Raw genomic sequence first — 58,579 nt, 5'->3', positions numbered from 1 at the left:
CTATAATTTGACGGTTTTGGACCGTCGATATTTGGGTATTTTCACATAGTGGGATCGCTATATCTTACGCCCGACTTAGCAAGCACGTACGCATAGGTTCGCTACACAGTTCGATAACTTAAAGACCTTATTACATTAGGAAAATATGGATTTGAGATTTAGAAGTAATCACATAGGGACTAAAAGAAATCCCACGCTAAAATCCGTAAAAATCTGTAAAAATCTATAAAAATCACAAAATTGACGAAAATACCCTTTCATCAATTTTGGACCTTCGAAAAATATTGAAAGTACCTCCATTGCATTCAGAATGTAATTTCAAGTCTAACGGGACCCAAATCAATAAAAACAGAGAAATTCAAGAAAAATCTGTAAAAATCACCAAAATGATGAAAATACCCCTCATAAATTTTGAACCCCCGAAAAATCTCGAAAGTACCTCTATTGCACTCAGAATGTGATTTCGATTCTAATGAAACTCAAATTGATGAAAATGGAGAAATTTAAGAAAAATCATAAAAAATTACCAAAATACCCCTCAATATCCAACTCTAACATAAAGACCCTGATCCCTAGGAAAATCAAATTCAAATTGAAAATCAAAATAAAATTCAAATAAAAAATTAAACTAAATTTAACTCAGAAACTAATTTAAAATTCAAACTCAAAATCAAAATAAAATTCAAATTAAAAATTAAACTAAAATTTAATCAAGAAACCAATTTAAAATTCAAATCAAATTCAAATAAAAAATCAAATTAAAATCTAACCATAAATCAAATTAAAATGCAAAATCAATTGAAAATCAAAATAAAATTCAAATAAAAAATTAAACTAAATTTAACTCAGAAACTAATTTAAAATTCAAACTCAAAATCAAAATAAAATTCAAATTAAAAATTAAACTAAAATTTAATCAAGAAACCAATTTAAAATTCAAATCAAATTCAAATAAAAAATCAAATTAAAATCTAACCATAAATCAAATTAAAATGCAAAATCAAATTGAAAATCAAAATTAAAATTATTCAACCAATTAAATTAAAAATAAGAATAAAAATAAAAACCAACCAACCAATAAATTCAAAACGGAACCCAACTAAATTCAAAATCAAACTCATTCGACTGAATCAAATTTGAAATAAAATCAAAATCAAATTAAAATTGAATCAACCAAATCAAAATTTAAAATCAAATCATAATCAAACAAAAGTCAAATTAAAATCCAATCGATTAAGCAAAGTGAAAATTAAAATCCATTAAAATTTTAAATCAAAATCCAATCCATCAAAATTTTACATGAAAATCCAATCCATCGATTAATATTGAAATTAAAATCCAATCGACTAATTAAAATCAATCAATCAAATTCAAAATTAAATCAATCAACCAAAAGTAAAATCCACTTGATCAAATTGAAATCCAAATCCGATTGAATTAAAATCTGTAGATACCCTATTTTTGCACTCGCCTGATTAATCAACTCGTCAACCCGATCACAACATTTCCCAATGATGGATGTTTATTCCATTACTTTATTTTGTTATCAAATATGTTTTAGAAATCCGGTTGAAGTATCTCGAACTGACAAAACCTTAGAAACCACGCTACGCTAGGAAAATATGACCCTAAAAACATAGAAATCATCATCTTGCAGATAAAAAGAAGCTTTATGATAAAAAAATCACTAAATTACCAAAATACCCCTAGTCTTAAAACATCCTTAGAGCCTATGTTACGCTTAGGAAAACTCATTCAAACACATAAAATAACAAATAGAAATCAAATAAATCATTTCGTCAATTTTCATAAAATTCGACGAAATTACTAAAATGCCCCTCATAAAGTTTACTATCATTTCATACAAAAAATTTCATAAATGATAAAAATCAACATTCTCATTGAATTCCTTATGAAAAATCGATTCCAAAACATCTTAGAACATTGAAAAATGACTTAAAACGCAAAAAATCTTCTCCGAGGGTAAAATGGTAATTTTACAATTTTAATAATTAAAAATTTTGAAATTAATAATAAATCATTAAATAATGTAAAGTGAAACATTAATAAAATTAATTTAAAATTTTGAACCAAAAAATCGATCAATCAGGCTTTTAGGCAAAATTGTTGATGGTTGCTAGGATATTTATTCAAGGACCCCTCCATCTGGGGGCCCAAAGAATTAAAGATATAATAAAAGGAAGTTCTCCAAAAATTAAAGTCAATCAAGTAAGACTAAAGTCAATCTTAAAGTCAATCAAGTAAGGTTAAAGTCAAGATATTAAAAGTCAACCAAGAAAGACTAAAGTCAAAGTATTAAAGTCAATCTCAAAAGACTAAAGTCAAATTCCTAATCTAAACTAATCAAGTCAATTTCATAAGACTAAAGTCAAAATCCTAAATCAAAACTCTAATCTAAACTAATCAAGTCAATCTCATAAGACTAAAGTCAAAATCCTAAATTAAAACCCTAAAGACTAAGCCAATCTCATAAGACTAAAGTCAAAACCCTAAAAGAAACCCTAATCAAACCCTAATTCTTCTAAAAAACTTTATAAATAGAAGCCTCCACACCCTATTTTCGTATCAAATCATAAACCCTAAGAGAAGTAGGTCAAAAAGCTTCTCTATCCTCCCACAAACGCTAATTTTGAAGCCTCAACTCCTTACCTAACACCCATACTTCGATTTTAGTTTGAAAAATACCTAGAAGCCCTTCAAAAACACCCAAAAATCGATAAAAAATTCAAAGAATGCAGATCTAAGGAAGAGATACCTTGTCTCAGAGATCCAAAATCAGATCCGGAGATAAAACGAAGTAAGGAGTACGGTACAAAGTTTTATCAAATTTGAGGAATAGAACCGTTGCATTCGAAGGTAAAATCTCTTTTATTTTTTCTATCTAGGTTTTTGTTAGCAATGTAGTCTTATTTGGGATAAGTAGAGACCGGCATTGGCTGGGCAAGGTTGGTGCTTAACACCTTCCAATCCCATAATATGATCCCCAGATTCAATTTTTCTTAGTAGATTAGTTTCTTTATCAGTTTAGAGTCAGTATTTGGTTCATAGACCGTAATATCTAGGTGGCGACTCCCAAACCTCAAAGGTCAAAAGTGGATCCGCGCACCCCGCGGATCGAAGGAGCTTTCAAAATCGAGTTCCAATCGACCAATCAATTTAAAAATGGTCTATGACAGATCATTAAGGCGAGTAGTGTGGGATCACCACCCCCCATTCTCCAAACATAAAAAAATCTGCACAACTCAACTTCCATTAAAAAAAAAAACAGCAACTCCATCTTCTTCTTTCAAGCTTTCCATTAACGTTCTCTCTCTCTTTCCCTTCACCATTAAAAAATATATCCACAACCAAGCTCTTCATTAACGTTCTCTCTCCCTTTCTCTTCACTATTGAAAAAAAATCAACCACAACCTCACTTCCATTAACGTCTTCTTTGCTGCCCTAAAAGAAAACTCTAATTTTGGAATAAGATTTATAAGCTATTTTGAATTATTGTTGAAGGAATCTAAGCGTCCGAAATCATTCGGCAAAGGTAATTTTTATTTTATTTTTTTATTTTATTTATTTATTCTTGATTTCATAATTTTTTATGCATCCGAATTGATTTACCGATTTTTGGGGTATACATGGTGCTAATAGCAATCTTTGATTTTTTGAAGTATTAATGGATCGATTCATTGATTTTAATGTTGATAGATTGATTGAGTTAATTTTTATACAAAATTAGAGAGTCGACTCATTGATTTTAATCGGATCAATTCACTGATTTTGTGATATTAATGGATCAACCCATTGATCGTTTACATTATCAGATTGACCTATTGATGTTGTGATCAACTCATTGATAGTTGATATTAATCGAATTTCGTTGATTAAAAAATACATGGGTTAATTCATTGATTTTGATGCACGTGACAACTTAAAAAATCAATTTTCATTGATTAAAATTGTTGAGTCGACTAACTGATTTTATATACATTAAAAATTTAAAATGGAAGTTTTCTATGAAATGGGCACGTGAGTCAACTCACTGATTTTGTGTACATTGGAGGTTTAAAATAAAAATTTTATGTGAAGTAGACACGTGAGTCAACTCATTGATTTTGTGTACATTTGAAATTTAAAATCGAAGTTTTCTCTGAAATGAGCACGTGAGTCAACTCACTAATTTTTTTTAAAATAGAAATTTTCTATGAAATGGGCATGTGAGTCAACTCATTGATTTTGTGTACTTGGAGGTTTAAATAAAAATTTTCTATGAAATGGGCATGGAGTCAACTCATTGATTTTGTATACATTGGAAGTTTCAAATCAAAATTTTCTATGAAATGAGCACCTGAGTCAACTCACTGATTTTGTATACATTAGAGGTTTAAAATATAATTTTCTATGAAATTGGCACGTGAGTCAACTCACTGATTTTGTGCATATTGGAAGCTTAAAATAAAATGGGCACGTGAGTCAACTCACTGATTTTGTATACATTAGAAGTTTAAAATAGAAATTTTCTATAAAATGGGCATGTAAGTCAACTCACTGATTTTTTGTACGTTGGAGGTTAAAAATAAAAGTTTTCTATGAAATGGACACGTGAATCAACTCACTGATTTTGTTTACATTGGAAAGTTAAAATAGAAATTTTCTATGAAAGGGGTATGTGAGTCAACTCACTGATTTTGTATACATTAGAGGTTAAAAATCAAAATTTTCTATGAAATTGGGCATGTAAGTCGACTCACCGATTTTAATACACGTGGCAATTCAAAGAACGAAATTTTTTTACTAAAAATTGTGGGTTAACTCATTGATTTTAATACACGTGACGATTTAAAAAATCAATATTTTTACTAAAAATGTGTGGGTTAACTACTAATTTTTAATACATGTGACGATTCACAAAAAATCAAGATTTATTTGATTATTGGGTTAACTTACTGATTTTAGTACAAGTGGCAATTAAAAAAAAATCAAATTTTTTGGTCAAAAATATGCGGGCTAACTCATCAATTTTTTGTGCACATAAGAAGTTTAAGATCAGAGTTTTTTTTTTTTTTGGATAAAATGTTGTCAATGAGCCAATTCACTAAATCGATTTCATATTATTCCAAATGTGACTGAATCGATTCACTAAATTTTGGTGTCACATAAACTTTATCAATCGTGGGATTCCACCATGCGAAATTCGAGAATCCATGTAATTATTTTAGCTGTAAGATTTGTTTAGTAAATCCGATGCAATTTGATGATGATTGGACACTAGTTTGACCTTTAGTCTTTGAATGTTGACCGTAGGATTTTTTTGGATTGTAGTAGAGACTGATCATCTTAATCAGGTTGGTTCGGTGCCTAAGACCTTCCGAAACCCCTAATCTGACCCTTTTACCCGTTATTCGTGGACCAACCCGATCTATTTTGGAGTTATCTATGGTTCCTAGACCTAAACTAGGTGGCGACTTCCTATTCTTTAAAAATCCCCAATTGGTGTAATCAGACCCTATTCATTATTTAGCGGACGGCGGAGTCGAGACGATTTCAAACGGGATGAGTTTTTGTCACAAATATCAACTCATTCCAAAACTTTTAACCAATGTAAGACAAAACTTCACTTTGACTATGTAATATGTATAGGGACGGTTCATTGGAAAACTATATATGACAACGATTTTTTTCTTATGTGGTTTAAAATTTTTGAAATGAGCTGATTTTTGGTGAGGATGACCTTCTCACCATAGAGATCATCCTCATCAGCTCATCATTCTGAAACTTTTAACCAGGAAAACAAAGGTCACTACAACATTTTTGATCTACAGCGGTGTTTTATAACGGCGGATCATTTTATCCGCCTCTATATATCTATATTTTGCAGCGGATAATTGTATCTGCCGCGATAGGTACCCCCCCGCAAACACCAATCGTATATATTCAATTCCTATAGCAGCAGATAATTATATCCGCCGCTATAAAATCCAATTTTCTTTTGTATAAAAAATTCGGTTTAGTGAGTTCTGCTTATAAATCCGCCAGTAAAAAATAAAAAAATTTTAATATAAAAAAGTTTAGTTAATGTATTGCTCTTTATCAATTTATTTTAAATTGAATATAGCGGCAGATTACCATATCCGCCACGATAAAATGAATTTTTTAAATATTTTATGAAAATTGAATATAACAGCGGATTAATTTATCCGCCACTAAAAAAATCAATTTTTATTTTTTTAGTATAAAAAGTTATGTTAATGAGTTGTTCTTCATCAATTTATTTTAAATTAAATATAGTAGCGGATTATTATTTGCGCCGCTACAGAATGAATTTTTTTTAAATATAAAATATTTCATTTTAGTGATATTGAATATAGCAGCGGATTAAGTTATTCGCCGCTATAGAAATGCAATGTAACAATTTTTTGCAGCGGATCTTTTTATCAGCCCCTATAGGACTGGGGAAATTTATCCAATTTATTTGCAGCGGATTGTTTTTTCCGCCCCTATAGGACGTGAGCATTGGGAAAAAAAAATTCCATCCAATTTAGTTGCAGCGGATCCTTTTATCCGCCCACATAGGATGCATGTATTGGGAAAAAAAACTTTCTATCAAATTTATATGCAGCGGATAAAAACAAGCCGCCAGTAAAAAAATACTTAAAATAAAAATTGACGAAGAAAAAGCCCGCGATTTTTCTTCCCTCTCATTTTCCCCCTCATCCTTCGTTTATTTCACACATACACACACACACACTCACTCTCTCTCTCTCACTGCAAAAATCTAGGGCTTGTAGAGGTATTTATTTGGGCGATTTTCATGGGGCGGTGTTCTATCTGACCAGTTCAACTAGAAATCAAGTTTTTCTATGAGATCGAGAGTTCTTGAACGTGAGTTCTCTTAGTTTATTACTCAACCATTCAATGTCTCCTGCAATCGATCGTCCTTGTTTGTTTAACCTAAAGAAAGAAAGATCTTTTGTTCGAATTAATGGTGTTGGGAGAATTTCTGCGTGCCTTAATTTGGAGGAGCAAGCACCGGTTTCTACGAATTCGGGGAAATTACCGTTTGAGGACAGTAAAGAGGTTATAGCGATGGAGGTTAGTGTTATAGTTGGAACTTATGCTAGAAATCCAATTGTTCTTTCGAGTGGCAAATGATGTATATTGTATGATATTGAAGGGCGAGAGTATTTCGTTATAGCAGTTAATGTTCTCGGCCATGGTGATCTAGACTGGGTGAAGGCTGTCACAGAGCAGGGGAACACTCTCACTCATCTCATAAATCTCTTCTACTCAATCCCTCAGGTGAAGTTTTTTTCAAAGTTCCATTGTTTTGTTTTTGTTTAAATTGTTGGTTTTTTTTAGTGTTTCATTGGGTTTTATTTTGTTTTTTTTGTTTCTTTGTATTTGTTGGTAATTTGTTACAAGACAAGACAGGAAGTCCAACTTTTGCTTATCCATTGTTCAAAGCTTTGCTCAACTTCGGAATGTTTTGGTGGAACATTCCAAAATGTTGACATACCAATATATTATGAAAATATGTGTAGTATAATTATACTTTCAATTGATATGTTGGATTAAAACAATTAGAATCGGATTCTTCAAGGTTGTGCCTCAGCCTTGGATTGACCATGATCCAATGTTTTTATGATTATATATGAATTATGGACTCGCTTGGTGCTCTCTCTGATTTTTTGAAACCATGTGCTGGAGTCTTACTGTGAGTTTATTTGTCGTTTGATAGCATTTCTCCTATTTGTAGTTATCTTTAAAGCCCACTTTTCCATTTGTTTTTTTCTTATTAGAAGCACCTTGTTGGAGAAAAGGGGTATATTAGGCTTTAAGGCTTCTATGGTCCAAAGAAACTATCATATGCAAACCTTACTTATTTCAGGATTCAGTTTGATTTCTCTGTTTTACTGTTACTCTCTATATCAATAACATTGTCTATTAACTTCAAATTAAAGGAAGCTTGTGTTATGGAGGTGGAGACGTACAGTACAGGATGGAAATGGACTGTGATAAACACTAGTGTGGACCAATGTTATTTTCAAATAATTTGAAAATAGATCCAGCTAATGTTGGCAATAGTGGTCCTACCCATTTCCCTTTCTAGTACGTAGATGATCGAGTGACTCCACTGTAATTGGGATAAGATGAAAACAATGATGCGTGCATAGATGGTTTGGTGGTCTGTAGTTGAGTCTCTCAGCAACTGTTTCTGTCCTAAGTAGGCTGCTATTTGTTTGATTATTCTTGTGTTGAAGTAAGGGAGAAGGCAATGGGTAGTTTGCCTTGTGTGCTTGTGATGGAGGTTGTTGTGGAGACTTTAGAGGCCTCAATTGGCTCTCATAGAGTTGCCATGTGCAGTATGCACAATGCCTTGTGTGCTTGTAATGAATCCTATTTCTCCAATTAATGTTTAAAAATTTTATTTTATTTCAGCTGATGTGGTCTAATGCATTAGCACATTGGTAAGTGCTAAAAAGGTCTGAGTGTGTTGTTTAGTATCTTAATCCATCTGAAATATTAGTAATTTATAATAGTCTGTTTCTTTTATAATTCTTTCTCTATAGGCATTAGAGAAAAGTATAGTTCTGGGCAATAGCAATTGCTGATATCATGGCCTGGTTGGCTTTTTTTCATGAATGCCTTCAGTTCTCCATTGGCCTACACATGAATATTAAATTGGTATCTAATATGGCTGTTAGGAGTAATAAGTTATTGGTAGTAACAATGGAAAGAGATTGATCAGCCGTCTCTTGGTTTTTCAAGTAAAAGGTGTGACAGTGAGGAGAAATGAAGCCTCTCTTTATGGTCGATCCATTGTGGTTAACCTCCCCAATGTAGCCTGCCACGCGAAAACAGAGACTTTGGAGGGGACCTTGGCACCCCAAATGACTGATGCTGGAAAAACAGAGGTACTATTGGTAGGCAAACCAGATACATAGACCGCATTAACATTGAAGAAGCTTTTCAATGCATAGCAAAGAATGCCCTGAAGAGTGGGGAGGATGAAGAAATGTGAGTAAAATATTTACATATATGTTTATATCATCATCAAATCCTTGCTATAACTAATTCTATACTAATAGGTATTTGATTAAGTTGTCAATTTCTGCTGTTATAATCCAACCATTGAAATAAGGCCACCAATATAAGACTCTGATTATGCTTGGATCTAACCAGATAACTTATATATATGGGTTTTGTTAACGTGTGCTCTTAAGGGCACACCATGGCTCAAGTTTATGAATGTTCTTTCCATCATTAGACATTAAGAAATTTTCAAGATAGGAGATCTTAACATACTGTAGCTCTAGAATGAGCTGAATAGTGGAATGGAATCTTGCAAACCAGAGTATTTCTTACTTAACATAAATGAATTGCTGCGTGCATTGGACTTGAGACTCACGGCATTGGAAGAAGAGTTTGTTGTTGCTTTCAAGTAATCTTGACACAATGTGGCAGCACTTCATCGTGCAGCATGCCAACTTCGAGATAACAGTCCACAATGTGGTAGCACTTGGGTGTGCAGCAGAGTATCTAGAAATGACAGATATGTATTGTGAAGTAACCCTGGCTGGACGAACCAAAGAATTCCTAACACGTGGGCTCCACAAGCTTTTCAGGTGTCTTGGTTGTGTTGAAACCTTGTGAAGATCTACTCCCAATGGCTGAAGATCTCTAGATTGTGCAAAGATGTGTGGATGTTCTCAGCTCTAAGGTATATGCATATACCACCCATGACAGCCACATGTGCATCTTTAAATTTATTTCTCTACAGAAAACTCAGGTTGAAAAATTTGGTATCCATTTTTTCACATTATATGTACACTGCTCAACTCTTGCATAAGTTTGCCATTGTTTTGAAACAAATGAAGTCTCTAAGACCCCATTCTTATTTCAAGAAGTAATTAAGTGTTAGGCATAGTTAATATTGCATTCTTATTTCAAGAAGTGATTAAGTGTTAGGCATAGTTTCTTATCAAAAAGTAGTTAAAAATAAATAAAATTAATTGTGTGCTTGTGATCTATGTCGGAGTAGGACCTATATCAAATCATGGGTTGATAGCTACCCACATTTTATATGTATAATATACCACTAATTAAGTTGGATATAGAGACTTAGACAGAGAGACAAACTCATCTCTGAAATTCTATCATTTTTAATTTTTTTTTTTAATTTTTTGTTCTTTTGTTTGTAGAAACAAAAACATGTGGAAAATAGCTGGAAGTATGTTTTCGGTGGGAAAATCTTGATATTAACAAGTATGTGTTGAAGAACAGCGTTACAACACATAGCAGAGACCAACTTTAGGTCTCTGCTGGCTCTCATGTTTAATTTTTTTTTCCAATGGGTTGAAAAATCCAGGCCTGTCTAGCCGCTCTCATGTTCCAACTTTTGGCTGTAATGGCAGAGAGCAACATTGGGGATGGTACATGGTATCATTGTTGTCTCTAGTTCTTCATCAATTATATGCATTAAACTTCAAATATGGTTTGTTTGTAGTTCATTCACACACTAAGAGGGAGTTAAATCTTGTCTTGAAATTTGAACACATTTGACACAAAGAAAAACTCACTAATTTGATGAAAGTCCTTGTTATTATGATGTAGGTGCTGCTCTAATGTCCTTCAAGAATCTATGGCAGAACGTTCCACCAAATTGGCAGGGATCAGATCCTTGTGGTGATGGTTGGGAGGGAATCCGTTGCACCAATTCACATGTCATCTTCATGTAGGTCTTTGTTATAATTTCTTTTCTATCACTTAAGTTGGTTCTTCAATCTTTTTGTTTTGGAATACTTGAGATACTTACCCAACTGATTTCATCTCAGACAATGATCGAGTATGGGATTGAAAGGTCAGCTGTCCGGAGATATTCAGACTTTGTCCAAGTTACAAGTCCTTTATGTCTTCTCTTTGTAGTTCACTTTCTTCCCCTGTAATAGAAGACTAATTCTATTTTAATTTTTCCGAATAAATTCATATTTGATTACCGATTGATCTATGTAGGGATCTATCTTACAACAAGGATCTGACCTATTCCACAAACAATTGGGAACCATTCTAGTCTTCGATGGGAACAATACTGGTCTGGATTTGCTAATTCATACAAGCACTTGTAAGTCCCAAGTCTTCTTAGTTTTCAATTAATTATTTATGTTATTAATTTTTCTTACTTGCATTGCCAAGGATAAAGAGGTTGGGTAATGTCAGGTTAGGAGGCGGGTGTACATATTTCATCATATCTTAGCATAAATTTGATCCATTATTTCATTTTGATCCTTTATGTTGATGGTAATTATTTTGACATTTTCGAATCATGAGCACTAAGCTTTGTTCCATGATTTTACAGTCATTTCGGCAAGAATCAGCTCTCTAGCACAATCCCATCTAAATTTTCAGCTCAAACATGGTTCTGATACATGTGTAAGTTCCATCGAACTGCTTTAATTGATCCAGTTGTTCGTTTCTCATCTGCAGTTTGTAACCTCATGTTGATTCATTATACTGTTTTAGCTTTATTTCACTACCAATTATTTTTTACCATAGCAATGTCTTTTTAAAAAATTTCAGAATTTCAAATGTTTTTCTTTCATTTTGTTCAAAGAAGTCTATTTCAGAGTACTCAGTTTCCTATGTTGGAAATATGGAAAATAAGAACTATAATCCTATATGTTAAACAAAACATAAAGAGTAGATAAGAGTTATATCTAATGTTTCACATAAAAGAGCTGAAGATGTTTGGGTCTCAATAGGCTAGAAATATTATGTAGAAAAATAGGTGCAAGAAATAAATATAACAATCAGTTGAGGCACTTAATGGAAAGTAATTTTTTTTTTTTTTTTGAAAGGTAATGGAAAGAAATTTGATGATAAAGAGTGGTATGTTGGGAAAGCACAGAAAAAATCCAAAAGAGAAATGGAACTGAGAGGATGATTTGATCCTAGTGTAAAGAAGATAGTAGACAAATTTCAAGGGGTGAACTTGTATGTGAAGAACTTAGATGATAGCATTGATGACAATAAACTGAAGGAATTGTTCTCAGAGTTTGGCACAATTGCTTCATGCAAGGTTTGTAGCAATGTTCTTTAGGATTTAATTATTAGTGACCAGCTGCACTAATATTCTGGCCATTACTCTAAAATGCTTTGGTTCTGACTTCTTAATAGGTCATGCAAGACCCAAATGGAATTAGTAGGGATTTAGGATTTGTTGCTTTCTCAACTCTTGAAGAAGCAAATTGAGCGGTAAGGTTCTATTGTTGTATGCATGGTTTCAAAGCTCGTTTTGACGTCTAATCTCGCTCGTGGACGAGACTGAGTTGTGTTGGACGAGTCAACTCGCCTATGTTTAATCATTAAATCATATTTTAATTTGATAATAAATATTTAAAATTAAAAAAAAATTATTATTTTACGAAAAATGTACAAAATACCGGTTGACTCAGATGAGTTTTACTAACTTGATACAGATTTTCAAAATATCATCCGAGTAAAATCGTGCTTGTCTCATGTTTGCGCATGTCAGATGGCTTGTCTACCCTTCTCATTCATGGACGATACTGAGGTCTCAGATGACATTTAAAACCATGGTTTAACGTCATTTTGAAAATCTGATTATAATTTGATAAGTTTTTGTCTTCTTATTTTTGTAGCTTGCAGAATGAACGGAAAAATGGTTTTTAATAGACCCCTTTATGTTGCTCTGGTGCAGCAGAAAGAGGATAGAAGGGCAAAGTTGCAGGTAAGTTTCTAGATTCACAACCAAATTCTTTTGGGTTTACCCTAAACCTTTACAGTAACGCTATTGTAACCCAAATCCAAACTAGGTTCACTTACCCCTTATTTCATCTTCTTCCCTCCTGTCCTGCATCAATTAGACTACTAACATAGAAACCAAATCAAACAAGGATTTGATCTCCATGTACCAGTCAAAAGAATTTTTAAAAATCATAACACTATGTTTGGCCGTGAGTTTCTAAAAAAAAATAGATAATAGACATTATGATTACCCCCATAACTAATAAGAAATAGTCATAGGCCCCTATAATTCTCATAATTCTGAATAAGCACATGACTATAAATATTCTAACCATAGGGTCTCTGGCTTAAATAAACGAGAAATTGAAAGTCTAAAAAACTCTACTCTTTAACCTTTGATGTCCCTATCAGACGTGCTTGACTTTCATATCTAATTGGATTTCCACTAGGTAACACTTTCTGGAAATCAGCAATCTATACGCACTGAGATCACTGAGGCTACAATGGAGTTAGGTCCAGAAGTAAGTGGATATAGTTCTATTAATCTAGTTACCATTTCTCTTTCGCATAATTAATTTAATCCTTTTAGTGCTTTGCATGAGTTATGTTTGATTACTAAATAATACAGACACAAACACACTATTTTTTTCCTTTTTGCATATAAAATGAAGTAAACTATCATGGGTTTGTATTTGGTAGAAAACCTAACACAAATCTGTTCTTACCATGTTGCAAGAGGTTACTAAATTCTCTTAATAGGAACAAGTGGATCCATAGTAGGTTAGTTAAATCGGTTCTCTAGCATACATTTGTATACAATTTATCGATCTGACAAGTCCAGCTTATCCATCATTCAATATCCTAGTCAAACAACAGTCCAATTGGATGGTCCTAACCATCCGATCAATTGCATTTTGGGATTATTCCTAGGGTATCATCAAGGAAAGAAGCCCTTTATTTGTATTTTGAGTCAGCTAATTCAATGAGATCCCCAATGGAGCTCAATGATTTGGTGGTCTGTCTCCACATCATCTATGCTTCATGTACAGTCCAGTACTACAAAAACCTCGGTATGTCTTACTCTCCATTTATGGGTATATATGCTCTAGATTTGTTATAAATATCTGATTATGGGAAAATCATCTCACCTATTAAGTAGTGAGGCCTCCCACATCTTTGTTTTCATCAAAACATCTCACTGCATTGTCTCTTGACAACAACAGTCTTAATGAGACATGGTGACATTCTCCTTTCTTACATCTGACTTGTTGATTGCTTTGTCTAATATATGCATATCAATTCATAATTTTTACAATATCATTATGCAAATAGAAAGTAAATGAAAATTATATACTTGGGTATTAATTATGCCCCCCCCAAAAATTATAAATCTCTTAAGTCTATCCTTCCTAATGAAGTTGTTAACAAGAGTTTTTCATGTACGACCAACTTATGCATGCGTGAATCGGTACTTTTTCTTTAAGGAATGGTTCCCGTTGTAAGCAACTTTGGAACTTGGGTTTGGGATGCAATGTAATTTCCAAAAAAAATAGATATATTTATTGGCTTAACAAATATGTTATATTTGAAGGGCATTGGTTTACATGTTAAAGGATATTAAACATATATAGTTTGGACTTTGATGTGGCACCACCAGTGATCTTGGGTCCTCAATTAACACTAACAAACTAGTGCTACATAGTTATCAGTTACAAACTCAATTCTTCTATCTATATTGTTTTCTTGTGCCTTGAATATATCAGTTAGGATCTAACTTGACTAGTGCTGCAGGTTGCAAAATTTGGGTCTGTGAAGGTGGAGAAACTCACGGCGATAGAATGATACTCCCATGTCATGCACATCAACTCCACGGTGAGAGTAATGTCTGCTTCCAATTTTTAATGTTGGTTCAATTTGTAACTATTAACTAATCTGAACTCTGTGAATCTTAGTTACTTAACAAGAGATATTATAATTTTGTATAAATGTGAACGTGAATCGAGTCTCTAACCACTCATTACATAAATAGTGATGATAAGGAGAAGAGAAGTTTGAATAATAGTTTCAAATGGATGCACTTGTACCGTTTTTGTACCCATGAAAATTATTGCCCATGAGGCAATATTTTAGAATACACAAGCACATAATTCTATTCTATCCATGCTTTCTTCTGTGTTTATTTCAAATTGTAGTAGTATAACAGTGGTTTATGTCCGTTGACATTGCTTTCTCTTTGCATTACCATATTTATTTTGCATTCTCAATCTTCAGAGGTGTTTATGGTATGAAAAATGTGTTTCTATGTAGATAGGCTCAAAGTCCTTAAGGGAAAATTCTATGCCTTTTGTAGGTTACTAGAGGCATTAAGTAAGCTTATTGAATATTTTGAGGTAAGCCCACATTTTTTTACATGAAAAATCTATAGCTATCATATCATACATAATATTAAACAAGTAAACTTTTAATGATATTGACACTACCAATGCTCTCAATGTTTATCAATTCTTCCATTCATCCAATCAACCACATTAGAAGAGGTCCAGTCAAGTGGAAACCTCATCAATATAAGAATCAAGTGAATACCCCAAAGAACTTCCCACAGTTTCACCAAGGAGGGTATACCCGTAGTGTAGAATATGAACTGTCAGAAAAATTCATGAACTTTCTATTAGACCAAGTTCACAAAAAATCTCATGAACTTTCAGAAAATTCATGCAGAATATTGCTTTTTAGTTTTAGCATTCTGTGCAGAATTAATTAACTTGTTACTATGGAAACTACCATTCCTTTTTGTCAATATAGTCTTGACTCTTGAATAAAGATGTTAGTTTAAACTATAAACATGTGCAGTTTTTTGGTGATTTACTTATGTATTAGTACGGGATTAATAAAAGTTAGTGTGGTAATAGCTGCTTTCTGATATTATTTATTTTAAAGTTTTCAATCTGTACAGGTTGATGAACACAGGTAAAATGTGTGTATATATATATATATATATATATAATATATATGAAAAAAATTATAGCAGTGGATACAAATTCCGTTTTATATATTGTTTTTGAAGGATATATAATAATTTTTTTTTAAAAAAAGCGTATAGCAGCGGATTTTAATATCCGCCGCTATATGTGTTATATTTTTTTAAAAAATTGACCTATTGCAGCGGATTTTAATATCCGCTGCTATATGTGTTTATAAAAAAAATTGACCTATTGCAGCGGATTTTAATATCCGCTGCTATATGTATTATATTGTATTTGTTAAAAATTCGACCTATTGCAACGGATATTAATATCCGCCGTTAAAGGTACTACCTGCAACAGCGGAATACATTATCCGTTGCTATAGTTAGCGACGGAGGAAACTACGACGGATCTTTGGTTCCGCTGCTCATCGCCGCAATAGCTTTTACCGGCGGAAAAATTACCTTGTAGCGGCGGAAAAATCCGCCGCTGTAGATCAAAAATGTTGTAGTGGGTTTACAAAAAAATAAACGGTCCATGATTCATCAACTTGTAAATTGGGGTTAGAAAGAAATCATCCTTACTAAAAATCAGTCCATTTCAAAACTTCTAACCCATCAAAATTGGTTTACAAAAAACCTTTGTGCTAAAAGTTAGTTATCACAATTGTTGTCCCTTGAACCATCCCTACATATATATAGAAAAGAGAGAGAGAGAGAGAGAGGAGAGAGAGAAGAGAGAGAGCGAGAGAGAGAGCGAGAGAGCCATTCGAGGGGAGATTCAAAAAATAGAATCTGTGACAAAGAAAAGAAACATTGGATTCTAGCAGTTCCGACAGCCATTGTATACACTACAACCAAAAATGATTTTCTATAACATTATTTATAAGGTTTTATCAAGAATGCTATTAAGAATTTAGGTTTTATAGCATTTTTTTTTCAAACTGTTATAGATTCTAAATATGAATTTATAACATTCTGTTTTTTGTTTTGGAAAAAAAACACCATATTATTTCCAGAATAAAAATGGAATGGAGGGAACTTAGGTCGCGAGATTTTTTGAGACTATATAGTCAATTCTCTCTGTTTTTCCCCTAATTTCATCCATCATGTTTGGGCAAAGGTCACTCTCTCTTCTCTCTTTGTCTCTCTCTTGGTTCCATCTGGACGAAGATTCGCCTTTCAAAGTTGCATCAGGTACTCTCTCTCTCAATCAAACTGAGCTATCTTTCTTTGTAATATAAAAATCGTGATCGCTGAAACCCACTGGAGCTTTCATTGTTGACTTACTCATGATCAGACTGGGATTGCTCAAACAAATATATATTAAATGGTTAATATTTCAAAATAGTTGAAGCATTAGATGTAAAGCCATTGTAATAAGTTGTTCTCCCATATATTAAATCATATTTATAGATATTTAGATAGAATTAGATTAATTTAAAATAAGATAATAAGATTAGTTAAGATAAATAAAATATTATTTATTAATTGTTACCTATACTTAGGACTTAAGATACGGCTTTCTGTATAAACACTATCCAAGGTTCTTGTAAACAGTCATCCAAGAACAAATCTAATTATCAACATATAAAAAAAATTATTAATATTCTAAAAGTAAAAAAAATTATATTCCTTTTTCTGTTTTCGAAAAAAATACTAAATTGAATAGATAACTTGATTGATTTTCTGGTATGATTCGATGCATTTTAAAATTTAAATTGACTTACCAATTACCCCGAGTTGGCTCGGTAAATTGGTTCAAACTATTTTGATTGCCAAAACTACTAGAAATTCATTAATTGAGTCGACCCAGCTTATCTTAGCTAACAGAAAATTCTAAAACATAAGTAAGAATCACTTAAACCTATCATTAAAAAGAGAGTATGCTGGGGGGGTGACCATAATGCATGTTTACGTGAAGTGCCTACATAACCATAGATGCTTTTACCCATATCTCGAGGAAACAAATCTATATCTATCACATCAATGCAGTGAGAGTCATAGTGAAAAACAAAGTCCCCCAAGGATTTTCGTGAAAAATATGTCAAAGTGGACAGAAGTCTAGCCCTATCCCAATCAAACTTGACATTTAGCGGAAAAGACTTGAAAAGTAGTGTGAACATAAGTCCTGTTCAAAGAAAAAAGGGCCCTTTCCGGACTTTGGTGAATATTTGAGTATCAAAACCTCACTCCCACGCCTCAGATCTTGACGTATACCTATCATAGAATCTTCCTTTCTTGTGGATTTAATTAGAGATCCATCTGACAAGATTTCAATGTGTAATTGTGGTTCTAACCCTCCTCCTTGGGTGTCACTTTTACCATTATTATATGGAAAATGCTTACTCCCTGTCGTTGGACATGGTGTCCAACACTGAGTTGACCTGATAGTGCATAGAGAATCGTTGATTTTTTAACTTGTATCTCAAGGAAATAAACCTATACTTATCAACTCAATGTTGGACCCAGTGTCCAACACAAGTAGTGTAGCACGATTCTTATTATACATGCATTTTAGGTATTTTAAAAAATCGAAATGATTGAGATCCATGATTCAAATTTTAATCCCGAAGATTATATTGTCGATCTGGAAGATTTTGATTTATAATTTTTTGAAGTAGAAATTGGATAGATCTTTCCAAAATACTCAAATGTATTATAGTGATGAAACAGACATTTGGATCAAACATTACAACTAAATCATCAAAATTGTAACCATGTCGTTCTCCATTCGTGATGGAACGAATGTTATGTATGAATCTTTAAAATTATGAATGTATATATCATTCTTCATTCATCAATTACTACAAAGAATTGTCAGAATAGATCACAATTGCCATGGAAAAACTAAGGAATGGGCAGGAGATGATAAGGGATATTTTACTTTAGAAGTTTTGGTAAGGTTAGGGGTCGTTAAGTATGAAAAAGAAAAAAAATACTAATTTAAGGGTTTTTAAATAGAAATCTATAAAGTGGAATTTTTTTTTTTTTGCCTAGGCAGGGTCATTGGCATAAGAAGGGGTTTGAACCTAAGACTTTGGGAACCACCTCCACAAGGTCTTACCACTTAGCTAAGTGGTCCTTCAATAAATTGGAATTCACTAAGGTATGTTTGATTGCATGGAAAGTCACTTTCCATGGAATTTGAAATCCATGAAAAATTAGTTGTGGAAAATAGGTAGGGTTGGAAAATCAAATTCTATTGTTTGATTTCACTTAGATAAAATCATGGAAAAAATATGAGAAAAAAGAAGAAGAAGAGAAGGAGGAAGAAGATGAGAGGAGGGGGAGAGGAAGAAGAAGATGACGAGGAAGAGGGAGGGGGAAGGATGTGGCGACGGTGACAACGAAGGTGGTGGCGGCGACTGCGATGGTGGCGACGGTGAAGGCGACGGTGGCAGCGGTGACGATGGGGGCGGTGACAGCGACGGTGGTGGCGGCGACGTTGTCGGCGACGGAGGTAAGTGAGGAAAATGGGGGGAGAACGTGGTGGTGGTGGTGGCGGAGGAGGTGAGGGATGGGAAGAAGAAGAAGAAACAGAATAAGAGAGAGAGAGAAGGTGGTCGGAGACGGAACAGATGGCGACGGCGATGACGACGATGACGAGGTTAATGTAATGGTGGTGGTGGTGGTGGTCGTAGGGAAGAATTGAGGATGGAAAATATGGGTGGATTTCATTTTCCCACCCATATGGGTAGGAAAGTGAAATCCATGATTTAGTGAACTTTTTGAATGGGGTGGAAAATGAATTTCCATTTCTATGTGCAATCAAACACTTGAAAAATGTCATTTTCCATGGAAATTGATTTTCCACCCTATTTTTCATGTGCAATCAAATATACCTGTACAAGTAATTTTTCCTCATTTCTTTCTCTCACCATTAGCTTTATACATCTGTAAAATATATAGAATTAATAATTATTTTTTATTTTCTGTGAAAAAATTAAACAAAACAGATAACTCCATGGGGTTTATGGGCCAACACACTGCGTTTTCTAATGCCTCCTAATAATATGACTCGCCAAGTGGCATATATACTCAAATGACTCCATGGCGTGGACAAGTTTTGGTACTGTAGATCTGTACGCCTTAGAATATTATTTTCTTATGGGGAAGTGCAATGTGTATCCTGATGAGTACAGATCTACGGTATGTGAACTTTTCATGTCATGGAGTCATTTATGTCACCTGGCAAGTCATAGTATCACGACTCTCTTTTAATTGACTTGGTTAAGTTTCTAAGTCAGCTTTGCAAGTTGGTTCAAGTTATTTTTAGGGCAAAAAAAACTCAGGAACATTGTTAAAAATATCAAAATGTATGAATCGATATGTATTATTATCGGCCGAGACCGATACAAAAGTTTTGTGAATTTATGAGTTTGTACCGAATGTATCAATTGATAGTGTATCTATTTTTTAATTAACTGATATATTCATTCGATACAATGTTTTAAGCCATGGTCAGAAATTCATTTGTGAGTCAACCCAAACCACTTTTGGAAATTGAGTAATTTCTATAAGGTATGAGTCTCTTGCCTTTTCAACCTAATAATCAAAAAGAAAATTTGAAATTATTCCCCATAACAGAAGACCAAGTAGTGTGCACAGAAGTGAAGTCTACTCCTATCCCAATCAACACGGCATATTAACTGTGAAGACTTATCCAAACGGTGTGCACACAAGTCATTTCTCATATAGCTAGGAAAGAATCGTGATAATCTGACTTATCCACATGCCATACTCTCCTTGCGATATAGAACTATAGTTTCCCATAAAAAGGTGCAATTTTGTATTCCAATGAGAGCAGATCTACAGTCCCTGAGCCTGTCACGTCAGGAGTGTTGATTGAGAATGCCACATGGGTAAGATTATCACGACTTGATGGGAAACCCTGAGTTTTGCTTTACATTCATAGCTACCAACATCCAGAGAGCAAAAATTTATTTTGTTATCTCTATCTTGTAAAATATTTACCATCACTACATTCCTGACCTTTTGACCGATATTAATTCGCCAATAGGATGCCTATCATTTTAGGTAATAAGAGTTCAATTGATGAATGGCTAAATGGTTCTCTTTCTCCCAAATCCAATTCAATCCTTAACCCATATGAAAATTCTAATTTGGTAAGAGCCTTGCAGCAACAAGATGTGCAAATTATCATTCTTCTTGGCTGATTAGGGCTTAGAAAGTTGTTTCTAGAGTCTTATTTATAGAGACTTTAAGGGTGAATAATACATAAAATCTCCTAAATAAACCTAATATGTTGATAGTTCATAGTTATTATTGTTTTTGAATAAATTGTGAATTTTCGGACAAATTATGGTTATTTTCATGTAATAGGTCAAAATTGCGAGATCCAAAAAGATAAACCAGGATGAATGAAGAAGTACATTATAATCAGGATCGAAGACAAGATTACAAACCAAAATCCAAATGCATTAGGCCCACAAGCATCGCGGCGCGATGAACATCTTGGATGGTGTGATGATGTCTATAAATTTTTTCTCGAGATTCATATAATGTTAAGGAGGCGTGATTTGTAACTTAGTAAGTTAGGTTTCAGAGTCCTTATAAAATACGAAAGTGTTCCGAATTCTAAAAAACCTTAATTTGGTCTTTATAAATAAGAGACCAGACCAGAACCAAATTATCTCATCTCTTCTACGATCATCTTCCTTAGTTCTCTCCTAATATTTTAGTTTTTAGTTTTTAGTTTATTTTATGCTTAAGCTTTGTAAATAGAAAGAGCACTTTGCCAGTTTCAATTCAAGATTGATAAATGATCATCATTCTCTCCCCTATTCTATTCTCTTTTATTTTTATTTTATTTTTATTATTCTTGCTATGATCTGTGGCTAGACCTCTGTTAGAGAGGTCGATAAAACCCAAGCAAGATTATCTTAAATAATTATTTGTTTCAATCATACTTCAATGGTTTATTGTGATACTAATTTCTAAAGTAGTGATCATTGGATAGAATGTTATTATCATGATTTTGATAGTTTAATCTTAGATAAGTTCAAGTTAAACTATGCTTTGTTAAATATTCAATATTTTACCTTTGATTTCTTCTTATTAAATATCATCATAGGATTTAGGATTATTATTTTCATTAACAGATTTCATCTTCCGATCTAACAACATTAGCTTTGTTAATTGGATTAAGATAATAAGTAAACAAATAAATTATAAGGTGACTTGTTTTGGGGGATTTAACCAATCTAACTCTTTACATTGTGATTTCCATTCTTGCTTATTTTAAAATAGTTTTAATTCAGTTTCTTTTAATATTTTAAAAATTGTGATTGATTGTTTTAAGTCAAAAGAAAAATTACTAGATCAACATTATTTATGTGGATCGATTATTTCTTGCCAATATTTTTAGATATTTTTGTTTTATTATTTTATTGATAATTTGCACTGAACAAATTGGTGCCACTGCTAGGGACAACAATTTGATCCAATTTTTTTGGCAAAATTTGATTAAGGCTTTTGACGAATCCGAGTTTTAGTTTTCCAAAAAAAAAATTAAATAATTTTTATTTTGATTCTCAAGCTGTCAGGAGAAATAAACATTAAATTTTTTTTGAGATCTTGCAAAATTTTACTACAGTACCCAAGTATCTTTAGGTGGTAGGGTAAAACCTCAAGATCTACAATTGTATCTTTTTTAGAAATCTCCTGCACTATTTCAGAAGTGAATACAATATTTTGTTTTTTAATTTTCTAACTTTGGATTTGTCTTTTATTTTCAGGTGAAGGATTTGAGGAGGACCAACGTGACTGAAACTTTATTTGGCCATCTAGATCCGATTTTTCAACAAAAACAAAATTGCTCTTTATTTTTTCTTTTCATTACAAGATTAGACTTTTAGCAATTTTTTTATATTTTATTTTTAAACTTTTTAACTTATCTGAGAAGGTTCAGAGTGTAATAGTTTTAGGAAAGGATGACAATGGGATGTAACTGTCTCGGGCCCTCTAGTTTGTACATCGAGATTAGTGTTGGTGGCTCGAGTCAATTCAACTAGTACATCCCTTATCTAGAATGGGAGGTAAGACTCATTACCCCCACGAAACTCTTTCTAGTGGGTTTCTGTACTATTTTTGTTTGATTATTCTTGCACACTTGGATTTGCACTTAGTAAAGAAGGCACCCTTTAGAGAATGACACCATAAGATAAGAATCAGATTTTATCAATGATTCTTTTATCCTGTTAGGTTAATTGAATCCACATAGCAATTTATAATTAATTTTAAATTTGATAGACTTGACTCTAGGTCCCATCAAGCTTAATAGGCAATGCTAGTCTAAGTTGCACAAATTGTACTTCTTAATTAAGGTTAATACCTAAGCAAAATCCTGCCCCACTATATTTTACTGTACGAAGTGAATAAATTACATCTATTCGAGATAAGAAGGTGATTTAAGAGTGCCCTTGCTTAGTATTGTGCACCACTTCTCATTTGGGGATTGAACTGGCTAGCTTTGAATTCGGATTGGAGTTTTAGACTATCCATTTAAAATAGTTATGACCTGTCTAGAAGTAGGCACCTTAGTTACGTCTAGCCTTTTCTTTGTGTGATTTTTAGATAACCTCTGTGTGCGTATGTTTGATAAAAAAAGTAGAGATATAAATTCTAATTTGGAGAGATCAAATAAAATTTATATCGTCATAGAGTTTAGGAAAGAATCATGGTTCCCGTGATTCTTGTGTGATAATTATGGTCATTCTCCCAAGTGTTGTCCAAGTTTGCTCATGCTTTGTGCTACATAGACTAATATGTGTCATTCTCAAATTATTGGATATCGACACCTAGTTCGTTCGATAAACCATATCACATTTGTTTCCCTTAGATTCCATATCTAAACAGAACGAGTTCACTTAGGATAGTCACTTTGTAAGAATATATATATGCATGATACCTCGATAAGGAATCAAATCATATGAAATCGCCTCGACCCTTCTTTTTTAAATAGTTTATAGGAGTCCGATTGGTAAAATGAAATTTTTTTGAGAATTGGGAGTCGCCACATAGTTTAGGTCTAGGAATAAAAAGTAACTCCAAATGGATCTGGATCGGTTCATAGATAAGAGAAATGGGTAAGGGGTTAGATTAAGTATTTTAGAACGTGTTAGACACCGAACTCGCCCGATCAAGATGATTAGTCTCTATTATGATCCAAAACTATCATATGGTCAACATAGAAAGACTAAAGTCAAACTAAGGTCAAATCATCATCAAATTATATCGGATTTGCTAAACGATTCTTACGGTAAAAGTTTTCCCAATCATTACTTGATTTCTCGAATTTCACAAAAAGAGGAAATTTTGAAAGACCCAACTCATATCATATATTATAGAGTTCACATGACAATATTTTCCAATTAAAAATCCACATTTGTAAATAGTTTCCAAATCGGATAAAATAGAAATTGGTAAAAATCTTTAAATTAGAAAATTATGAAAGTGAAATTTCAAAATTGGCAATTTATGAAATTTTCAAATTAAAAAAATTTTACAAATCAGAAATTTGCAAATATGATGAATTCTCAAATTAAAAATTTATAAAAATGAAAATTTCAAAATAGAAACTTATGAACACGAATTTTCCAAGTCAGTTAAAATTCCCAAATTAGGAGAATATGAGCCATGCAAGATTACTAAATTGGTATTAGATGAATAGAAGTGAACTATCTAAAATCAAGAGAATTTAAATCATGTATAACTACCAAATCGATAATCTATGAATATAGCAACTTTCCAAATTGACAGCATATGAATATAGGTAAAATTTTTAAATTAAAAGAATTTCATATGTGTCCAATTTCTAAATCACTAAAATGAGGATATGCGCATAATATTTAAATGTTCAAAATAGTCATCATCCGAAGCATGCATATTTCCCAAATTATCCATTGATTAATTGCAAGCATGAAAACTTATCAAGCTATCAATTTTCTACACAAGCGATAATTTTTATTAAACCAATAAACATATCACATGCTGGAAATTTCTAAATTAGAGAAAACAAAATCTTTGCACACAAATTAAATCTCAATTTAATAGTTAAATCATGGACACCTTCCAATCTAACAACCAATCCTCGAATCATCAAACAATACATCACATGATAGGATTAATCGAATTTAATCTTTACTTATTCCTAAACATGGATAATTGCTAAAGTAATTCGGGTTATTCTAGTAAAAGAAATTCGTTTAACTTCAATTTCATTAGCTTAAACGTAGTGATCATAAATTTCGCACAAATAATACAATCCCTAACCCTATGAATATTAGAAATAAAATGAAAGGGATGAGAACCACAAGTCACACGATGAGTATCATCCAAGAATAATAGAAAGCATCAATGGACAAAGTAATCCTAAAATAAATATAAAAAAAAAATAGATCATGAAGAGGAGAAAGAAAAATAAACACTATTGAAATCAAACTTACCTTTACAATAGAATGGAGGCTACCATGTGTTCTTTTAGTTGCAACTCGAGCCGACTTGCAAGTGTTGTATCAATAAAAGGCGAGAATACGATTGTTGTGCTAAGGAGTTGTTTAGAGACAAAGAAGAGTAAGGGGGGCTGATGTTGGAGAAGACAGAAAAGGAGGGCAGAGAGAAGTTGACTGCTGTTCAAGCAGAAGATGGAGCATGAGAGAGAGGTTGGCTGCCGTCCGAAATTGGAGAGAGAGAGCAGCATTGCTGTTGTACAAAGTTGGAGAGGGAGAGAGTAGCGTTGCTGATGTAAAGAGTTGGAGGGGGCGAGATCAACATTTGAGGAGGTCGTGAAAGAGAAAGAAAGGCAGTAGAGAGAGGGCATGGGAGAAGGAGTCTAATAGAGAGAAAGCGTGAGAGAGAGGAGAGATTAGAGAAAGAGGGAGGAGAGAGAGGAGCTCGTGAGAGAGAGGGATGGAGAAAAACGTGGAGGAGAAGATCCAGAACGTGAGATGAAGAGAAGAAAAAAAATAGGAGATAGTGAGTGTTGTGGGTGCTGTTTTGGGCTTTCAAAAGAATGACAGAGACTGCTGGGGGCTGTTTTTTTCTTCTTCTTTTACTTCTTCTGGCCTCTGTTATCTAGAAAAGGAAATCAGAGAAGGAGTGGGACATTAATGGCGGCTGGAATTGAGACATTTTTCCTCTAAAACGTGGGGAGCGGGAATAGAGATGGCTAGGGGTGCTGTAGAAGAGAGAGACCAAGGAGAGAAGATCCACATTATTTTCCTTTCTTTTTTTTTCTTTTCCTTCCTTCTTAAAAGAATGGGAGGGTGATCCCATGCTACTCGTACTTTGATATTTCTCCATCGATTGGGTGCATTGATTGATTGATTGAACCTCAATTTTAATTTGATTGGTCAATTGAATTTTAATTTTTGATTCGATTGATTGATTTTATTTTAATTTGATTAGACTCAACTTGATTGGTTGGTTAATTCTTAATTTGAATTTTAATTGGATTTTGATTAATTTGACTGTTTGATTGAATTTTAATTTTGAATTTATTGGTTGATTGATTTTTAATTTGAAGTTTGATTGATCGGTTAAATTTTAATTTGAAATTTAATTAGTTAGTTAAATTTTAATTTTTAACTTGATTTTGCATTTTAATTAGTTGGTTCAATTTTAATTTTTAATTTGATTTTGCATTTTAATTAGTTGAGTACTTTTTAATTTGAACTTAAATTTGATTTTTATTAACTTTGATTGATTGGTTAAATTTTAATTTGAGTTTCAATTTGATTTTGATTAAATTTTAGTTGTTTGATTAATTTTTAATTTGAGTTTTAATTGAATTTTGATTAAATTTTAATTTTTTAGATTTCTGATGCATGTAATCTTATTGATAATTTTCTGTCATTCTTTTCCTAAGAATCAAGGTCTCTAGGTCAAATTCAGACATTGAGAAGCATTTTGATTATTTTATTGATTTCTCATAAATTTCTCTGTTTTCGTCAATTTGAACCATTAGACTCAAAATCCTATTTTCAATGCGATGAAAGTATTTTCGAGATTTTTCGGGGTTCGAAATTCATGAGGGGTATTTTCGTTATTTTAGTGATTTTTACAGATTTTTATGAATTTTGACGTGAGGTTGCTTTCACTCTCAACGTGATTATTTTTAAGTCCTTAGGTCATAATTTTTTCAGGTGCTGCATCAGATGCAATCAATACAATGTAGCACTGTTGAACTAAACTTTGGTGACCTTTTACCCCTATATAAATTTGAAATAAAAAAAAGAAAATTGTTTTCCAAGATAATATTTTGTCCAATATCTACGAAATTTGGCCTCTCTACATTTTTATAAAAAGTGAACAGTGGAAATTTCTATTTGGATAAGGGTCGGATGGACGTATTAATAGCAAATGAGTTAAAATCTTGTTAGCATTAGCTTTTGCGTCAAGCATGGATTGAGACTAAAGAAGTCTACGTTTAAGGGTCCACATGTAGATCAAATTGGAAATTATAACCACAAAATTAGCCACCATTGGACGTCCCAGTGGTGCCCACACCACTAAAGTCTAGTCCTATTCCAATGACTTGTCTAAGTGCTGCTTCCATTAAATCTTTTAATTACTTAATTCCAATGTACAACTATTTCAAGGGCTCTTTGCCTATAAATTTCACTCAAGAAAATCCTTTTAAATGAAGAGCTTAATTTTCACCATATGATGAGTACATTAATTGGTTTATTTCTCTTTTAATATTCCCTAATTTCCTTGTTTATTTGCTTGCCAATAGGCTTGAACCAAAAATATATTATCAAACCTGATTAAAGTTTCAATAAAAAAATAAAACTTGATGAACCTTAGTACCAAAAGAACTAAAGGTTATATAGAGAGATGGATAGAGACCAAGAGTTAAAATGCACAAATCTGGAAAAATAATAAATAAGAAAACCCAATATCACTGAGTTACTTAGATAGGTCTAATACTAGAATAGATCCAGAGCTTGAAAAAATAAAAAAACAAGCCTGATGAATCTTCAGCTTGAACAAATTGAGAGAGGACGTGATTTTGCACCACAACAAAAATGGAAATTAGGAACGGTTAATAACCGTTCCTAAACGATTATGACATGGTTGAACGACCGTCTTTAATAAGGCGTCGTTAATGAATTTAAATAGATGTCAGTATTTGGAACGGTTAGAAACTGTGCCAAAAACTCAGAATTTGGAACGGCTTGAAACCGTTCAAAATCTGAAAGCACTAACACTACAAAAATATGCCTTAGACATCGATTAGAATCCGATGTCTATAATACTGATATCCTAAGTCTGAGACTTTGGACATCGGTCACAAACCAATATCTAAAATTGTCACATATCGATATCTAAACTTTTGAAAAAAAAAATAGAGATATGCCAATATGGATGGGATTTGACAAAAAATGTGGAAGCAATATTTTAGAGCACGAATAAAACTTAGTAGGCCAATAGATCTCTGCAACTCTATTTGCACAAGCTCGACCAAAAACAACAATGTCAAGCAAAGAATTTGCACCAAGACGATTGGTGCCATGAACTGACGCACACGCTCCATCCCCAGCAGCCATTAGTCCAGGAACAATTGCATCAGATAATTCAACAAGGACTCCCCCAACATCAACTATTAGTCTTCACCACATCGAGTGGAATCGTCAATGCAGCAGTCAAAGCCCCACCAGCAGCCCCAGCCGTGGCATGAACCACCAACCTCTCAATGTCCACATTCTCTATTGTGGACACATCCATCAAACCCCTCTTGGCCGCTTCATACGTAGCAAAATGAACAGCAGTAAATGGGGCATTCATCAAAACAGTAGTCCTATAAGATGCATAAAAAGCCCCATATAAGGACTACTACTCAATTGCAATCTCTGCTTCACCATATCCATAGGTGTGAAGACGGCATCACTTGCAACTGCCGCAAACACACCCGAAACAGCATGGGCAGGCCGAATTATTTGGATTCTCACCAGAGAAATAAACAGCATGGGTAGGACCAGCACCAAGACCCCGATACCTCGGTAGAGTCTGAGGGGATCTTCGAGCTTCAAAGTAGATCGAAGGGCTTGTCGAAGACTGACTGTCTAAGTTGGGCATGAACCAATAGCCTGCATACGGGTTTATTTCCTAAGGTGCAACTGACATAACAACAATTGAAAATGGAAATAGGAGGAGTTAGTATTTTATTTTACTAATTAAGTGCCAGTATCAAGGGTTTAATTAGTCATTTAACCAAGCTGGTGTTGTGTTATTATGGTAGTGGCACTATGTTAATTGTTAGGAGGGATCAGCCAGCCAGCAGTAACCACATCATCACTTTATAAATAAATAAATAATAATTTTCATTAAGTATGATACCAATACCACAGCTGATGATGTTGTTTCTTGTATCAGTAACCCAACCACCTTGCCTAACAATTGGGCAATAAAAATTAATTAATGATCAAATTGTTACGATCGATTGATCAATCGATCATTAACTAGATCTATGCAGTACTACGCAATCAATCTCATTTTTTAATTTTACAATAAAAGAAATTAGAGGAGAAAGTTACAATAAAAAATGGATTGCCTTCTACGGATGGAATATATTTGAAATTGACATCTAAGCAAAACATACTGTCAAGGGAGGGTCCCCATTCAGCATAACAAAATTTATTTGACATTAGTGCAGAAAACCACGTGATGTTGTCTGCAAAGATGACATGAATATCATCTGCAATAAAAACATACCTACACCACGACCTTCTCGAATTTCCATGGTCATAGATCTTGAAACAACATCTCTTGATGCAAGATCTTCGGTGTAGGGGCATAACGTTCCATAAATCGTTCACCTTCACTGTTACGAAGGTTACCCCCCTCACCACAGGATCCTACAAGTTGCATACAGAAACCAAGAATGAACGTACTGGAAAAGAAAAATTCCCTTTAAACATGAGCATTACAGTTTCAAACAAGTGTTTAGAAGAAAGAAAAAGCTTATTTGGTGTTGGAAACACATATATAATTCTACAATTCTAAACAAGAATAGAAGAATTTCCAACATCAATCAGTCACCAATTTCTGTAGAAAAATGCAAATCTAAGTTAGAGATATCTCAAGAAACAATAAAACAATAGAAATAGTGGAAGGGCAGTCATCAAAGCAACAACATATTCATAGTTCTTATTGCTTTACATGCATATGCTCCACAATAGAAGTCACAAGAAAAAGTTATAACAGTCATAAATAACCCTTAAACTGTGCATTCTTTCCTTACACACTACAATATATACTCATCAAAATCTAGGGTCCTATGTTGAAGGAAATGACCTTTCTTTCCTAAGCTCAATCTGAGAGTAATAATTAATGAAAGGTTCAGACCTTACCGTACAATGGGTTGAGTACTAAAATCTTTCAAATCAGAACTTGAAGAAATTAAAGCAGATGATCACGTAGTACAACCATCCAATTTGTAAATATGTATCTAGAGGTTTGCTTTTAATTGTTAGGTTGATTTATATAGGCATTAGAAGAGAATGAAATGTTGGTTACCTCCTGGTTCCAATTGGTTTTCCAAATGACTATCAAGAGAATCAAGGTCTGTAGAACAGTTCCACAAACCATGCCAGCCCAGATTCCCTACAACCATAGCACTACACATTAGTATAAAACTTGATATGCTCCAAAAACTTTCAATTGCTATATTATCCGAAAGCAAATGTGGCAATGAAAGTGAGATTTACCTCAACTCCCCAGTTCAATTTGTAGCCCAGAAAGAACCCAAAAGGGAGTCCAAAAACGAAGTAACAAGCTAAGTTAATATAAGCTACCAACGCTTGGCACCCACCCCCAACTGCAACACCTATACAAGAATATATAGATCAAATAGTATTTTAAAGCTTATTATTATAGAAAATTTTTAAATAAAATTTAAAGATGTGAATATTGAGATATTTACAATAAACAAAACCAATGATCAATGATATAACAAGATCCATTTTGCATCATATCATATCTGAGGGATTTCTTAGTTCAAACCAAAGAAGCAATGTCACTCGATCGATCATTATCAAACTGAGTTAGAGATATCCCAAGAAACAATAATACAATAGAAATAGTGGAAGGGCAGTCATCAAAGCAACAACATATTCATAGCTCTTATTGCTTTACATGCATATGCTCCACAATAGAAGTCACAAGAAAAAGTGATAACAGTCATAAACAACCCTTAAATTGTGTACTTTACATCACTAAAATTGTTTCTTGATACCACGCTTTCCCTACAAAGTAAATAAAACCGATGACACACAAAATCTCCAAAATGTGTTTCTTTATTCAATTCTAACCAAGCTAATTATAAGAATGAGAATTTTAATGCACCATAATCCTCCAAAATATCTGCAATAGAAATTATGAATTCAGTCCAAGTATTATGCACAATGGAAACAAACTCCATGCATAATCCATATAACCTCAACCTTTCAATGGTATTCTAATGTCTAGCATGTAAAACATGACACCTAACCTTGGCACTTATGTGTTTGCCAAATGTGGCACAATGCACAAATAAGTACACTCCCACCCAAACTAGAAAGATGTTAAAAGATAAACCATTCAACAGTCCCGTTCAGAAAACACCAAGAAGTCATTGTTCAATGATTGTTATAGCTGATCCCCTGTAAGAACCATGTCTATATATAAGACGAGTGAAAGCTGATCAACTTTACCTTCTCCCAACCTCTTATTTGAACCCGTCATGCTGTATATGCCCACCAAGCATGCAATGCGTACATAGCCCCACATCAAACGTATGTTAAATGAATGACCAAAAAAAATGTATGTTAAAATGCTAGTCACCTATAAGAACTTCCTATTTTGACACCAATGTCGTGCAATGGGAACAATATTACGGTAAGATTTTCAGAAACACCAACAACTTTGGGTCTGCTATTCTTGCATCCCATACCTAAAAAATAACCAGGAACAATGTATAGACATTTTTTTGATTGTCCAGCATCCTTGAGAATTCCTTCAGAACATGACGGTGCTCTTGTGCTCCATTTGAAACCTGGTTGTTTTTTTTTTCCAATTTTCACCAAAACCTGGAGAGTTACCCAAAATTATCAATAACAAGAAAAAACTAACTATTATAAGTAGGATTATTCGAGGAGTAGCTTTTTTGCCATCAGCTAGAGCATGCAGGCCCGTGGGAGTTAACATTCCGAAGCTAATTGATGCAGGATTTGTCGATGAGAATGGCAAGATCAACTAGGGTGTTTAGCTTTTATTTTTATTTATATATATGTGTGTGTTTGCTTTCTTAAATTTTTTGAAGGTGCCACATCATTGAGGTGGTAAAGCCTGTGTTAATACCACATACATGAGATGAAAACCCAACCTTCGTACTTGCACCTATCAAAAATAAATAAAATGAAATTTTTGGGTCTATAGTTGAGCCAAATTTGATGTGAAACAAATACCGATACCACTGTATGTAAAGAGAAAAAGATTTAAAGGTTTTAGATTCCATAGCATGGGAGAGAGCGACCATTTTCCATGTAAAGAGTAAGAACTCTATTATCTCTTTACCATAGTTTTTGGCCACAAATACGTTTCATTATCAAAGCCTTGTCTGAGTTATTTGCATATCTACCTTCCAGTTCCTTATTCCATGCCCTTATTTTATAACATATTGGGCCACTCTTGCATTTTCACAATGCACGCATTTCTGATTTTATTTTATTTTTTCTAATTTTTCCACTCATCCATCTCAACATCCTTATTTTGGATGCATTAATTTTATGAATATATCATTCCACATTCTATTTCAGGAGGCATAACTTGCCTTGGTGTCATCTTACAACTTTTTTATTTGCAAATACTTTTCCAATTTAGCCATCCAATTCTAATTCAATTGGAAAAACGTCATACTTGATAAGACCTAACATGGAAGCCAATCATCTTGGCCAATATGAGGCATATAAAAGTCCAATGGTATGTTGTGGTTATCAAAAATATCCCCCCTCCCCCCTCTTTCCTTCAGTTCTGTCCTTGTATCACAACCCTTTATGTGCTACTGCCACCCAGGGATAAGGGAGAACCATTTAATCCAGTCATCTTGCCAAATATTGGACTTATGAAAGTCCAAGAGTGTGCTGTGGGTACCAAAAATATACCCCAATAGGTTTGTAAAAATCAGAATGCTCCCCCTTCCTGGCTTCTCTTCTCTCTTCTTCCTCGTACTTTGGTTGTGGCGCAACTCCACTACCACAAGCCAAGATGCTCTTTGGGGTCTCAAATATGAGACTAATCCACATTGTTCCTCATACCAGACATCCTAAACCAATCCTGAGACTGTTATGAGATCAAAGTTTTACACCCCCTCATTGGTTCAATATCAAGTTAGAGTTTGTACAGTCTTGGAGATAAGATCAAGGAATATTAAGATGCTATATTTTTGCAAAAGACATTGGAAACCCAAAGAGATTGTAGCACAATTTATATGTTTATTTTTTGAAATTTGCCTTCTCAATCACAAAATTTGTGGCAGCAGAGAGTTTGATTATCAATAATAAAAAACGATTACTGAAGTTCAGGATTAAATTGTGCAAACCTCCTGTGGCACAGCATGAGTGACCAGAGTATGCAACAGAAAATTAAGTAAATTTGCTCAAGAATGTACATGAGCCAAGAAGGAACTAAGAATCATACTATAAGAGATGCAAAAAGTACGGAACTAAAGTATTACCTGTTTATAGGAAAAGTTCGTCACATGGGGTTTGATCTCCCAATTTTCTTGTCTATTTAAATAATGAAATCATAAATAAACAAAATAAATTTAATCATGCAAAATCTAGAAAAAGAGAAGATGTTTATCATTCAATTTCTATATCGCAAACAACACACAACTACAAAATCGTATCTAAATCATCATCATCATCATCATCATGGTTTTTATCATTCTCATTTACAACATTCAAGCTTTAACAAACCCAACATTTATAGCATTGAAATGTTGTTCACAGTCTGAAAGAAATTGAAATTAAGTCGAGGTACTCCAAACAAATATAAATTACCTACTAGATATTTGGGGTTGTGTGTCCCTATTATATCTACAAAATCAAAAGTGCCTTATACAATCTTAGGATCATACCTTTGTATGTTTCTCAACATTAATAAGACGCGAATACCAAAGATTATCATAGAGTATAAAAATCAGTCGTGCTAATTATTTAATATCTTAAATATGATAATATAATAAGTTACCCAATAGTACACTCAATTCAATTCTACAAGTTGTTTCAACAATTCAGCAACAACTTTAAATATAGTTTTTCCAAACAGAAAGACGTACAAAAACTATCACATGTTAACTGTATAATTGTAATAAAGGTCTTGTTAACGAGACCTCGAGATATCTGAATTCCCAATCTGGTTTCTATTCATTAATGAACATAACAATACAAAAATGTGCAAACCCCCAAATGAGAAATAGTTGTACATAGTGGTTGACATTTAAAAGGACAAAAAATAAATAAAAAAACACGCTACACCAGACAAGCAACATTATCATGAAACACTGTGGATCTGACATCAAGCATCTATTGTAAAATCTGATATGCAATTGTAAAGTAGACTTGAATAAGGAGTCCTACTCCTAGACAATCACGTCTATATTGTTAATAAGCACAAATGCACCATATAAAATATATAGAAAATCAAATCCCCTTAGATCTAAGAAATTAAAAATAACACATTTTTCAAATTACAGAGAGGTCCAACAGAGTACACTTCGATAATCAAATGATTTTCACTAACAGGGGAAAAAAAAACCTTTCAAAATAAACGCGTTTTAATGCTCCAAACTTGATTTTTTTCTCAAAAATACATTATAAATTTAGAATAAATCTCTAATATATATACATTACATTATGAATATATATTTTTTTCCATTTTTTTTCCTGTTTTTTTTTTCTGAAAATATCCCTTGCTGTTTTAAATCCGTACTTCGACTTGGTGACTATGGTTCTAACTAGATAGATCTTTGTAAGCTACGTAAAAACATATATAATAATAGTGAAAGAAACTTTTGGACCTAAAGTTATGTCCTGATTAGGATTGCATTTCACAACTTTAATTTTAAGCAAAGAGGAGTGAGTTTGCAACTTAACCTATTTTCATAATAAAAAGTTATTTAGAAAATTGAATATAACAATATTTGTAAGTTGTAATTATCTTTTCATACCCGATTCTGGAATTTTCAAAACGATTATACCCATTTTTGTAATTCTCTAAAGAATTTAAACATGGGTGGGGTAACAAAGTTGGTTACCCTTCAAATCATGTCCCCATGGCAGGTGTGAGAGTTTTTATCTGCTTGGAATATGTATATTCATCCCACAATTATTCTAATTTTCGTCCCCAAGTCTGTAATACTATGTTCATCAAAGATCTAGCATTTGTATGCATTATGGAAACCTGATGAAGCAAAGACATTGAGAAAGTATTTGGGTACAAAATAACTTACAGATTTAAAAATTCTGATTACATCGATAATCAAACCGAATAAAAGTAGCTTTTTCTTTTAAAAAAAACTATCATAAGTTCCTGCAATTAAAGTCCAAACAACCACACACCACAACAAAACTGAAATTCGGTTTTCCTATCCTTCATTCCTCAAAGATGTCACAAACATCAAACAATTCACACCATATTTGATTCTTCAAACAATTAATTTCCATAAATAGCCAAAAATTCAACAAATAAAAAATGAAAATTTGAAGAAACACGAAATTAAGAATTCAGATCTAAAAAGATGGATCAAGAAGTTGTTTGGTTGTAGATGGAGACGACTGAAGAGCTCAAGCTCATGAAGCTTATTTATACTCAAGCCACGATCGAGCAAAGCGACTAAGAGAGAGAGAGAGAGACGAGATCGAGGGAGAGCGACTGAGAGAGAGATGAGATCGAGGGAGAGTGACTGAGATCCAGAGAGACGATTGAGAGAGAGAGACGAGAGAGTGACAGTGATAGAGAGAGAGAGGAGACGATCAGGAGAGAGCGACAGAGATCGAGTTTCGTTCCAACTATACAGACGGATTTCGGGTCGAATAAAATGCAGATAAAACGGTTTTTAAATGTAAAACGGTTTAAACCATTTTTAATTAGAAATGGATAAAATCCGTTTTATAATTTTGTTCCTGATTCACTGTTTTCTTGTAGTGTTGAGAGAGAGAGAGAGAGAGAGAGAGAGAGAGAGAGAGAGAGAGGAGCAGATCAAAAAGAATCAGGCCAAAAGAATTGTGTCAAAATATTTCCTCAACAAATGCCTTGTTGATTTGGATTTTATGGCGTTTTTCTAAAAAAACACTCTCATTGATTTGATTTGTGCGGCATTTTCTGAAAAACGTCCCTTTTGGTATGAAATTTGAGGCATTTTCCTAGAACCGTCGGTGTGAAAAAACCTCCACTTGATCTACGTTGAAGATGCTCTTCGTTCTTCCATGACGTTTCTGAAGAAACTACCTCCAAAAGCCCCTTTCATTTTCTTATCTCGACGCTTCAACAAAATCGTCCAAAATAAGAGCCTTTAAAAGCCCTAGTTTTTATAGTGCCAAGAGCAAAGAAATTAGGATTGTGCGATTTAAATGAAAGAACACTAATTGGAAAGAAATTTTTTTTATATGAAAAAAAAATGAAATTGTAAGAGATGAATGTATAAACGTGGGAGATTTGTAGAGATATGAAAGGAGATGCGGTTTTATTGAGGAAAACTATAATAATAATAAAGTAAAAAAAAAAAAAACAAGGATTTAGGTCCGACGATGGTGGTGGCGCCATCAAATTTCTACCATGATGCAATCAATACAATGTAGCACTGTTGAACAAAACTTTGGTGACCCTTTACCCCTATAGAAATTTGAAATAAAAAAAATAAAATTGTTTTCCAAGAGAATATTACGTCAAATATCTACGAAATTTGGCTTCCCTGCATTTTTATAAAAATTGAACAGTGGTAATTTTGATATGGATAGCAAATGAGTTAAAACCTTATTGGACTGAGATGATGAAACGAGTAATTTGTGAGTCACGTTGTGAGGTATTTACACTCTTCATCTCACCTAACTCTAGGTTTTGGGCTGCAGGTCGAACAATAGACTTTTTATTTTATTTTAATTATTTTGCCAATTTCATAATCCAAACGTATTTGTCCTTGTAAAAATATATTTATTTTATTATTTAAATAATTATTAATGTGTGGGCATATAGCATGTTAGCTAAAGACAGTCTCAGATGACATCAGCCTAAAATTATAACATAAAATTAGCCGTCCATTGGCCGTCCACTAAAATCTAGTCCTAGTCCAATGACTTGTCTAAGTGCTTCTTCCATGGAATCTTTTAATTACTTAATTCCAATGTACAACTGTTTCAACGGCTCTTTGTCTATAAATTTCACTCAAGAAGATCCTTTTAAGTGAAGAGCTTAATTTTCACCATATGATGAGTACATTAATTGGTTTCTTTCTTTTTCAATATTCCCTAATTTTCTTGTTTATTTGCTTGCCAACAGGCTTGGCCACATCCAGCATCCAAGGGAATGAAACTGATCGACTTGCCTTACTTGCCTTCAAGGATCTCATTCATGACCCTCTACAAGTTATGAAATCTTGGAATAGTTCTTTTCATTTTTGTGAATGGGAAGGCATTACATGCAGTCGTCGACATCAAAGGGTGATAACGTTGAACCTGCAGTCCCAAGGGTTGGTGGGTTCCCTATCTCCCTATATTGGGAACCTCTCTTTCCTAAGGAGTATTAATCTCCTAAATAACAGCTTCCAAGGTAAAATCCCTCAAGAAGTCGGCCGTTTGTTCAGATTACAAGAATTCAACATGAGCAATAATTCTTTTGTGGGAGAAATTCCAGTCAATTTGTCCCACTGCTCCCACCTCAAAATCCTTCGTTTAGCTAAGAACAATCTCATAGGAAATATTCCCAGAGAGATTGGCTCTTTGTCCAAGCTCATTGTCATGGCTCTAGGTAACAATAATCTAACAGGAGGTATCCCTACTTCCCTTGGGAATCTTTCATCTCTCAACATTCTTGCGCTAGAATATAATAGATTGGAAGGAAGTATTCCTGATTCCCTCAGCCAATTGAAAAATCTGACAATTTTTTCAATAGGTGTAAATATTTTGTCTGGTATGATTCCTCCCTCTATTTACAATCTCACGTATTTAGAATGGTTTTCCATAACACTAAATCAAATGACTGGGAGTCTTCCACTTAAGATAGGCCTCAATCTTCATAATCTCCGCTTATTTTTGATTGGAGGTAATAATTTTTTTGGATCAATTCCTGTATCAATTTCAAATGCTACAAGACTTGAGAGGTTTCATATCGTTCAAAACAATTTTATTGGGCAAGTCCCTATTGAGGTGGGAAACCTAAAGGGCATTAAAGAAATAAATTTGGGTGACAATAATCTTGGAAGTGGGAAATCGAATGACTTGGATTTCCTCAATTATTTAACCAACTCTACCTATCTACACTTTTTGGATATCCATTCCAATAATTTTGGAGGTAAGCTACCCAACTCTATAGCCAATCTCTCCAACCAACTAAATACGTTAAACCTAGGAGTGAATCAGATATTCGGAAACATTCCATCTGAAATTGGGAAGCTTACTAACTTAATTGCATTGAGTGTGGATAATAACTTTCTCTCCGGTAGTATTCCCCAGGGCATCGGGATGCTTCAAAATCTACAGTTCTTGGACTTAAGTGGAAATATGTTCTCTGGACATATACCAAGCTTCCAAGGTAATCTCTCCCGGTTATTCCATCTCAATTTATCGTACAATTCCTTAGAAGGAAACATCATTTCAATTATTGGGAATTCTCAATATTTGCAAATTTTGGATCTTTCTAGAAACAACCTTAATGGAACCATACCCAAATGGGTAATTGGCTCATCGTCGCAGTTAATTTCTCTTAGCTTAGCAAACAATTCTTTGACTGGGCCCCTACCTTCAGATGTGGGTAACATGAAAAATCTTGAATCACTTGATGTTTCCGAGAATAATATGTCAGGAGAAATACCTAGAACCCTTGGTAGTTGTCTGAGCTTGAAAATCCTTTATTTGCAAGGCAATTTCTTTCAAGGACCTATTCCCTCAATTTTTATTTCTTTGAAAAGTATTGAAAATATAGATCTTTCGTGCAATAACTTATCTGGACATATTCTGAAAGATTTAGAGGACCTTAAGTTCTTACAAAATCTGAATATTTCTTTCAATGACTTTGAGGGTGAGGTACCTAAAAAGGGAGTCTTTCAAAATGCAAGTGCATTTACACTTTTTGGAAATACTAAGCTCTGTGGGGGCATCCCAAAACTTCAATTACCTGCATGCCCCATCAGGAAATCTAAACAAAGAGGAACATCTCTTGCTTTCAAGGTGATAATCGGTGTGGCTATTCTAGTTGCAATTGTGGTGACATCCGTTCTTGCTCTTTATTGGAAGAGAAATCCACGAATGAAATCCGTTTCCTCTTTTTTCCTGGGTGATTGGTATAAAAGGCTTTCTTACAATGATCTCCATAAAGCAACAGAAGGATTTTCCTCAGCCAACTTGATTGGTATAGGAAATTTTGGATCTGTATATAAAGGAACGATTCATCCAGATGAGAAGCATGTTGCGGTGAAGGTACTCAACCTTAACGTACGAGGAGCTTCCAAGAGTTTTATAACCGAGTGTAACGCTTTAAGAAAAGTCCAACACCGAAATCTACTCAAGATCCTAACTACATGCTCAAGTGTGGATTTTAGAGGTAATGATTTCAAAGCTCTAGTTTTTGAGTTCATGTCTAATGGGAGTCTAGAAAATTGGTTGCACCCAAGTTCAAACGAAAGGCCCTTATCGAGAAATTTGAACCTTGGCCAAAGACTAAACATAGCGATCGACATTGCTTCTGCATTGGATTATCTTCATAATCATTGCCATACACCAACTATTCATTGTGATCTAAAGCCAAGCAATGTTCTTCTCGATGACGACATGACCGCCCACGTGGGTGACTTTGGCTTGGCAAAGATTCTTTCTAGCAGCACATACAATTCCAGTGAAATTGAAACCAGTTCAATACTTATAAAAGGATCTATTGGGTATATTCCTCCAGGTAAGAATTTAATCTATATTCATTCTTTTTGTTTTCAAATTTTTTACATATATTTTAAAAATTATTTGTAATTTAAATTAGATCTATAACATGACTTAAATACTTACCCAACAATGCATGGATTGCAGAGTATGGCATGGGTCTTGATGTCTCTATAGAAGGCGATGTATACAGTTACGGGATACTTTTGTTGGAGATGTTAACGGGAAAGAGGCCAACTAATGAAATGTTTACGGATGGTTTAAGCCTTCATCAGTTTTCCAAAATTGCTTTGACTGAGCGAGTGATGGAAATTGTGGATCCGTGTCTACGCTTAGAACAAGAACATAATCAAGCTATCAATGATGAGATGAAAGAATACCTGATTCGCATGTTTAAAATTGGAGTTTTATGTTCTGCAGAATCATTAGGTGACAGAATGGAAATCAAAGATGTTTTTGTGGAGTTGCAAGTGATCAAGAAAATGTTTCTCGAGGATAGAACCCTTTAACAGGGAGATGAAACATTCCCTATTTTGTTTTAGATATAGGTTTGGCATAATGCTAATTAGTTTCTCAAATTTTCTTTTTTCTTTTTTGTAGTTTTGTCTAAGATTATCGATGTTTACTTGTGTGTGTAATCGTTTGGTACATCTCCTGTACTTGTTGAAATAGAAAATTATTTAGTCAAGACTTGTTTTTTTTTTTTTTTTCTCTAGAGTCTCAAGTTTCTTTTCACTAGTAATTTACTGAAATGGAATGTTTTTTTTGTTTTTTTGTTTTTAACTTCATCTATTAAGAAATGAGTAAAGATGACTTTCAAAGGCCTTGGTAATAATAAGCTCACTAGAAGTAAAATTCGACAAGATCTCATTTTAAAGTACAAAAAATGACGACCCACTAATATATATATAGGTAGCGTTCGACCACCAAAATTGAGAGCCAAATCCTCCCAAAAAGTCAGCCCATTGTGAAATTTCTAACCTCATCAAAAGTGATTTACAAATTAATGTTTAAAATTGATGGTCCATGATTTTTCAACTTGTAAACTGAGGATAGAGGTTTCCTAATGACGTAGACACCCCATTTTTTGCATCTGCCTAATTCGACAATTCGTCACTTGGTTGTTGTGGATTTCCAATGATGAGCATAAAAAACTCGAAAGCTTATGAGTACTGCTTGATTCATTCTGTTTCTAATTTCTTTTCATCCCCTACTCATCACGACTCAACATAGAAGTTTACATACGCTTAGGATCGCTACATCTTACGTTCGACTTAGCAAGCACATACGCATAAGTTCGTTACACAATTCGATAACTTAAGGACCTTGCTACACTAGGAAAATATGGATTTGAGACTTAGAAATAACCACACATGAACTAAAAGAAACCTCATGCCAAAATCCGTAAAAATCTATAAAAATCACAAAATTGACGAAAATACCCTTCATAAATTTTGGACTTTTGAAAAATCTCGAAAGTACCTCCATTGTACTCAGAATGTGATTTTGAGTCTAATGGGACCCAAATCGATGAAAACAGAGAAATTTAAAAAAAATCATAAAAATGATCAAAATACCCCTCAATATCCAACTCTAACACAGAGACCCTGATCCCTAGGAAAATTAAATTCAAATTGAAAATCAAAATAAAATTCAAATAAAAAATTAAACTAAATTTAACTCAGAAACCAATTTAAAATTCAAATCAAATTCAAAATGAAATTCAAATTGAAAATTAAACTAAAATTTAATCAAGAAACCAATTTAAAATTTAAATCAAATTCAAATCGAAAATCAAATTAAAATCTAACCAAAAATCAAATTAAAATGCAAAATCAAATCGAAAATCAAAATTAAAATTATTCAACTGATTAAATTAAAAATAAGAATAAAAATAAAAACCAACCAACCAATAAATACATAATCGAACTCATTCGACTGAATCAAATTCGAAATAAAATCAAAATAAAATTAAAATTGAATCAACCAAACCAAATTTTAAAATCAAATTAAAATTCAAAATTAAATTAAAAAAAAAATTCAAAATCAAATCATAATCAAACAAAAGTCAAATGAAAATCCTATCGATTAAGCAAAGTGAAAATTAAAATCCATCAAAATTTTAAATCAAAATCCAATCCATCGATTAACATTGAAATTAAAATTCAATCGACCAATTAAAATCAATCAACCAAATTCAAAACTAAAATCGATCAATCGAATTCAAAATTAAATCAATCAACTAAAAGCAAAATCCACTCGATCAAATTGAAATCCAAATCCAATTGAATTAAAATCAAGTTCCAATCGTCAATTAATTTAAAAATGGTCTATGAGAGATCATTAAGGTGAGTAGCGTGGGATCACCACCCCCAATTCTCCAAACATAAAAAAATCTGCACAACCCAAGCTCCATTAAAAAAAAAAAAAATAGCAACTCCATCTTCTTCTTCCAAGCTCTCCATTAACATTCTCTCTCCCTCTCCCTTCACCATTAAAAAAATAGTCGCAACCAAGCTCTCCATTAACGTTCTCTCTCCCTCTCTCTTCACCATTGAAAAAAAAATCAACCACAACCTCACTTCCATTAACGTCTTCTTCGCTGCCCTAAACAAAAAAACTCTAATTTTGGAGGAAGATTCATAAGCTATTTTGAGTTATTGTTGAAGGAATCTAAGCGTCTGAAATCATTCTTCCCAAAATCATTCCCCAATGCATGTGTCAAAAAAGCCTTTTCAAAATAGAATATGCGAAAATTGATACTATATTTGGCATAAGTTTTGGGATATCTTAAAATTCGTAAAAGTGTCTTTTGGATTAGAAAAATGGACTTTTAGCATAAAAATTTCGTAAGTATAATGAAATGGCATAAAAAAACAATTTAGCATAAAAATATTTTGGCTACTTTTTTTTTTTTTAATACTCAAAACAAGGCTATTTCCTATGGTAACTTGTTTTTTTTTTTTTGTCAAATATTTCTTCACTTGCAATTTCTTTAGTAAACCCTTAGAAAATATTCTTCTAAATTATAACTTCTTCCCAACCTTTTTGTACCATCGAAGAAGGGTAAGATCTCTCCATTGAAGCTCACCAACAAAGCTCTAGTTTTGAGGCACGATCATGAACCTTGTAGATCTGTTCACTCTAGAGCTCGTGTTCAATCCTCGATATATTGGAGCTTTTCACCAATGGTTATCACTTTTCTCTTTTTTATTTTTTATTTTTTATTTTATAATTTATTTATTTTTTAAATTATTTATATGTTCTTATCAACCTTGATATATTTCTCCAACAAAGTTATATAAATGAAAAAGTATATAGTATAGTAAAAACGTCATTGATTTCGTGAAACTTTAACTCATCATTTTGAAGTGCTTACACCAAAAGATGGTCCTTAAGGGTATATATAACTGCTTGGGGGATATTTCTAAACACTTATCTTCTCATTTATGAGTTTCTAACCTTCTCAACTATTCCTAGAAGTTTTTACATGAATTGGACTCATTTGACTTTTCTAGCTTCTAGAATTTTATCTTAATGAATTTTCTTTTCAACCCTAAATACCAAAAATACCCTTATTGACTTTTTACTAAAACTACTCTTGAATCTTTATATATTTACAAATTAGGTTTAACTTACAATATAGCTTCAAAGCATTGCAGAAGATGTTAATAGTAAGTTTGCTGGTGATGATCGAATCAATGATGGATCATGGGTTGCCTTTGAACGTTAAAATTGTCATGAAGTTCGGTCCAAAGAATTTTCTAATAGTAATAGGTATTGAGCATCCCTAGAAGAGGGAATTATCGAGATTAACATGCGTGTTCACTATCAAATATTGGAGGAGGAATTAGGTTGGTTAGGTGGGATCACAATAGGCTGGGAAATTTCATTTTGTGAGGATGGACAACACAACACATTGGCTCTCATAGAGCTTCAGGCATGGTCGAGGCATTACAATTTGCCTTGAAGAGATGTTTTAGTCGAATAGATATTAGTATTTGTGCAGATTCTTCTTATGTTATCTGGAGTGTTAAGGGTGCATGAAATTGAGCACTCGTATGTTGCAGTATATATTCATCATATGATAGATACCAAAGAAACAAGTTCAGGGAGTGCTCATTTGAGTTCCATTAGCAAGAAGCCAACCGAGCTTCATACTTTTTAGCTAAATATGGGGCTGCATCTCAAGATGTCTTTGATGTGTATTCTAAGAGATCCGTCTATATATAGTCTTCAACGATGATAATCCTTATGCTCATGTATAGCCCTCTTTTTCTTTGAATAAAGGGTGGTCCCTTATTTATTCTCAGCATACCAACAAAAAAAATGGTCTAGGTTGTTCGAGATGAGTGGTGAACAAGTTGGGACTTCATTCCGCTTCAGCTGTTCGATAGCCCTAGTATCGTCACCTCCCAAACAAGATATGCACTCTTATGTTCTACATTGTAGTTAATGCCTCCTATACTCTCTTTACATTTAAAAAATAAAACTAAATGAAGGGTCATGACTCATGAGATCTCCAATCTCTAGCTTACCAATCAAGAAAAACCTTAAGAACCTAACCATCAAAAGTATCTTTAAATTGGTCTCCATAACATCAAACCATTGTCCTATGCAACATGGAGGTCCCCATGTGGATCACATTGAAAGATATAATCACATAATGAGCTGTGTACACAGAAGTCAAGTAGTTGATCTTGTCCCACATGATATAGATATAAATCCTTGGTTTTGCTAGATCTACATTCTAATTGATGGTAAGAGAAATTGGTTTAACCCCATCTATCGGTGAGATTACCAAGACTACACCTAGGGGCGAAGCCAGGATTTTTGTCAGTGAGGCCTTAGTATTAATAATGATAGTCGATTGATAATCTTGGTTACTTTTTATGCCAATGTTGGGTTCTTACTGCAAACATTAAGAAAGAAGACTAATGAAAAAAAAAAAAAGAATTTACCCTTACCCCAATTTTCCTTACAAGTTCCTCATATTTCCAAGACACTTTTCAAATTCACCTTTAATGCTTTTTATAGCATATAAGAAGTTCGAACTTATAAGGATTTGTGAATAATTCCGTAGTGAAGCAAACTTCATAGACTCCCAAACTACTAGCAACTCAATGGCAATAGTATCCTTCTCTTCACTTCTAGCCGAACTTGCAAACTCCATGTGTCCATCATGATTTCCACCAATAAAATCCCAACCAGCCTCCATCGAACTCAATGAGTCATCCATATTAATTTTTACAAACCTTTCATCTGGACGTACATCTCCAAAGCAAACTCTTCACCTGTGAAGTAATATGCAAACATGAGCAATTCCAACGTTGGAAAAAAGTACTCAAAGATCATGAATCATCATTCATTTCTACCCCATAAAAAATTCCCTTGACGTCTTCTCCAACAGATTCAAGTATTGCATCTTTTGGCTTAGACACAAAATCAAATACCCTTCTGTTTTGTTCTCGCCAAATGTGATAGAGTGTACCACATAAAGTAAAACTTAGCATGTGGGAAACAATATGACTAGGGATTTCCTTTTAGAACAAGTAACTCCTCCACAAGAGAATCCATTCCCACTTTGCTTATGGAAAATCTAGATAAAACTATTTTCCAAATCCAAGCACTATATTCGCATCCAAAAAATAAATGATCATGTGTCTCTACAGATTTTAGGCAAAGAACGCATCTTGAAGGCAAATGAAAGTCCCTTTTTTTGTAAATTCTCAATGGTTGGGATTTTTTTTTTTAATTGCCATCCTGAAAGAAAAGAATACCAAGGTACTATAAATTTATTCTAAATTATGAACTTCCAAGGCACAATAGCTCTCTCCCCAATAAGGCCCAAGTATGCACTTTTTGAAGAAAATTTACCATTTGTGGTGCTAATCCAAATAACCCTATCCTCCATTACTCTTTTTGGAATCGGTTGTGAGTTTAGTAACTTTGTCACATCCAACCTTCTTTGGCTATAAGGGATTGACAAATTCCAAGTGTAGATACATGTGCTTCGAAACCTCTTAGGAGGTTTGAGCTCATCTACGTGGGTTTAGGAGCCATCACCATTCAATTAAGGTATGAATGGATGCCATAAAAATGTTTTAAAAATCTGTTTTTCTTAGCTATAGTGACTCACATATCCATAGGATAGAGTGGAAAGATCTACCTAGAAAACTAAGGTAAGGAAGTTCGGTTGAAGGATGAGGAAGGTGTTAGACACCTTCTCCCTCCCATCCAAAGATGGTTACCAAGGATTGACCAAAGGTGAGATTAAAAATCATTTTTGGATTTTGAAAGTAGAGGGTATTATAGATAAGATTTAGGGAAAATCAACTATAGTCTAATTTTGTAAAATGAAGAAAAGAAGTTAGAGTGCAAGTTAAAAATGAAAGTAGGTACTTGTTGAAAATTTTTGTGAGCTTGAGATTTTGGTGGATATCTACTTGGATTCCACAATTTTGAGCTTTAAAAGTTAATATGCCCACTTGAGAGCATCTTTTGTTGGTTTAATCCTTAGGAAGCATCTGATCAGGGTTTAGAAAGTGATTTCTAGAGCCTTTATTGCATTAACTTTACGAATAAATTACATACTAAATCCCTTTATTAGACATAGTGCATAGCTAGATCATATTTATTAGGCCTATCAATGGATATTCGAAAAATTCAATTTCGATTAAAAATATCGGATATTATTTGAATTTTTCGGATATCAAAGTCGAATTTGGATTTTATTTTAAAATCAAATGAATTTCGGATACGAATTCGGATGTCGTGAAATCTGATTCGATATATATATATATATATATATAGTGTATTCATGTTATACAACAAAGCTTAACTTTTAAACCTTTATCTTCTCTCAACCTAAGACGCAAAAAGAACTAGCTATCAAAGTAACGATAAGGGTGGGTTTTGACTATGCGAGCTCCATAACCACCGTCTTCTCTAGCTAGCGAGCATCCAGGTACATACTCTCTCTCGGTAAAATCCTATTTTTTCAATTGTGCGAGCTCTATAACCATTGCTTCTCCGTCCGACAAGCATCCAAAGATACTTCTTCTCTTTTTCTCTCTTTCACACACACACACACAAAGTAAAACTCCATTTTATGCGATTTTAATACGGAAATAGGTGGAAGATTACAACTTTTGGAGTTGAAAAAAAATAAGAAAATCGATTTGTTTTTTTTATAGATTGAGGATGTTAGTATTTTGTAGGATTTTTTATCGGATCGAATATTATTGAATATTTAATAAAATTTTCAAATTTGAATTCAAATGTTAGTTAGTGATATCCGATCGGATTCAAATTCGAATTCAGATATCATTATTTTTTTTTGGATTCGAATTCCAATATAGCACTATCCGATCGGATACCTATCCATTGACAACCCTAATATTTATCATGGATTTTAATTAAATAATGTATTTTTGGAATTAATTGCTTTTAATTTCGTGTAATAGGAAAATATAGTAAATTTCAACGAATAAGTCAGAAAAATTGAAGCATGAATTGTGATCAAAGACTTGGGAGTAGTCAACTGACCAAGACCCAAGTCTTGTGGGCCCAAGTTGACTACGACGGCGCGGTCACAGTAGAGAGTCAAGCCTCGTATTTTGTGCTGAAGACTGACGACTGAAAAGTGTTTGTAATAAAAGAGGGTTTATGAATTTTTATAATCACAAAATATTTTCGAAACCCTAATTCCCTTAGAAACTCTAATCTGGTATCTATAATAGGAGATCAGACCAAGAGTTAAATATATCTAGAGAATTATAATAATAGTAATTTTTCTTTTCTGTTTTCTTCTTAGTTTTCTTAGAAGATGAAGTTGTAATTGAAGAACCTTTGCCAATTTTGAAGTTCAAAAAGCAATAAAAGATTCACTTTTCTCTCATCTCTCTTTTACATCATATTTATTTTTTTGTTCTTATAATGATTATCGGCTAACTTCTCTATTAAATTGATTAAGGAAGCCTGAGCAAGATTTTATCAATATTTTTACTACTCTCATAATAATTGCTTAATCATTTTATCGTGATAGTTTTTAAGTAGATATTTTCGAACTTAATATTGATTGTTTCTCAAAGTTTTGATGGTTCATTCTTTGATAAGTTCAAGATTAACCATGCTTCACAGAGAACAATTAATACTTATCCCAAGATCTTGGCTTAATTTATTAATCACATACTTTAAATTTCTTTTCTATTGTAACTGTTTGATTTTTCGATCCACAAACATTAACTTTATTTAGTGGATCGAGATAAATAGAGGATAAAAAATTATTGATAAAACTTGTAAAGGTGGATCTGATTGATCTACACTTCTCTATCGTATTTTAAATATTTTTCTTTTTTTATTTTATTTTAGATAATTTCTCGCGAATGAAAGCGCCCTCGATCCGCGGGGTGCGCGGATCCGCTTTTGACCCTTGAGGTTTGGGAGTCGCCACCTAGTTATTACGGTCTAGGAACCGATCAATGACTCTAAACGGATAAAAACTAATCTAAAACCAAAAAAAACTGAATTCGGGGATCAAGTTACGGGATTGGAAGGTGTTAGGCACCAACCCCGCCCGGCCAAAGCCGGTCTCTACTAAATTCCCAAGTAGATTACATTGCTAAAATCTAGATAAAAATAGAAAATAAAAAAATAATACCTTTCCGATGCAAGGACTTGGTTCCCTCAGATCTGACAAAAAGAACTCCTTGTACCGTGCTCCCTTGCTTCGTTCTGCTTCCGGATTTGACTTCGGATCTCCGAGGCAAGGTATCTCCTTGTTTTTTTTAATCTAAACTCTTCAAGTTCGTTGAGGATTTGGGGGTGTTTTTAGAAGGCTTTTGGGTGTTTTCTAGACTAAAATTGAAGGAGGGATGTTAGCTAAGGAGTTGGGGCTCCAAAACTAGGGTTTATGGGGGGCTAGGGGAGCTTCTAGACCTACTTCTCTTAGGGTTTATGATTTGATACGAAAATAGGGTGTGAGCACCTCTATTTATAGATGTTTTTAGGGGTTGATTTGGATAGAGTTAGTGTTTAATTAGAGATCTTTTAATTAGAGTTATGTTTTAGTTTGACTTGTTTTAGGTAGAATTGGTTTTAATTAGAATTGTTTTAGGTAGAATTGTGTTTTAATTCAAATTATTTTAGGTAGAATTGTGTTTAAGTTAGAACTCTATTAGATAGAGTTATTATTTAATTAGAATTCTATTATGACTTTTGGTCTTATTTGATTGACTTTTAATGTTTTGACTTTAGTCTTAATTGATTGACTTTTAATAACTTGACTTTAGTCTTGCTTAATTGATTTTAATTTTGACTTCAGTCTTACTTGATCGACTTTAATATCTTGACCTTAGTCTTGCTTGATTTACTTTGATTTTTGGAGAACCCTCTTCATTATTTCTTTAATTCTTTGGACCCCCAAATTGAGGGGTTCTTAAAGAAATATCCCACGAACCCTCAACAATTTTGCCTGAGAGTCCGATTGATCGATTTTTTAGGTTCAAATTTTTAAATTAATTTCATTAATGTTTAGATTTAATTATTTAATGTTTTATTTATTAATTTCGGAATTTTTTATCATGAAAATTGTGAAATTATCGTTTTGCCCCCGGAGAGGACTTTTCACGTTTTAAGTCAGTTTTTGATGTTCTAGGATGTTTTAGAATCAGTTTTTCGTAAGGAATTCAATGGAAATGTTGGTTTGTATCCTTTATGAAAATTTTTATGTGAAATGATTGTGAACTTTATGAGGGGCATTTTCGTAATTTTGTCAAATTCTGTTAAAATTGGTGAAATAATCTATTTGGTTCCGATTTGTTATTTTATGTGTTCGAGAGAGTTTTCCTAAGCGTAACGTAGGCTCTAGGGTTGTTTTGATGTCAGGGGTATTTTGGTAATTTGGTAATTTTTTAGTGATTTTTATCGTGAAGTTTCTTTTTGGTCTGCAAGATGATGATTTCTATGTTTCTGGGGTCGTATTTTCCTAGCGTAGCGTGGTTTCTAAGGTTTTGTCAGTTCGAGATACCTCATCCGGATTTCTGAAACATCTCTGGTAACAAAATAAAGCAATGGAATACACATCCATCATTGGGAATCCTTGCGATCGGGTTGACGAGTTGATTAATCAGGCGGATGCAAAAATGGGGTGTCTACAGCGAAAACTGTTTTTAATCGTTTGTGTAAATTGAATTGGATTTAGAAGTAAAAAAGATTTCAGGATTAACGTTGTCTCTGTGGATCGATATTTGTTTGCCAAGGTATATTGTTCTTTTATTTACCCCTGCCTCTACGGGCTAACGTTAGTCAGAGATTTCTCTTAGAATAATAAAAATGGGTGGAGGGGCTTACATGCTTGAAGATCAGTCGGGTACAAGCTTAAAGAGACTTTGGACACTTATATTAAAAAGAATAATAAAAAAACGTTTTGAGTTGCATGCATGCAAAAGAAGCAGGACAAGACTCTTTCCTCAAGAGACTACCAAAAGTCTTTTGGGAAGTCTCCACTATGTGGGAAAAAGGTTAAATTTGACGTGGCTCTTTTAAACACAATGTAAGTTTTGGCATGTGGCGCTGATGAGGTAAGTAATAATAAGGAAATTTCTCTCTCCTTCCCACACATCCACTGTCTAGAAATATTTAATTTTAGATTTCAAATCTTTACAAAGTATTGTGGGATCTACATGAATTATCATATTGACAATCAAATACCATATTTGGAAAAGTTAGGATAAAACTACTGTTTTATCTCTTTATGTAGATATATTATTAGCATCGAATTGCCAAAATATACTAAAATCTACAAAAGACTATTTACAATACAAATTTGAAATGATAGATATGGGTGAAGCCACTTACATACTTGGAATAAAATTTTCTAGAAGTAGGAACGAAAAATTATTATTTTTGGATCAAGAAAGATGTTTGTTGAAAGTGCTTGAGAAATTCAACATGAAAAACTGCAAACCTTTGGGCACACCTATATGTAAAGATATAAGATTAAATAAATCTATGTACCCAAACACAAAATGTAAGATACGAGAAATGCAGAATGTTCCGTATGCTCAAGTTATGGGAAGTCTTATGTATGCAGTGATAAGTACAAGACCTGATATTTATCATGCAGTAGGACTTGTAAGTCGTTACCAATCTAATCCTAGTAAGATGCATTGACAAGTAGTTAAAAGAATATTCAGATATTTGAAAGGTACACTAGATCTGAAACTAACTTTTGGGGGTTAGGAGATCTAGAAATTGTAAGATACACAGACTCCAATTTGGCTAGAGATAAGGATAGTGGAAAATTCACAAACGGTCATGTATTCTTGATTGGTAGAATGACTATTTTTTGGCTGAGTAAAAAATAAAGTTGTGTAGAAAAATCTACATGGAAGTCGAATACATAGTGTTCAAACTGTAGTTATGAATCAATAAGAATAATAGTAGAACAAAAATTAAATAAACTTGACAAGCAAGGGTCAATCCACAGAGACAACGCTATCCAATTATCTTTCTAACTCAAATCAAATAAGGATTTTGGATAACCAATTAAAAATTAATTTAGAAATATTTATCAATCAAACTAATAGAAAGGAAAGATTAGAAGTATAAGAGAAAAATTAGATCAGTCAAATCCACCCTAACAAATATAGTAAATAAACAAGTTCAAATCTTTTTTATCTCAATCTACTCAGACAAAGCTAATGCCCGTAGATTGAAAAGTAAATCTTGTTTAGTACACACAATAGTTAAAAAGTAAGATTCCCTTTTAAATAAACAAATATAAATATCTAAAATCAATTACCGGAACTAAGCATAATTTAACTTGACTTTATCTAAGATTAAACCATCAGAACTCTTGATAATTTAAAATAGACATTCAATACTTATAAACAAAAAGTAAATCAAGTACTAACATTAAAGCATGATAGATTCAGAATAAGTTCATTCATTATATTTTGCCTCGGCTTAATTGACCTCTTTAACGGAGGTTTAGCTAAGAAAAATGGATGGTTCATGGGCAACTACTATACATGAAAATGATTTTTGTCTTATGTGGCTTAAAAGTTCTGAAATGGGTTGATTTTTGGTGAGGATGATCTACTCACCACAGAGATCATACTCATCAGCTCATCATTCTGAAACTTCTAACCTAAAAAAAGGGGTTTACAAAAAAATAAATGGGGTTAGAAGTTTTGGAATGGACTGACTTTTTGGAGAGGATGATCTCCTCACTGTAGAGATCATCCTCACTAAAAATCAATCCATTTCAAAACTTCTAACCCCATCAAAAGTATTTTACAAAAAACCTCTATGCTAGTTGTTGTCACAATTGTTGTTCCATGAACCGTCTCTTATATATATAGAAAGAGACAGAGAGAGAGCCATTCGAGTGACAGATTCAAAAATAGAATCTGTGACAAAGAATAGAAACCATTGGATTCTAGCAAATCCGACAGCCATTGTATACACTACAACAAAAATGATTTTCTATAACATTTTATTTATGAGGTTTTATCAAGAATGCTAGTAAGAATTTAGGTTTTATAGTGTTTTGTTTTCAAACTGCTATAGATTCTATAAATATAACTTTTATAACGTTCTGTTTTTTGGTAAAAAAAATGCCATATTATTTCCAGAATAAAAATGGAATGGAGGGAACTTAGGTTGCTCGATTTTTTGAGACTATATAGTTGATTCTATCTTTTTTCCCCCTAATTTCATCTCTCACATTTGGGCAAAGATCACTCTCTCTTCTCTCTTTGTCTCTCTCTTGGTTCCATCTAGATGAAGATTCGCCTTTCAAAGTTGCATCAGGTGCTCTCTCTTTCTCTCTGGACGAAGATCTCATTAAGTGGCACGTTATTAGATAGCCAAAAATCCAATTCTACTTCTTGGTGTTCACCGCCTATTTGTAAAGTCCATCACTGTGGCATCCTGCTCTTTTTTGAGTTTGTCGGAGTCGATGGCCTACGAGACTAGGTTTGTCATGATCTCTCCCAAGAGCAAAGAAATTAGGATTGTGCGATTTAGATAAAATAACACTCATTGGAAATATTTTTTTTTTAATATAAAAAAATTGAAATTGTAAGAGATGAATGTATGATGTGGGAGATTTGTACAAATATGAAAGGAGATGCAGTTTTATTGAGGAATACTATAATAATACTAAAGTTAAAAAAAAACAAGGATTTAGGTCCGACGATGGTAGTGGAGCCATCGAATTTCTAACAAGTGCTACATCAGATGCAATCAATACAATGTAGCACTGTTGAACTAAACTTTGGTGACCCTTTAACCCTATAGAAATTTGAAATTATTATTATTATTTTTTTTGTTTTCCAAGATAATATTATGACAAATATCTATGAAATTTGGCCTCTCTGCATTTTCATGCCAAAGTCTAGCCTTTTATTGTTTACATGTAATGTAGGTCAAAAGTTAAATTTCATCATTATTCAACGAAACCCACCAAAAAGGCATAGCTTGAAGTCAAATTTATAGATTTTGATTAAAATCCAATGTGTATAATTGTATTCGATCCAATTATTTCGAATGCAAAAATCGAAATAAGGAAACGCTTCACTGGTATGAACCAGATGAAAAATAAACTGAGAAACTCAACTTGGCAATCACAATTGATCTGGTTAGAGAAATAAACGAACATGAGATCACCTGTGATTTTAATTAGATACATTGTTCTAGAGAAGATTAATAGGCTTAGATTATCATCATTATCTACATCTTTTAAACTGAAATTAAACCATAAACTTACCTGAAATATAATTTTGTCTAAAACGTGGTTGAAATCAGGGTTGTATCCTAATATCAACCAATGTTGTATACTAACCTATACAATTAATAATTTAGGTTTTGTGAATTTCACAAATAAGGAAAAGAACACTGAAATTGGGTGCAAAGAAGACTTCAAATTGTAGAGAAACTCTAAAGATGATGAATCAGGGAAAGAGAAAAACATAAATTGAAGCAAAGCAAAATTAAAGAAATTAAACCTTTTCCTTCCCGATAGAAACCTTAAAAAACCTGTTTGTCAGTTTAGGAAACTCAATTGAGATGATCTCCTCTCGATATTAAAAACTTGAAAAATGAAATCTAGTGTTCAAGGATCCATTGCCACACCGTAATCAAAAGTAACACATTCTTTTATTAAAATCATAACTATTTAAATGAGAGATTAGGGTTTTGATTTAAAACTGAACCAAAAATATTATCAAAACTATAGAAATTATGATTTTGGTTTGAAATCGAACCAATAATTGAACCAACACTATAGAAATTGGAGTTTTGATTTGAAATTGAACCAAAAATAGATTATCAAACCTGATTAAAGTTTCGATAAAAAAAAAAAAATTGATAAACCTTAGTACCAAAAGAACTAAAGATTATATAGAGAGATGGATAGAGACCAAGAATTAAAACGCATAGATCTGGAGAAGTAATAAATAAAAAACCCAATATCACTGAGTTAGATAGATAGATCTAATATTAGAATAGATCGAGAGCTCGAAAAAAAGAAAAAAACAAACCTGATGAACCTTTAGCTTGAACAAATCGAGAGAGGACATGATTTTGAGAGAGAGAGAGCAGATCGAAAAGAATCATGCCAAAAGAATCGCGCCAAAAAATTTCCTCAACAAACGTCTTGTTGATTTGGATTTTGTGGTGTTTTTCCAAAAAACGCCCTCATTGATTTAATTTGTGTGGCATTTTTTGAAAAACGTCCCTATTGGTCTGAAATTTGAGGCATTTTCCTGGAATCGCCGGTGTGAAAACGCCTCCAATCGATCTATGTTGAAGATGCTCTTCGTTCTTCCACAGCATTTTCGACAAAACTACCTCCGAAAGCCCCTTTCATTTGCTTACCTCGACGCTTCAACAAAACCACCTAAAATAAGAGCCTCTAAAAGCCCTAGTTTTTATAGTACCAAAAGCAAAGAAATTAGGATTGTGCGATTTAAATGAAAGAATACTCATTGTGTAGACACCCCATTTTTTGCATCTGCCTAATTCGACAATTCGTCACCCGGTTACCGTGAATTCCTAATGATGATCGTAAAGAACTCGAAGGCTTGCGAGTATTGTCCCTGATTCCCTTCGTTTTCATTCTTTTCATCTCCCCTACTCGTTGCGACTCGACATAGAAATTTACGCACGCTTAGGATTGCCATACGTCACACCCGATTTAGCAAGCACACACGCTTAGGCTCACCACATAGTTTGATAACCTAGAGACCTCGCCACGCTAGGAAAATACGACTTTGAAACATAGAAATAATCACGTTGGGACTAAAAGAAACCTCACGCCAGAATTCGTAAAAATTCGCAAAAATCGACAAAATGACGAAAATACCCCTCATAAATTTCGAACCTCCGAAAGACTTCGAAAATACCTCCATTGCACTCAGAACATGATTTCGAGTCTAACGGGACCCAAATTGACGAAAACAGAGAAATTTAAGAAAAATCATAAAAATGACCGAAATGCCCCTTGACCTCCAAACTCAACTTAGAGATCTCGATCCTTAGGAAAATATAATAAAAATTTAAAATTTAATCCAAAATTAAACAATTAAAATCTAATTCAAAATTAAAAAATAAAATAAAATAAAACTTGAAATTAAACAATTAAAATCCGATTCGAAATTAAACAACTAATATTTAATTCAAAATTAAACAATCAAAATCTAATTCAAAATAAAAAATTTAAATCTAAAATTAAACAATTAAAATCCAATTCAAAGTTAAACAATTCAAAATTAACAATTAAAATCTAATCTAATTAAAAACCAAACGATTAAAATTAGAAATTAAATCCAAATCGAAATCAAAATAAAATTGACGAACAAATTAAAATCGAAATCAAATTCAAATCAATCGACAAAACAAATATATCAAATGGGCGATTAAAACTCAAATTAAAATTCGAAATCAAATTTAAAACCAACAAAAATCGAAATCAAGATTAAACCAATAAAATTTAAAACAAATTTTTAAAACAACCAAAATCAACCACTCAAGACGTAAGCATCAAAGAATTAACAAAAGTACGAGTAGCGTGGGATCGTCCCACCATCATTCTCCTAAAAGGAAAAACGTGTTAATTGAAATAAAAGGAGAAAGAAAATCAAAAGAGGAAAAAAAAAAAAAGAAGAAAATAGAAACTTCGTTCCTATTTAAAGAGAAGACGTCTTCTTCTCTTGAGGACGGCTTCTTCTTCCTTCACATCTTCTTCCTCAACGTCCTTAGGCGGAAAAATGGATCTTCTTCTCCATAGGACGTCTGTCATCTTCTCCCTGGATTTTCTGAGCTTCATCTTCATCTCTTCTTCTCCATTGGGCTGAACACGGCTGGCTCCTTCTCTCTTCTTCGGCTAAAAACAACTCCTACAACTCTCTCTATGTATTCTCAACTCCCTCCACAGCAGCCTCTTTCTTCTCCAACGTGCAACCTTGCTGCACTCCATCCCCCTCACACCCCATAGCCTCTACTTACCTGCAACATAGCCTGCAGCCATCTGCCTTTTAACACAGCCCCTGCTCCTGCACGTTCCAACCTTCAACAGCCCCTTTACCTTCTTCATTGGCTGAGTCTGTCACACAACTCTGCTGTATTTTGTCCATTATAGCACCTACAACGTCCCAGCCTTCTCTTTCATATCCTCTACACCTCTCAGCTTCTTCACATCTCCATGACCACAACGCCATCTCTTACATCAATCCTCTCTCTGTCTTTACGTCCTTTACAGATCAATAGCACAGCCCTATCTTCACAAACGTGACTGCTGTAATCATTGCTCAGCCATCTCGTTTTTCTCACATTCTGTCTTGCGACAGTCCACTTCATCTTCGTCATCCCCGTTGCAATATTTTCAACGACCCTTGCTGCATTCACGTCGCAGACCAACAGTAACTGTATTCTTCACAACGCAACACAGCCATTTCCCTCTCAGCCATCATCCTTTTTGCCGTACAGTCAGCCTCTGTCCCTGTCTCTCAGCAGTGAATGCTCGTAAGCCGTCAAGTCGTACCTGAAGGAATCGACTCCCGATAATTTTTCTTATAGGTCAGTTCATGGTTGAATTTTATTTTTTATTTTTTATTTTTATTTATTTTTATCTTTGTTCTTCTTCTACCCTTCGTCTTTGCGACATTTTTCATGTATTGGTAGGATTAGGGAAACCTTTGTTAATGCGATCCTTGTTTATTTTTATTTATTCTTACATCGAATAGGATTTGATAATTTTTTTATAGCTCTTTTATGCATTCTTATCTTTCTTATAGAGGTAGGACTAGGAGGGTATTTTCTTATTTTTATTTTTTTTGCATATTAATAGGTTAGGAAAATATTTTTAGGTCTCATCTTGCTTATTTTTATTTGTTAATCTTCATTTTATTTTATTTTTTTTTATTTTCGGATGTTAGTAGAATTATAGGATTTTTTATCATGGTTATTATGATTGAGTTTGATTTACATGATTTATGATGATGTTTGAGTTCTTCGTATTATTTTAAGATTTTTCCATGTGATGAGTGTACCCTTTGACTTGACAAATATGCATGTTATCGAATGATGGTTATTTTGATAAAATCAAAAATTATGAATACATGCTTGTTTGATTTCTTCGAGAATTGGTTGAATGTGGGATTCTTCATTATTATTTTGTTAATTTCCAATTTGATGATTCATCGTGGATTCACGGTTGTCTAATTCGAAAATTCCTACTCATGATTTTGTGTTAAAAAATCGATATTTGGAATATTCTAATATGAGAATTGCATGATTTTCTATTTTGGGAAAAACATTATAAGTTTCTATTGTGAAAATCTCATGTTTTAGCAATTTTCTAATTTGGAAGATTTTGTATTTTTCCATTTGGAAAGTTCATGCTCATAGATTTTGAAATTGTTAATTCAAAAATTCGATCTTTATGGAGACTTTCTATTTTGGGAGGATTCGGTTTATAAACTTCTAATTTTGGTAACTCATTGTTTATTTTCCAAATTCTAGATTAGGAAAAGTCAATTTCCTAATTTAGAAACTTCACGAGTTCCTATTTAGCGGTTTTGATATTTACGATCTTTCCTACTTGGAGAATGTTACAGGATTTTCTATTTTAGACAGTTTGAGGAATACTTGCAGGTGGAATTTTTAATTAATTTCAGGTCATGGAGCTCATTAGGATTTTTTCAAATCCTTCCATATTTCGTGGAATTCAAAGAAGAATCATGTGACAGTTGGGACAATTTTTTGCCATGGGATTATGTTGGGAAACTCAACATGAATTGATGATGATGATTGGACTGTGACCTTGACCGTAGTCTTTGTTTGTTGACCACAGGATGATCTTGGATTGTAGTAGAGACCGATTATCTTGATCGGGCGGGTTCGGTGTCTAACACCTTCCGAAACCCGTAATCTGACCCCTTACCCATACCTCTGATCCGTGGACCGACCTATTATCCATTTGGAGTTATGTATGGTTCTTAGACCTAAACTAGGTGGCGACTCCCTTCTTTTAAAGTCCCCCATTTATAAATCGGACCCCTATCCACTATCTAGTGAAAACGGGTCGAGGCGATTTCACATTAGAAAGAAAAATTTTATTTTATATGAAAAAAAAAATTAAATTGTAAGAGATGAATGTATAGACGTGGGAGATTGGTAGAGA

The 58,579-nt window shown here is 33.3% G+C and overlaps 1 protein-coding gene, 2 long non-coding RNA genes and 1 pseudogene across 6 annotated transcripts; 3 read left to right on the top strand and 1 right to left on the bottom strand.

Annotated features, from left to right (window-relative positions):
- Window positions 1–8,825: 8,825 nt before the first annotated feature.
- Window positions 8,826–11,123, top strand: LOC147381778 (uncharacterized). 3 transcript variants are annotated; one of them, XR_015174371.1, is made up of 5 exons: window positions 8,826–9,027; window positions 9,636–9,730; window positions 10,624–10,744; window positions 10,845–10,904; window positions 11,023–11,123. It is a non-coding gene; the product is annotated as an uncharacterized LOC147381778 (long non-coding RNA). The 3 variants fall into 3 exon arrangements; XR_015174369.1 differs by lacking the exon at window positions 8,826–9,027 and having other exon boundaries at window positions 9,476–9,730; XR_015174370.1 differs by lacking the exon at window positions 8,826–9,027 and having other exon boundaries at window positions 9,478–9,730; window positions 10,845–10,870.
- Window positions 11,124–11,250: 127 nt separating this feature from the next.
- On the top strand, window positions 11,251–14,754 carry LOC147381777 (uncharacterized). 2 transcript variants are annotated; one of them, XR_015174372.1, is made up of 6 exons: window positions 11,251–11,439; window positions 11,865–12,085; window positions 12,184–12,261; window positions 12,486–12,757; window positions 13,224–13,295; window positions 14,566–14,754. It is a non-coding gene; the product is annotated as an uncharacterized LOC147381777 (long non-coding RNA). The 2 variants fall into 2 exon arrangements; XR_015174373.1 differs by lacking the exon at window positions 12,486–12,757 and having other exon boundaries at window positions 11,260–11,439; window positions 14,566–14,749.
- A 13,606-nt stretch (window positions 14,755–28,360) lies between these two features.
- LOC147381776 (uncharacterized) lies at window positions 28,361–31,486 on the bottom strand (annotated as a pseudogene).
- A 5,744-nt stretch (window positions 31,487–37,230) lies between these two features.
- Window positions 37,231–40,397, top strand: LOC147381775 (uncharacterized). The gene is made up of 2 exons (XM_086429992.1): window positions 37,231–39,907; window positions 40,036–40,397. Exons 1-2 carry the CDS (start codon window positions 37,231–37,233, stop codon window positions 40,395–40,397), a joined length of 3,039 nt encoding a protein of 1,012 aa, XP_086286118.1.
- The last annotated feature ends 18,182 nt before the right edge of the window (window positions 40,398–58,579 follow it).

Source organism: Akebia trifoliata, unplaced genomic scaffold, assembly GCF_017979445.1.
Source record: "Akebia trifoliata isolate Shusen 1 unplaced genomic scaffold, ASM1797944v1 Contig00263, whole genome shotgun sequence".
NCBI classification, from domain to species: Eukaryota; Viridiplantae; Streptophyta; class Magnoliopsida; order Ranunculales; family Lardizabalaceae; genus Akebia; species Akebia trifoliata.
This window is presented reverse-complemented; position numbering and strand designations above follow the sequence as displayed.

Bases quoted from the DNA above. Each gene is read 5' to 3' on its own strand.
- LOC147381775 (XM_086429992.1), top strand. From the start codon at position 37,231: ATGAGTACATTAATTGGTTTCTTTCTTTTTCAATATTCCCTAATTTTC. The intron at 39,908-40,035 runs GTAAGAATTTAA...CATGGATTGCAG, and splicing joins TATTGGGTATATTCCTCCAG to AGTATGGCATGGGTCTTGAT.